Below are 72,089 nucleotides of genomic sequence, written 5' to 3'. Positions count from 1 at the left end.
CAGCCATAAAATCAGACTGCATATTTACAGCCTGGTTCAAAAAACAGCTGGGGTCTAAAACGTTAATTTCTCTTTCGGCACACACTGTATGGGGGTGAATTTTTGTCTAACTCTGTGGTTTAGAGGTTATAAGGATCGTTTGATTGTCTAAACAGAGACGCAGCTCATGTCACATGACTGACGAGCCCCCTGTAGCTGTTCAAAACGTAACTCACAGCCAGCATCATAACGAATGTGGTTGCATCCGCAGATTGACTTCATTTCACGGTTTCAGGAACAGACAGGTGGCGTTGCGGATGCTACGTCCATGTTTTATACCAGGTGTGGCCAACCAGTCAGAGACAAAATATACGAACAAACTTCCTCTCACACATATATGAAATGACATAAAATCTATCTATCTATCCATCTATCTATCTATCTATCTATCTATCTATCTATCTATCTATCTATCTATCTATCTATCTATCTATCTATCTATCTATCTATCTAGATGGATAGATAGATAGATAGATAGATAGATAGATAGATAGATAGATAGATAGATAGATAGATAGATAGATAGATAGATAGATAGATAGATAGCTACATGAGCAATTGAGAGTGGCACATGTAGAGAAGAGAAAATGAAACTAAAGTATCACTCTTATCACCCAAATATTGAGCAATACTGATCCAAACTTTGGCATCAGTACATCAATATTTTTGATTGATCGGCACACCGTTTCTCCTAACTATATAGTGGATCGAAGAGCCGCACACAGAAAGGCATAGAGCCACATGTGGCTCACGAGCCGCAGGTTGGCCACCCCTGTTTTATACAAAAAAAAAATCTATGCAAAGTACTGAGAAAGGCTGTGAAAATGTACATGTGATTTCCAAGGGTGATTCTATTTGTAATAAACTTGCAAAAAAAGCAATAAATAAATAAATGAATAAATAAACAAAACAAAAATCATGTTATTATGGGGTGTTGTTTGCAGAACATTGAGGGAAAAAATGAATTTATTCTAATTTGAAATGAAGCTGTAAGATCACAAAACGTGGAAAGGGTGAAGCGCTGGGAATACTTTCTGGATTAGCTGTAGTTCATCTTTGTTTGTTCACGCTGTCAGAGGCTTTTTTTAACACATCCTGTGTAACAAGATATGATTGATGAACTCAAAATGCATAAAACTGAGAGCTAAGTGTCACTTTAAAGGCAGGTGGGTGGGCTGTGGTTGTCTTCTAGGTGGCTAAAAGCCAGCCATTGAGCAATGATGGACTTAACTCAAGATTCAAAAAAGAGATATATCAGTAGGTCACGGTCTACAGCAGAATAAATATGAATCCGATTTAATGGTATGTGAGCTCTGTAAACCATCAGCCAGGATTTAAAGTGAGTTTAGTTTAGCTATGCCATCCTTTAACCGGTGCCCCTGTGTACCTCTCCTTTCCCCATCTCTTCACTTCCTTGGCTCAGCCTGTTGTTTTCCTTGGCAGTCTGTAGTGCTGAGTGATGCACAGTAGTGCCATGATAATAAAGTACTCTGTGCTAGCCAAGAAGGATATTATACCACTGGATTGACTCCATCAATAACTCCAGTTCCCGTTAAGGCTGCAGTAAGTGCTGTCATTCCTCTAAGAGCAAGCCCATACAAATGTAACATTACAGTTCAACAAGGCTACGCACCCCTGCTGGAAGTGTGAATATGAACTAAAGCAAGGTGTTGAACCATTACAGTGGTCACCTGGCAGGTAGAGCCATTAGTAACTACTGATTTGTGTAGGCTTCTATGTGAAACGTACACTTTCAACATACACTTCATCATCTTCCCCAGTGAGTAAAGTTATCTGCACTCTGTTCTTGATTGTGGTGATAGGCTTCATTTGCATGCTGCGTTGTGTTTCATGCACACCTCTGTGTCTTGTGTGAAACAGTAGGTTTGTCTTACCTGCACAACAAAAGAATGGAGCATTGGTGATCTTTCTCTACCAGGCCTTAGTTAACAATCTGCTGTCTTATTTCTGCTCTTTACTGACTCCTAAAGTTGTCTGTAACCTTCGGTCCCTCACACATCCTGTTTGCTGTTCCTCAGACTCACTCTGTCTATGGTCAGAGTGCTTTTAGAGTTTTTCTCCTTCATCCTTGTCTGAGCTGTCTGAGTGCCTTCTAACTTTTTTTTTTTATTTTATATTTTGTATTTTATTTAAATTTTTCCTTTTTTTTTAAGTCCTAATAATTTTTTATCGTGAAGATGTGATTTGTTTTCAAATAACTGATTCCCCAGACATTTTATCCTGCTTTATTTTGTCTTATCTTGTGATTTTTAAGTTGCCTATTTAAATATCTGGCAGGGGAAAACGTATGGAAACCACAGCTTCGCCTAACTCTGGCATATTTACAGAAATGTCAATTAATATGAATTTTCTGTAATTTAAATTGAATAAATTACAATAAAATACATTTAAAATCTACTGTTTGAATTATTGAATTAATTTAATAATTCATTTATTTAAAAAATAAAATAAAATAAAATAAAATAATAATAATAATAATAATAATAATAATAATAATAATAATAATAATAATAATAATTATTATTATTATTATTATTATTATTATTATTATTATTATTATTATTATTGTTATTATCATTATTATTATTATTATTATTATTATTATTATTATTATTGTTATTATTGTTATTATTTTCCATTATGTTCCTCAAATATTTTTTCTATATTTTAGCTATCCAGACATTTTTCCTTTTAACAAAGTTCTGTGAAGTATAGCATACATTTTTCATTTCAAACTATTAAAAAATAAAAAATAAAAAATAAAATATTTGTACTTTTACTTGAGTAAGTGTTATTTTTACATGTTTTCCACTTAGTAACTGCTCAGGTGGCTAAACCTCAACGCTTTGACAGACTCAATCATTTTTTCCCCTCTGTTTATTTTTTTTTTTTAATTTATTTTTCATTTTATTTTTTATGACAACATTCAAGGGTCTTGCGAGCATAGCCTTGGGTGTACGTAAAAATGGACTAAATTTGTTGATTTAAAAAGACAGAAGGTAATAAGTCAGGCCAATATATTTGAAAAAAGAGATCCAAAAGAAAAAAATAATAATAAAAGAATTCATTATTTGAGGAGTTAACTTCCATCCAGAGTGCACTCTGACTCCCTCCTGATAATATGTGGGACCAGCTCAATAAGATAGATAACCTTTCTCTGCAACTGCGTCATAGATTTGTGTAGCATCCCTTTATTCAAATAATCTTTTATTTATTTTTTTAATGAAAGGAAGGTAATGTGACGAACATGATGACCCATCTTTCCTGGTTTGAGTGGCCAATATGGAGCATGATGAGCCACCAACGTGCAGAGGAAGGGCACAGTAAAATTCCAGCATCAAGTTTTTCACTTTGGAGGAGGTTTAACTGGTGATTAAAAACAATAAACAACCAAACAGGGTGTTCATAAGAAAAAGGGACACTAACTCTGCATTTAAAATACAAACTGTACCACTTGAAAAACAGAAATGAGTCACACTGAAACTGATTGTGTGAAATATTAAAGTGGTGGCATGGTTCTGTAAATAAGACAAGTTTCAGCACACCTCAGCAACAAGATATTACAAAGTGACAGTTTTTTTTTAATGTTGATTGCAGTCAACTGTGATAGAGAACAGGGTGGGGTTTTCTGGCACAGCCCTGAAGGACAGAGACTATTTTGTTTCCCTAGGTTACTGCACATCTGAGCAGACAAAAAAAAAGGCTCCATCCGGGGGCCTCTTCTGTTTAACATCTATATGCTCTTACTGGCTCAGATTATAGAAAACAACAAAGGCAGTTACCATCATTATGCAGACGATTTATAGTTAACCATTATGATGTCACCAGGTGATCATGGCTGCTCACAGACTCTGGGTAAATGTATCAAATCAATGAGTGGATGAGCCTAAACTTCCTCCAGATGAACAAAGATCAAACTGAGGTTGTTGTTTTTGGAGCAGATCAGAGAGATTTAAAGTCAGTGAGCAGCTCCAGACGTTACAGTGAAAAACCACTGACCATGGCAGAAATCTGGGTGTGATCATGGAGTCACTGAGACCAAGAAAGTGGACCACAACAGTCCAGTTCTGAGGTCTTTACACTAACTCCCTGTTTGTCAATGGATTGACTTTAAAACACTCCTGCCGGTTTACAAAGCAATGAATGGATTAGGGCCAATCCAGCATGAACCATCAAGACTACTCAGGTCATCTGGACCAGGTCTGCTTTCAGTCCCTAGAGTCTGAACCAAACATGGGGAAGCAGCATTCAGCTTCTATGCTCCAAATATCTGGGACAAACTGCCAGGAAATGTCAGGTCTGCAGAAACTCTCGGCTCCTTTAAATCCAGGTTGAAGACTCACATTTTTACAGCTTTTATTAAAAAGATTAACAAATGATTTTATCTTTTTTTTTTTTTAAACATCTCTGCACGGCAACTTTTATGCTTTTATCTGAAAATCTTTCTTAACCTTATTTTTTTGCCATTTTATTTGGTTGCAGTGTATTCTTTGTTTGACTTCTCTTCAGCTTTGAATAAGATGTAACCACACATTTTAATTGATCGCCTTTCTTCTTCTTTTGAGCTGCCTGATCAGGTTTCATTGTTAATTTTAAACTTTTTAACTGACAGGAAACAGCAGGTCTTTGTTAATGGAGTCATGTCTGTTGGACTTGTGTCCAACACAGGCTCTCCTCAGGGCTGTGTTCTGTCACCTCCTCTTTTTATTTTATACACAGACAGCTGCAGATCTTGAAAAAAAGGCAGCTACCTGGTCAAATAAGTAGTAGTGCCCTTCCTGCTTTTATAGACTTGTGTGACGACAATTTCCTTGACTTAAATTTGTCAAAAACAAAGGGGCTTATTGTTGATTTTAGAAGGAATTGTGTTGAACCTAAAGCCAGTTCCATTCATGGTAATGATGTGAAGATTGTTGAATCTTACAAGTATTTAGGTACTGTTTTTGACTCTCATCTGAGGTTCTGCATTCACACTGAGAGCATCAATGCCAAAAAAGGATCCACTTACTGAGGAAGTTGAAGTCTTTTAATGTCTGTAACAAAATGCTGAGTATTTTCTACAGGTGTTTTATTAAAACTCTTTTGACATCTTTTGTTGTTCTGTCTGTCAAAGACAGAAACAGCCTGTACGGCATATTTAAAATCTCATCCAAAATAATGGGAGTCCAGCAGGAAGATCTTTGTTCTTTATGGAAGAGACAAGTGGTCAGAAAAGCAAAAGGAATTATTTCCCAACATGACCACATCCTGCGTTTAGAGTTTACCTTAATGCCCTCAGGCCGCCGCTTTATCGCCCCCTGTAGGAGAACAAACCAGTACTCAAAGTCTTTCATTCCTTCTGCCATCAGGTAGCTTCACCTTGATAGCAGTCTGTTAGACTGACATATTGGTACTTTTTTGTTTTTAGCTGTTGTAACTGTATGGGATCTTTAATGCCCTGTTGGATATCTCCATGTTCTCTTTGAGCTGCCACTAATTGTGGATGTGTAATGTAATCTGCTTGACCCTGGCTACAGAAAGAGTCTTTTGAAAGCTGCTGTGTATTGATGTGCTCTCTGTCATGTACTGACTTTTACTTTATTTATATTCTTTTCATTGTTGTCTCTTTTAGTTGTTTGTAGATGTATGTGTACCAGTGGCGATTGCTTTAAGACTGCAAGGGAAGCTCAGCTTCCCCTAAAATGTCCCCAAAATAAGTGGAGATATGTTCTGCTGTGTGTAAATTTCATTTTCAAATATGCACCAGAATTCCTTCATCTTTTGTTCAGAATCAGCTCCTATCACAGGTAACTGGCTCCACCTCCTTCTCATTCATCCCTGCGGCGTCTCAGCACTTTAACACAGTCCGACGCTGAGCGTCTTCTGACTTCAGCGGGGAAGTGTAGAGTGGGTTGTTCCACTGTGGAAACTGGACGGTCATTGGATAAACGCTGGGCTTTGTCCCGCCCATCGGACGCTCAGCATCTCTGGGGGTCTATGAGGCAGTGGGCTGGCCTGGATGCTGGGCTTCTGCATGATGATTGGATGATCTGTCTGAGGCCGAATCCCTTTTTGGTTGACAGTGAAATGAGCCAGTCAGCGATCTCGAAGTATAATCCTCCACCGAAGCATCTTCTGAGTTTTACAGTTAGTTGTTCTGGGCTGATCTGAAGGCTTTATTGATCCCCAGCGAGTTTACCTTTCTTAAAAACAACGAGAGTTGAGAGAACACTGGTAAAATCCCTGGAAAAAAACACCTGACGCGGTCATGAAAAAAATGAGCTTTCCCTCCTTGATTGACCAGCAGCTGCCACTGATGTGTAGCCTAGGTGGACTGCAAAATCAGAATTGCCCATTGGGATAAATTAAGTTGTCTACATTAAAGTAAACTAAAATTAAGATTTTTTGCTGATTTGTAACTTTGTAAAGCACTTTGAACTGTCTTGCTGCCAAAATGAGTTATTTAAACTTGACTTGCCTCTAACAACACGATGAAAGCCATGCATGTTGATAAAAAGTGCACCATCCTCTCCAGTAACGGTCATTCCTCTATGGAATTTGGGTCGAGGATGTTGTTATCAGCGTGCTTCTGTCAGCATCATTGTTCATGTACTGAGGCATTCAGGTTTATCTGATTAAATACCCTGTCTTTCCAACCTGGAGGTCACCAGACACAGAGAGCAGCCAAAAGCACTTGTTTGAGTGCCCTTAAAAATATCTTTTGTTATTTCCAGAAAACAGAAAACGTTGTGAACCAGGGACCCAACCCTTCTGGGGAAGTGACACAGACAGTGGCACTGAGTCAACGGGGCATAGCAGAGCTGCAGAGAGTCGTGTTTTCCTTTCAACAGTCCATAAAGCAAGGCTGATGATTCACACTCCCTTGGAGTAAGAGTAAGTTAGTGAATCATGAAGATGCAGTGGGAATGCTAGGTAGTGAGAAAAAGATTGAAAGAGAATTTTAACACATGATTCTCAGTCATGATTTACGGTACACAAGAGTCATCAAATATTCACAGATCTAAGAGAGCAGGTTCTTACATGCAGATCTATGATTTATTTGTCATTTTGTATTCAAAAATTGACGTTCTTTAATTTTTATATCTTAAAAAAGTTAATGTTATTTTGTTTGGGGACCAAAAATGAGTTACAGACTGTGTGAAAGAAAAAATGAGTGAGGAAAGGAGAACCCACACTACTGAAGTGATCCTGCAGTGCAGTAATTTTTGCAGTTTTCTTTCTGAAAATATTAAAGTTAAAAAGACTGTCTGATGAATAAACCACAATAAAGGATAAGTTCTGAGGCTCTTGATCATTTTCAAAGCCATGACCTTGGACTGTGCCCTCACAGAGTCTCCTGATCTCTGCTGCAGACACCTGGCATTAATGTGGTACCACTTAATCCACTGGATTAGCATTCTAAGTGTTAACATCCCAACATCCTAACTTTACTTTATGAAGGAACATACAAGAAGGAAAGGCATAAAATCAGGCAGAGTTAGTCAAAATTCCCTGTTGAATTGTGTGTAAAAAATCAACAACTATAAATGTTAAAGACACTTGAAGGATCATTGTGATGGTGTGAACATATTATGGATTTCTTCCATTTTTGGAGAGCAGAGAGTTTTGTTATAGATATGATTTTTTTCATCACACAGACACAATTGAACTCCAGCATTAACCATTTAATCCAGACACTCATTGTTTTTGCACCAGGGCTACCAGGCAAATTCAGTGTATGTGTAACAGTTTCAATTAATCCAGAACAGACCCCCCAGATGTAGCATCTGGTTTTCAGAGGGGACCTGTTTCAGGCTTGTTCACACATACACTGCGCTCCTGAAAATGTGTGTACAGTGCATGTGTGAACACAAACAGCTGGAATTCAACTTAACATGATGACTTTTTTGAGCAGACTTTAAAGCTTTATTCTCTTTACTGCAACACTTTTTTTGTCATGTTTTGCAGTAAAAATCCCTTGGTACGGCGGACCCATATTAACCCTTAAACAGTCAACATTACTTCTTCCTTCAGGGACACCTTTGGCCAGAATTGGTAGTGTTTCGCTGGATAAAGACTCCATTTCCCATGAGCATTAGCACCCACAGTTGTAAAGATGTGACTTTTGCCAAAGAGTTCAAGTAAATGGGAAGCAGAACATTTTATTTCAACACTTCTTTTCTTTGTTTTTTTCAATGCCCTGTTTTTGTTAGCCCCCCCCCCCCCCCCCCCCCCCCCCCCCAAAAAAAAAAAAAAAAAATCCCCAGCAGTCTCAGCAACAAGAAAATTTAAATGGCAATACTCATCGTATACATACTCTCTCACACGCGTATTCATATAATATACACATATGCATTTACATTCATCTGATAAATAATAGTAAAAAAGAATATTTACCTGTATTTAGAAAAAGTAGTAGTATTAACACAGATGATTTTTTTAATCATTATTTTAGTGTTGCACTACTTGCCAGTACAAAAACAAAAACAAAAAAGTTAATTACTAAATAAATTATTTAATTAATAAGACAAACAAAATTAGTTAGATAAATTAATTAGATAAATAAAATAAAATAAAATAAAAGTCACTACTTTTTTTTGTTCAAGACAACATTTCCCAGGATGCGAAGCGGATGTTTGTCCTTACAAATCCAACCTGACCACAGTTACTGAGAAATAGCTTTTAGTATTAACCAATTCTGGTACTGTGAAACTCATTTCAAATTGTGGATTACAAACAGGCAAATATATATTATTTTTAAAAATGACAGTATTTTTAAGTCCTCGTGGCCTTTAAATCAACCTGCATATTGGAAAACATCTGATATTGTTCCTCACAAACAATCTCCCTCTCTGAGAGCTGTGGGAAAACACTTCCTGGAATAATAAATACCTGAATGTGTCTGAATAGTTTAAAAAATGTCAGGAATCCCTGCATGAAAACTGCCATTGACTGTGAGAATGAGAGGCAGGAGGAAATGATTCTGAGAGAGGAAGAGGAGACACACAGAGAGACACAGAGACAAATCCAGTGTGCTTTTGTGGATCTGCACTTGAACTCATGGGAATTGAGATTATTTCTTCCATTCATGCATGGGATTAGGATGACGTGTCATGCATGTAGGAAATTCAATTTGTTGTTTGTTCTGCGTGTTGTTTGCTTTGTTGGAATAAACTACCTGAGAAATCGGACTGAAAAAAAGAGTTGGAACAATGCTTTTCCTGTAAGTGTATTTCTCAAAACTGTTTGTACAAATAGCAAAACACCATGCACAGATGTATTTATACAGCTGTGAAAATAGCACGTTTAACCTTTAGACTGTGTTTGAATGATCTATATCAGGGGTCTGCAACTTTTACTTTTAAAAGAGCCATTTTTCCTCCGCTCACCTGGATGAAAGTCATTCTGGAGCCACAAAATCTACTTTATCTTCACAATAAAGACAAAAAAGTGTACAATCTGGTGAAAAGTTACCCGAAGACAAACGTTTTTTTGTGTTTTTAAAGTTGTACAAGTGATTTCTCAGCTTTTTACTTTTATTCAATTTGAAAATCAAAAAAGAGAAATTTGTAATGTCATACATTTTATACATTTGCAGGATATATGAAATTTCAATAAGTTGTAAATTTAAAACAAAACCAAATTCATAAATTTACAAAATTAAGAGAAATCAAATCAAAAAGTGTGCAAAATGTTGATATTTCAGAAAAATGCTGAAATGTCACAAATTTGCAAAAAAAAAAATAAAAAAATAAAAAATTAAATAATGCAATTTCTCAATTTTGCTTGATTTTCAAAAAAAAAGTCTTAAAATTGCAAAAAGGGGGATTTAAATAAAAATGTAAAAAAAATTGCTAAATCTTTGAAAAAATTTGGAATTATTTTTCTTTATTTGAAAAAATGTGACAGGTCCACGGGCTCCTGCTGGTTTTCCCTCCAATGTGTCCAACAAAATGAGACGAACATTTTGGCGTTGGTTTCATTTCTCTACCACATTCCTTGCCCCAGTTAGGGCTGTTTTGGTGTGCATAGGTTGGAAGTGAGCCTAATGGCTCTGAGAGAATATTATGGGATGTTGGGGAGTCAGTTGATACCATGGTAACGTATCCTCTGCTATGCTGAATGACATCAGCTTCATGAAACTTCTAATCAGTGTGTGACATCATCACAGAAATGAAGCAGCCCCAGGGGGGGATCAAATTCCCAAAATGAAGAAACTACTCATCATGTAGGCCAGAATGTTGACCTAATCTGTGTAAAAATATGAATTTCTTGTAGGAAATTTAGGAAAAATGTGTTTTTCGGTGGTTAACTCCTCTATATCAGTTGACAAACCATTATGCTCCGCAGTGCTTCTGCACCCAAGTTGCCAGCGCATCCGGCATTGTTGATAAACAAATAATCCCTCTTTTATAACCCTGCTTAACTTGTCTCTTTGCTCTCTAAGGGTACCACTGACCTGAGGTACAACTTTGCAGGATCAGTGTCAACTTAACCTTAGAGTACAGAAAGTCCATCCCAGCATGATGAGAGGAAACAGTTTCTGGGAGTGTTTCTAACATTGTGCTCGAGTAGCTCTGCCAAAAGTCTGTTAGTATGAGCAGGAGTGAGAAGCAGATCCTTTTTGCCTCTCTGGGATTTAAGCAGGTCATGGGTCTGCACTTTTTGTCTGAGCTACACTTAAAAACAGTCAACAGTTACTGTATAGAGCTACGAATAACAGCATCTGGATGTGTGGGAGCAGAAAGATGAACATCACTCCCTTATTTGAAGGCATCAACACCCTGGACCACCATTATAACATTTACACCACTAACATTACATTAACTCACTAATTAACAATAACTAAATGTTGTAAACCTCAGCTGCTTCCTCTTTTTGCATCAGGAATTTAGATCACTGGTGTAGTGGTGGTGGTGTTTAATCACACTATAGCTATGAATCCCTGGGACGACAAAGTCAACAAAGGACAGGAAATGTGTGCAAAGATGTGAGAATGAGTGGGATGAAATCCACCGTAATGATGTCCCAGCTCTTACCAGAAGTCATCTAATGACTTAGTTCCAGCAACTGTAAAATAAAGATATAAAAGACATTTTCTTGCAGCTATTGCCAACATTTTCTCTTTGGACCCCGTCCCTCAACACTATTTCCATTCCTGCTCTTCCTCCAGCGGGTCAGTTTGAAAGCCAAACCACTGAAAATGAATTTCTGGCCTTCAGGCTTTTGGCTTTATCCTTTTTATATCACTGCAGCGAGAATCCAGATCTGTGTTTTTCTCTGCCAAAAATGATTTCTTGACAGAAGAGGTAGACTCAATGTCATCCTCACATCGAACCATGTTGTGGTTAAATGGTGTAGAAATATCACACAGAAAGTGTTAAGTCATCACTTAGTCAAACAGCAGCTCTCTGCATGACGAGACGTGAGTCTCGGTTGTTAAAACTTCAACGATCTCCACGGCTCCCTTTGGAAAAACCCAAGAACTTTGATTTGACATTTGATTGAGACAGATTTCACTTGCTCACCAGTCTGGCTCCAGGAAACTCTGCTGTCATGTCTGCTACAACCCTCTGTGTCAAAACCTTTTCCTTGTAATTTTATGGCCAGATTTCTTGGTATTTCTTCTAAGCGTGGAGCTGCAGTCATTAGTTTCTCAGTTTACTCATCAGCACGTTTTCATACGTGCTGCTATAGAAGGTCAATCATACATATGACCCTTTAACAGTGGTGTAAAGGGATAATGTAAAAGTACTTTGTTACATTACTTAAGTAGGTTTTGTGAGGATCTGTAGTTTACTTGAGGTTCTATATTTATTGCAACTTTTTACTTTTTTTTTTTTTACTTTTACTTTACTATTATTAGTGCATTTTAACCATTCATTTTACTAACTTTTTAATCGCACATTTTTTCAACTCTGTATTGCAACTTTTATCTTAAAATCTGCTTTCAAATCTGTTTTTTTATTTTATTTTGTTTTATTGAATCTTACCATTTTTTATCTGCTTTTTCACTGAATTTTAATTGTTTTCTTTTAACACTTTTTCTCTGTAAAGTACATGAAGAAGAAAAATATGTTACCATTACTCTGCTACATTTATATGGTGACTGTCGTTACTCACTACTAGGGCTGTCAATTAATTAAAACATTTAATCGCGATTAATTGGCTAATTCCAATCCAATCCAATCCATTTTTATTTGTATAGCACATTTCACCAAAACAAGGTCCCTAAAGTGCTGCACAGAGTAATAGCACTAATAAAAACAGACAACCAACAGCAATACAAAAGAAATGAATGATAATTGTTCATAGTTAACTTGCGATTAATCTCAAATTGATCGCACATTTTTTCATCTTTTTCAAATGCACCTAAAAGGGATAGTTTTCAGGTTTTTAAACTAAACAGCCTGAGTGTTTTAGGCAGCTCAACACAAACTGATAGAGCTCATGCATCACAACAATAGACGCATTGTCCAACAAGTAGGTTTGGATGGGAAAAAAAAGATAATTGCCTGGACACTTTACGACGGACACCTGTCCCTTATATCCAAAAATCATTCTCACTTTTGTCGGGATTACAGGTTTATCCTAGAGCAGGGATGTCCAACTTGTGCCATGGAGGGCCAAGAGGCTGCAGGTTTTCTTTCCAACCAAGAACTCCACCAGCTGATTCCACTGATTAGCCCCTGCTCTCTGCTTGAAGGTGAGGTAATCAATGGAATCAGCTGGTGGAGTTCTTGGTTGGAAAGAAAACCTGCAGCCTCTTGGCCCTCCATGGCACGAGTTGGACATCCCTGTCCTAGAGGATGAAATGCCTCCTGTGTTAGCTGAAAAATAATGAAATATTGGCGTTCCAAAACTCACTGTCAAACCTCAAAAAGGAGCAAAAGGAGAATGTGGGAGGAAGCAAGAAGGAAAAAGAGATAGAGGGAGGAAGCAGGAGGTGAAGGGAGTTTTGGAGTTTTGGAGTCCTTTGATTAGTCCAAAGGCTTTATTTATCTACCACGTCTTTTCGATGTAGTGCTCAGCTGAAAATGGAATTTCTGGGTCAGTGGGTCAAAGTGCATCACATCTAAAGTCTTTCCACCACCGCTCCACCTTGAAATATGACACAGCCGTAATAAACAAAGTCTGTGGGATAAGAGTTATGTAATATAACATCTGCCTCTTGTTTCCACAGAGCTGTTCTGTCATGACTTTCTAAGCTAGAGCATGAGGTCAAGAACAGTTCCTCAGATACTCGACTGTAATGGATCACTGGAGTTGGCAAATGTGTCATCAGTGTGTCAGTTAAGTAAGTCAAACTCATCAGCTAGGAATGTATGTGGTAGTTTGATGGTTTTGACTTCATCGTTCCTTCTTTGACTTTACTCATCTGAGATAGGCAGACTGGCAGACGCACGACTTCCAAAGAAAAAGGCTCTTCATTTTAGCAGGCGATGAAATTCACAAAAAATCACAGCAAACTCAAAAAAAAAAAAGAAAACAAAAAATCTCAGCTTGTCTGGCAAAATTAAAAAAACAAACAGAACAACTAAAAATTACAGCACAGCTGGAAAGAAGAAAATACACAAACACTCAATTGACTAGAGGAGCTTTTGTTAACAAGAGTACTTGAAAACAGAAAATAGAAAATACTTTATTTATCCCTGAGGGGAAATTCAGGAGTCACCGCAGCATTCAAGAAAACAAAAGTAAGAAAGAGTATAGAAAGTGCAAAAAGGTCCATAAGAAATTAGATGACGACATCCCGTCCACCACTCATCCACCACTCTCTAGCCAGTCTCCACCTCCACAGGGTCCAGGACTGAGCCTCCCCAGCAGTCTGTTCAGTCTCTGTCTCCTGGATCCTGTCTGCCCACAGCAGGCGAAGCTCCTCCAATGTGGGGCCGGCGTCCGATGTCAGCTCCTTCAGCCACGTCCGTGAACAGCACGATGCTGCTGGGTTAGCACAGCTAGCGTCCATCCCCCGGGGCTAGATCCCACGTTTCCAACAACGATGGATGGAAGGACAGGTCCACGTCGTCACCTCCCGGCTCACATCCGAGAACCAGCACGTCGTCCTCTGTTCCTCCTACTCACCTTGAGGGAAATCATCAGGCCTTACACTAGTTAGCACTGACATGCTACAGGCTGTTAACAGCTAATTTTGCATGTAAACAATGCAGCCATGGTTACATGTAGGATCTCCAGACAAACACAGGAGAAAAGTAGTAAAAATATCGCCGAAGCCAAAAAAAGTTTGGTGTCCGTGACCAACAATGAACCATTCAAAGTAATGATCCACTCCAAATACAAAGATGACGAAAAAATTATAAGAAACGGACAAAGACGAGAGAGCTGCTGCAACAGGCAGCTACTTGGGCAGCGCCTAGCAACGGAATGGTGACAATGGTTAACTCACCTTCAAGCAGAGAGCTGGGACTAATCAGTGAAATCAGTTGGTGGAGTTGTTGGTTGGAAAGAAAACCTACAGCCTCTTGGCCCTCCATGGCACAAGTTTGAGATCCCTGTTTTATACAGTCTGTTCTTCTGGCCAAGGAACATGTTCTCCATTAGGGGGCAGTGTGCAAAAATATGTCAAAGATTTTTAGAGCAGAATATTTCTAATCCTGCATTCTGAACAATTTTTATGCACCATTTCATAACTTTAATCTCATTTTGTGTACTCCAATGTGTTTTCACATTTTCACATCATGATAATACATTCAGAGCTTTAGCTTTACACAAGTAGCCTGTCTACAGTCCAGATGCAGTTTAGTGAGGCGTTACTTAAACACGTTGGTTTTGACAGATAAAAAGTAAATACTAACGCCTTTTTTCATCAAAAAAAAAAAAAGTCACTACAGGGCAGAGTCCCTTTGATTTCACAATGAGCTAGTGTTTCAGTGAAATCAAAACAAATCGGTGCCAGCAGAAGAAGAGTGGCAGACTTCTTTCTTGAGGTTGACCTCTCCGTTTGTGGATTTCACCACTTTCAGTACCGCAAACTACACAATCACCCACCAGTTTGGCTTCTGCCCTGGTGACCTCCACTGTGTTCCTGTCTACAGCGGCTCGCCAACTTCGTTTCCCGTATGTATGTAGCAATCTGTGATGAAACGTTTCAGCTGCTTCACTAATTTGGGAGCAGGACTGTTGGAGTAAACTGTTGAGTAACACTGCACAGGCCCCTCAAGTGTTTGTGATTAAAGGAACATTTCTCATATAAATCAAGCTGTCATTATCAGCTGGTGTGAAGTGCAAGTTTCTGGTGATGAGTAAACTACGAGTCTGTGAATCAGATGTTTGTTTACTGCTTTTAGAGCCACAGACCGTTGAGCTCTTTGTTGTTACACTGACTGAAGGACTTCTGAAGTTACTTTTGCATGTGGTCTACAAAAAGTAGAAGTAACTCCTCAACTGCACTACATTAAGTGGCAGCTTCAGACATTGATTTAAAGTGAATTTGCGAAGCCCGACTCATAGTTATTTAAGCCTCGATGCTGATACACTGAAATCAGTCAATTTGAGGCAGCTCTTTGAAATTATGATTATTTTAGAAATATTGGTTGCTGTTTTCTTTATATCCTGTGTCTTTTTAAAAATGTAGACATGAAAAAATTTAACTTTGTGATGAAAAGCCTCAAAATATTCAAGCAGGTGAAACAAGTTCACATCCTGAATGTTTACTTTCTCGTCCTAAATCACTTTCAGAAGATGTACAGGATCGCCCTCTTGTGGTGATTTATGGAACAGTAAATTTATTGAAGTTCATCATACCTCAATTTTCACTGTTTTTTTTTTTAAATTATCATTATTTTTACATTTCAGGGGAGAAATTACAATCTGTGTGAGGTGATAATGGCAATAGATTTCATAAACAAATGCTTGATGAGACAATGTTGTGTGTGTGATCAACACCACATGTTGTTTTTACTGCAGCACAAAATTTCTGATGACTGCCCAAAATTTTTAGGTACTATATTTACGAATCTTGAGTCTTTTCTGGTAAATATCGATAGAGTAAAAGAATGCAAAGACAAACAAGAAGGCACACGAGGAGCTTACGAATGCAACCTGACAGGTATTAAACAAGTGATTCAAGGCTTACAGTGTGGAGAAGGTATTTGCTGACATCTGGAGGCCAGACACTAGATGAAAACATGATTGACCTCACTCCTGCAACAGAGACCTTCAAAGACATTTAACCAATCAATTGTTTGAAAAAAAAAAAAAAACTAAAATAGGGATTAAATCTTATCAAAAGTTATAAAAGCAGAAAATGTTAAATCTGTTTTTCACATTTCTTTCTTGAAGACCAAAAAGATGACTAAGCCAGGATAGTGATGATGTTAGTGGAGGCAGAGTAATTTCGGAAACAGAAATATGCGCACATTAAAAGTCTGATTACTACCACTCAGCTTAATCCAAGTATATTAGCCCTCTTCTTAGTGTACTCCTAAAGGCACACCTGTCTTAAACTGTGTACAAAGTGGTTAAATTTGCACAAAAATGTAACTGCAAAAATATAATAACTCTTGACGTTTTTGTACTTGGTGTAACTTCTGTGTAATGTTTGATCGTAGAGCCTCAACCTGCTACATTTTTTATAGATTGTTGTGGTGCTTCCTCTTCTAAAGTTTCATACCAAAGAAGCTAAGTTATCGTTATGCTTTGCCTCTCACTGTTTTCACTTCTGATAGAGTAGCAGAATTAGAAAAACACGAGTTTAACATTTCTACACAAGCAAAATATGGCTTTCTAAAAATGATCTAAGCTTTTGACTTTGGCATTTTACAAATGATTCACCTACTAACAAACAAAACTACTCACAAGTAAACATCTGATCTGAATACACTAATAAAATCATTTTATAACACTTTATTAGTTTGAGCTTGTAAAGACAGATAGAAGACTTCCTGAGGGGAGAAAAAAAACCAACACCTCTCCTGAGCAAAAACCTTTTTTATTTCTCGTTGAAAGGAACTCGGTAGAATATTACAGCAGAACACACGACTGAAACAGCTGCCATTTCACGTAACACAGTACAGGAAGAAGGATGTAGTTCAATCTCATGTGTAATATTATATATAGTATATTTATATCAATAGAAAAGAAAAGAAAACTATTGCTCCCAGGTGTTTAATGTTTTTTCTCATGGCATTTCTGCGTTAGTTGTGTTGAAGTGGGTAAAGTAAAATTCAACGAGAGGTTTACACACCAAAGGAAGTGGGACGATGAAAAGTGACGTTCCCCAAAGCACCGTGGGAACTTTGTGGCTTTTTTTTCATAAGGTTGAGAAGTAAACTCTTTTTTTTTCCATTGCAAGAAAGAAAACTTGAAACCGCTCTCAAATATGGATAAATACCATCATACAGCAATCAGAGTATGCAAAATAAAAGAACACAAGGCAGCTCCGCGGGAGAGCAGGCATGCAAAAATGATCATAGTTTTGAAAAAGGAGCACTAAAGACAAAATGTTGATGATTGTGGGTTTTGTTTGCGTCGTATGGCAACTGATGGAGAGCCAATTAGTGACAAAACATGGTTAAACAGGCGGACTGAAACGAGGGAACAACTCGATGCTATGTAAAGTGAACTGGAGTGCTGAGTGTTTGCTGACAAACTACTTCAATGAAGTTGTTGCTAGAAATTGCTATAACATACTGTGTTATCAATTTGTTGTACTCTTTTTTTATTTCCTCTAAGGAATAAAAGAAATGTTAGGAAAAAGCAGGTATGAAATATCACCCCGGACAATTGCATCCAAAGTTTAGTGTTTTAAATAAGCCACTTTAGGCAGCATTATCTAATAAATGTCTTATATTTCTAAGACATATTTCAATATATCTCTTTTGAAAAATAATTCTATCTATATTTGATCTTTTTAGTAAGTAAATCTCTTTTCCAGTATATATTTTTCTTTTTCTCTCTCTTGAGGAACAGCACCCCACTGTGGGTTTTGTTTTCCAAAAGCACCTAATTTTTCTTACAATCAGACTGAATGTTGCTTCAGTCGTTTGTGGTCTGAGTTCAAGATTAAAGGATCCAAATGGCGCACCCTAAGTAAGTCCACAAGGTCAAATCCCTTGAGACTGTAGCTCAAGCCCAGCAATATTAAGCTTTAACTCAGAAACCATGACAAGTGCTAAAAGCCAGAGCTCACAGTGTCCTCTTTTGACATGAAAAAAGGTCACAGGGTTCAGGCGTGGGCCTGCATCATATGAGACATCATCAGTTGCCACAAACGTCTCAAATGCAGCACCTGGATGTGCACCCAGAACCTCTTTGAGATGATGCACAGGCACAGGTACTGTTGACATTTCCTAAAATATATTGGACTCGTTGGCCCTGAGACAAAAGAAGCCACATGTGAGCAGGCCTCACCACATGTCAGCTATCGGAGCAGGAGGTTAGCACCTGAGGGAAGCCCAGGAGGGAGCAAAGGAGAGGAGAAGTGAGAAGAAGGAGGCGGGGAAGGGTCATTTGGACTCGTTTGGACCGTCCACAGAGTCCAAATGAGTCGTGTGCTTGTAACAGATCACCTTATGGGACCTCGCTGGGCTGCGTGAATGTCCTGTGATGCCAAGGATGCCCCCTATAGCTGAGACTGTGGCACTGGGTGTTGTGGTTCTGTCCAGGCCAAGCCGTCCCTTTCTTTCAGACAAAAACACACACAAACAGCCACATGGTGAGTGATGCAGGTGCTGTGTCTCACTCCCAACTCTGCACCTGCTGGTATGAGTATGTCACACGGTTTGCACTTCCTTATTATCGTCACAGGGACTACAGGTCAGCATCAGGTGAGCTCTTACCATTGGATATCAACCAGGAAGTAGGGCTGGTGACTTACTGCTGCATCTTGAGCACTGTCAAACTGAATTTGCTGGGCTACATGTGTAAGGTTATCAAATAGACAATCAATATATCTATATATAGATATTTTTATATATAGATATATATACTTATATATATATTTCATGGGGAATCTCATACAGGAGCTGACTACTGCAGTCTGCACTCATTTTTTATCTATAACATCCACCTAAACTTTAGAACATGATTCTCTTATATAGACAGTAATTTCTCAGTCAAATATACTATGTATTTTACTCCGTTGTTTTAGCATTGTAAAGTTCGATTCGTCATGCACAGAATAGTCGTTCCTCTCTCTGTTTCTGTTTATAGCCAGGCTTTGCATCATGTTGTCAGCAGCCAGATCTCCGTCCATCAATCGTCGTCCACGTCGTCGCCCTCAGACTCCTCTCCAGCTCTCCTCTCGTACATCTTATCCCGGTGCCGCTCCTGGATCTCCTTCATCTCCTCGGCGTAGCGGCTAAACGCTCCTCCAAACTTGCTCCACGCCTTGAAGGGGATAGTTATAGAGTTTCTGTAACTGGGCTTCACTTCGCTCACCCGCAAGAAAACTCCGTACTTGTTGGATCCCACGTCAAAGAAGAACCGTTTAGAGTCCACCATAATCGAGGTGCCCTCCGGGAGCTCGCTGTAGCCCCCGGCCCCTCCGCCACCAGCCAGATCCTCCTCATCACCCCCGTAGTCGTCTATCAACTTGGCCAAGGCATCACGGAACTCTATTAAGCCCTGGGCAGGGAGTGCAATGGTTTGCCCGGCCTGCAGGCCAGCCCCGGGGATGCCACCCACTCCGACACCGAAGCCGGGGCCTCGGTTGACGGTCTGACGGATCCGGAGAAACCGACCCCGCTGGTTCTCCTTCAGGTCGAGGTAGTATTTGCGGTTCTCACGCACCAGGAACTCACTCTTCAAGGCCCGTCTAGGCCCGGTGTCATCCCCACCGGAAGACTGAGCGATCTGCTCCGGGGTGCTAGGCCCAAGCTGGGCGTAGTGCTCTATGAAATCCCCCAGGTAGTCGCGGAACTCTGCCGCAACTGACATAGAGAGGGTCAGTCGACTTTTAGAGCCCCCGGCGCCGACCTCGGCGATTTTGATGAACCGGCCTTTGGCGTTCTGCTTCACATCAAGGTAGAAGCGTTTGTTCTGAATGTCCAACCGCTTCGAGGCCAGCTCTTGGGTCTCCGGTTCCCGTTGGTAATGCTGGAACCCGCCGCCTCCTCCTCCCCCTCCGCCGCCGCTGCTGCCACCGCGCTCACTACCACTGTCCCCATCCGCCATCTTCGCCACCAGCAGCCCGTTTCTCTGCGTATCTTTGACCCCCACCCCCCCTTTGCCTGTCGAACTCGCAGAGGAAACCGGACGCAGGATTCTGAGTTTTGATTGGTTGTAGCAGCTGTCATTCAAAACACCATAGCAGGCTTGTGTTGTGATTGGCTCATTACTCTGCCTGTCATTATAACGTCACCGCCTTCTGGATGACATTCGAGAGCAAATTTTACTAACAAGCCTTAACAGTTAGCCGTGTCTGCATGGAGTGGTTATTAACGTTTATCTGCTTCATACAGTTTGCCTATGGTGTAATCTGTTGCATCATCTAGTTCGTATTAGAGTAGATTTATCTAAAGAAGCTATGGGAGCAAATGCACTTTTGTATTGCAGTTAATTCCTGCTAACGGTCCCGTAAACTGTATTTATTTGGAATATTTTTATGACGAATGCCCCGGGAAGGACACTCCAAACACACACACACACACACACACACACACACACACACACACACACACACACACACACACACACACACACACACACACACACACACACACACGCAAGGTTGCCAGATCTGGGTGACAGTTCCCAGCCAAAAAGCCCGTAAAATCCCGCCCACCTCAGTAAAAGCCAACCCTGTGTCAACCTATCCAGAAAATCATGTTAAAACTGTAACACTCTTAGATACATTCTACAAAAGAAGTCATAAGCACACATGGGTCATGTTTGTAAATAAGAACTGGTTCTTAAACATTGTACTTGGTAAAATAAAAGTTAAATAAAATAAATGCAGAAATCTGAACAAATTGCAAAAGAAAAAAAAGATACCACAGACTCCCTGCAAAGAAGGCAATCACACACCAAATAGCAAATGCAAAAGATTTGACACCTGGCACCCATGACCTATTTTTATGTGGTCAGATTTCTGCGTTACAGTACTTGCAACAAGTTTTGGAGTAATCTGCTCTTTTCCAAACAACCTTATGTACGAGCAGTGTGTACTTATTTGGCGGAAATGCAAGATGTAAAAAGGAACAAAATCTGTCATATGCCAAAGATACCGAGATGTACTACTGATCTGAGATTTCTCATTGAACAACGTGTCAGTCTACCTTATTTTATGGATTCCTTTATTAGCTATACTTCCACTTTCTGAAACTCAAAAACAGCATAGTCTACTGAAAACCTGATTGAGCAGTCATAGTGCGTACTACATTCAAAAGCAGAAGGAAGTACATATCTCAACTACACCTACATTTTTGACATGGAGCTCAGTATTGCTTGATTGAACCCTGTTCAGGGTGCCTACAATTAACAGTGAACAATACCATTTCACAGAGACACTTGATTTGAAAAACAACGACTATCACTGATTGATTAAGTCAGACAGATTCTCAGTATGTCTAAATGAATTACCTACTGTAAAAAGTGCAAGGATACAACTGTTTTTTATATAAATGTCTACGTTTTTAATTTTTGTCACAGACAGGCAACTACTTGGTAACATTCTCTCCGGAATATTTTCTTAATTAAAACACCAAAAAGTTGTGAAATGCAGACTTAAATTTATCAACCCGCCCAACGTGTACAAAGAAAGCCTAGTCGGGCGGAAACCTGCCAAATCTGGCAACACTGAACGTACCATCCCGCCTACTTGTTGGTTCCGTGCGCAAAAGCAGGCACGATGAACTGACGGTGGGGGATGGGTGAGTGCTCTGCAATCCGCTGAGCAATTGGTCAGAACACAGATTCGAAGTAACAACACAAAATCTGATTGGCTGCGCAGACTCCCACGAGGGGTCTCATGCAAAAGATTTCCGAAAGGGTTTATTGTTTCTTTGCTTTCTGGAGCCCAAATTGTTTGCTATCTACTCAGTTCCACAATCAAATAAGAGGACGGAAAAATGGTAAGTCTGGCTCGGCTAATGCTGAATGCACTCTGGGGCATTTAGAGAGTTATTATTTCACGGCCGTGAAAATCCTCGATTTTGAATGTGAAGTGAGGATAACCGAACAGAAGGTGTGTGGTTAAAAGCTAACTGACAGCTAACACGTTAGCATTGACGTTAGCATTTGTAGTCCGTGTTTTGAGATTTTGTTGTTAAGGTGTGTGTTCAGTATGAATAAAAGTTTACTCGAAAACGCAGAGTATTTACTCGAAGATATTCACATGAAGGGGAGGTGTTGTGTTTTTGACTTGTAGAATCTGTTTAAGGTGTATTAGCAACCTGAAGGAAGCTAAAATGAGCTAATTCTTTAGCCTAACGGTTGGGTAACTGTTACCAGTTGAGCGTAAATCTCTTTTAATCAGTGTGTTATGAAGAGAGATTGGGAATTATGTGATACCCACTGCTTGAATTCTACTTCCATGCCCGACCATCCTGGAAAAAAACTGAAAATTTGGTATATTTTGTTTAAGAAAACTTGATAACAGTGTGCATGTAAGCGGCGCGTCTGTTTTCAGTTTGCCGCGGTGTGACTGTCAGGGTCCCGCTGACAGCTTTCTTTGTTATTGTTGCGATGGGTTTGTTTTTATCACTTTTTGCTCACTCTGTTTTCTCCACATGATGACCAAATCAATAACGACCTCTGTTATCTTCGCTGTTTAATCGTTATTGATATGTTTTTGGTTGGCGGGAAAGCTACAATGGATTTACCGGGTATCTGTAACGTTAACAGCAAAACTTGAATAGCAAGCACTGGACGGTTACTTCTGGTAGTAACTAAAAAGAGCCTTTCTTGCTCCACATCAACATGTGCTTGAGTTTTACAGTTATCTAACACAAAAACCATCACTTCTACTTTTCCATAGGCTCTGTTTTTCGTTATTATGTCGCACAGAATCGTTCACATTCCCATCCATCTGCTTTTGTGGGTTTTTTTTTCAGTTCACATTTGAGTACTATGTGGCCACTTGATGGCAGCTTTAGGCTAAAAAAATTCAAGTGCTGATAACTTGCTGAAACAGAGGCTTCAGTTTCACTTGTATTGAGGTTGAAATAACAGGAAACACACCATATCATATTGATACGTAAATCAAATGATAAACTTGTTCTTTTTTGGAGAGTTTTCTTAGCCCTCTTACTGAAAATGTTGATTATTGGTGGTCAAAGCTTCAAATTGTAAGGTAAATATGTGTTGAAGTATTCCTGGGATGACATTGCAGGCTGCTTGTTCCGATAACCTGACGATTATGTGAGGAGGGGGGGCGCAAGATTAGCTCAAACCTTGGTAAATCTCCTTAAAAGAGTGTGACAGATGTTAGACTTTACAGATACATCCTGCTTTGTACTTTGAAGCTGGGATTAATTTTGTCCCCTTTGAATTCTCTGGTTTAGATTTAAGGCCCAAAACATGCCTCCATTTTTCATTATGTGGTATTTTGAATAGAATAGAAAAACGCAGCTTCGTAGCAAGAAACGGGTGCTGGGTGTGTGCTTGTAGAGAAAGTAGCTAAAGTGAGGATTTTAGAGAGACTAATCTTAGATAAAGAAATCATCTATTGAGCTGTAAATGATGTAAAGCTACTGCCAAGTTTATAGAGAGCATTATAAAGCACAAACTTCACAACAAGTATCATGCTGTTGTGAATTTCAAATGTTGACATTCAAAACACTGCAGCCCCATTCATTTCCACATGTTTTACGCATTTCCCTCTTGCTCTTTGATGTTTCCTGTTAAAAATGTCCCGAAATTACCCCATACAGGCTGGTGGCAAGGCAGGAAAAGACAGTGGCAAAGCCAAGGCAAAAGCAGTGTCACGCTCCCAGAGGGCTGGGCTGCAGGTAAATACCTTTAAACTTCATGTTACTCTCCGTTTTTGTTTGCTGCCGCCATGCTTGAGCTGAGAAGGGCTGCTCCTTTGATTAAACTAGAACCACTGTCTTGTTTCTCTCTTTCCTAGTTCCCAGTGGGTCGTATCCACAGGCACTTGAAGACCCGCACAACCAGCCATGGTCGTGTAGGAGCCACAGCAGCTGTGTACAGTGCTGCTATCCTTGAGTACCTCACTGCTGAAGTAAGCCCTCCACATTCTGTACATGTTTGTGATTAGCAGTGGAAATGGAGGATTCTGAGTGGGATGGTGTTGTTTACGTTAATCTGTCTGTTTGTTGTTGTTTTGATCTCAGGTACTAGAGTTGGCGGGTAACGCCTCCAAAGACTTGAAGGTGAAGCGTATCACTCCCCGTCACTTGCAGCTTGCCATCCGTGGTGACGAAGAGTTGGACTCTCTTATCAAGGCAACAATTGCTGGAGGAGGTGAGAAAACAATATTTTTAAACATGTTTTTGTTTGTAGGTGCATCACGGTCCCTAGGGAATGTCTTCCTATCTGCATACATAGATACACTAATACTAGATTGCTCGGAAGAAGGTTTTCCTGTCAACACAGTCATTTAAAACTTAAATTAATGGTCGCTTTTTCTTTCTCATTTCAGGTGTCATTCCCCACATCCACAAATCCCTCATCGGGAAGAAGGGCCAGCAGAAAACTGCATAAACGCCATGTTGACCAGAAGTTTTGGGGCTTGGGCTTTGATCGGACCAGGAGTTCACACTTGTTCTTTTTTATCATTAATATTATAGCAAACGAAGAGTGATCGTTAGGTTTTGTGTTGTAATATTTTCCCATGACTAGAAAAAGTACAGAAAACCCCTTAAGGACAGAAAACCCCTTTGTATGTTATTGTAGAACGTTTGCCTGGGGAGTTTATGATTATTTCAAATGGTGACAGTGAATTTGTTTGATTGGCCTGGGTCTCTGTAATGTTTTATACTGAAAAAAGAAATTGTTAAAACCTTTTTTATATAAAAAAAAAGTTGTTTTGTGGTTATTTTCTTGAACTTACAATATTTACTATGATACAGGTTTTTAAGGAGATAAATATTGTTTCTTTGAAGACAAATTAGATGACAACTGCTAAATGTGACATGGTGCTTTTTTCCCTGTTGACTTACTGTAATATTTCAACTGCACAAAGAAAGTGGTGTATTAAAGGTTACATTTTTACATCAAGATGAAAAATCTTTGTAAGCAGTTTGTTGCTGGTATACTGGTTTGTGTTTGTTCTACCACTTTAAATAATGTTACACTATAAGTGAAAAGTGTTTGTGTGCTCAGGGGGTGGTTACGCTGCAGTCTGCCTCTCTGTGAAGCCATCCATCAAACACAGCACATCCTTAGTGGTGCTCTATGACTAAACACTACTGGTGGAAATGGCACATCATGATCATGAAGTCTGTCTTTTTAAAGTATGTATTCAGGGAAATGACTGCATTTTTGATCTTTGAATAAATACCAGTTGCATGTTATTGTTGGCCTGGTTTGAAACCGCTACTTCTGCTTACATTCTCAGTTAAACATATAATCGATGAAAGTTGCTGCATGCTTTCTATTAGTACTAGAGTTAGGTTTAGCCAGTTAGAACTGAGTTTTGCAACATTTGTATAAAAAATGAGGCATGGATAACAGTTTCATTAGAGTCCTACCAGCAGAGGGAGCCACAACATTTATAATGGCATCTTATTCCCTTCTTCATGCATTGATAGGGGCTCTGTGTTTAAAAAGAAAGGTTTTAAAAGTACTCAAGTTTTATTTGAGAAGCTAAAAGTTTGAAAGCTGCAAACATACCACAGAGATTTTAAAATGTCTGAGAGCCTTGACAGGAAATATCCAAGAGTTCTCGTAAGTAAAGGTTAAATCTTTTAGAAATAAAAATAGAAACAGGGATGTAGACTGAAATGTGCTGATTAAATTCAGATTAGCTGATGTTCTTTCCATAGTGTCATGATGTCTCATACAAACCTGATCCAGCGAAAGTTAAATAGTTTGAAAGTAACAGGTTTGCTCTGTAACATGGAGTGGAAACTTTCCTCTAACTGAATCCAAAACAACCTGAATTGTTTTCCTATTAATCATTGCCTTGCTTTATTCATGTGGCATCATGGGTAATGAAGTTCTTTTAATACAGCATGAGGCAGCTGTAGTTGAAATCCTTAATGATACTTGAGAAAAAAAAAAGTACATTCCTCTTTATAATTACCCAACCAACTCTTCTACATGCACTAAAAACGTTTTAAACATTCTATTAGTTCGATTTATGTTTACATGTCAGTGTAGCTCCAGTTTAAGTCCAATATGTTGGCATTTAAAGGCGTCACTACTTCATCAGAGTGAGAATTTTTCTCAACTTTCTGCATTATGTAAATGCCCTTTTCAGCTTTTTGAAACAAAGCCAACAAGATTTGAATCTTAAAAATGATTTAAAAAAAAATGATATATAACCAGACAAACACAAAATTACTTTTAGAGTATTTTAGATTTGAGGTGGTGTTTTATTATACAGCATTTTTTATTTCTATGCTACATAAAAAAATTAGTCTTGAGTTAGTGCTTTACGGTAAGTTTGGTTCACAGTTATAAACCCATGATTTAATAACTGAATGTGCAATCTTTAAAGCAGAGTTTCAGGAGTAGGACCACACCTCAACTGTACCTCTTCCCACCACTCGTAGAAATTCAAACCTTCCTCCTTCCTGTCATCTGTACCTGTCCTATCCTGTCTACACCCTTTGCAGGTAAATCCTCAAACTAGCTTCCTCAAACCAACAACAGCAAGAAGTTCAACGTCAAATCCAGAATCCCTGCTCTGGGTTGATGAATAAATCATTGTCAAAGAAAGGAGGAAAGAAGACAATGACATTTATTCACTGAGACGTATCACTTCATATGATTTGCACACACAAGTGAAGTGTTAATGTTTAAATTTTCCTCTGTTGGTGAATAACTGAGCTGTGAGTGTTTTCTGTGTCAGAACTCATCGTTATGAACAGCACAAAAGTCTTGTTTATTTCCTCAAGATGATAAAAACCCCAAATCTCTCCTGGCCTTCAAGCTAAACCACATGAAAAGCTTTGAATCATATTGATAACTGCCATATTTACTACGTGTACATGTTTTCCTGGCGCTTCTTTCTCCAACAGAGACAAGGGCAGGTCGGGATCTCTGTGATTTGCTTTTTAAAACTTGTTTTCTGTAACTGAAGGTCAACGTAAATTGTTTGCTCTATATCACTGATTTTTCTACATTTTTTTGTACTGATTTTTTTGTAAGGACACACGGCTGTTACCACTACTTTTAAAGTGTTTGTGAAATTCAAAAAGGACTTCACTTAAGCTGGAATTTCTAAAACAGCAACTCAGGAGCAAGGACGACTCTCGTACTTTGGTGAATGTTTGTTGAGGCACAAGTGCTCTCAGGATTATAGCAACGAAAAATTACTCCACTCTGAGCATGTGAGCAAAATTAGATCCTCAAGTCTCTGGTAAACTTAAAAAAAATAATAAAATAAAAGTGGTATTTAATTTTTTTTTTAAAGGATATTAAGATATGAATTCAAAGAATAACTTTATCTTCAGATTTTGTGGACATTATAATTTCTGATCAGTGTGAGAATCATTTACCCTGAAGTAAAATGAGATTTAAGTTTTCTTTTTTTATCACTGGCATGTAAATACCAATGTAGGATTTTCTGTTTTGTACACCAACAACACATCAGTTTCATGCTCATCTTGTTATTTCCTTTGCAGCTCCCACTCTGAAGTGTCAGAAAATCTCAGAGCTGCAAATGATTTGGAAGAGATGAGTGATGAGACTGCAAAAGAACAAGCAACACAAAGGCTGACAGGAACAGAAAACTGTTGTTTATCAAAAAAAAAAAAAGAGTGAAGTTTTGTTTGTTCATGTCTGACTCAGTTTTAATGGCTGAGATAATCAAACAGTGTTTTGGCTGTGAGGTGGCTCACAGCTCCACACGCTGACAGTGATGATCTTATACTGATTCGAGTCAGAGCTGAACTTTGCAAAAAGCAGCAACAAGAGCTGTGACATCCTGAGACCCACAGCTGGACCTCTGAGCTGAGTCAGACTGCTTTAGAATCAACGATCTCTCCAATTAGCTACAAAATGAGTTAACAAGACACACAGAAGTCTGCTCAATCTAGTTTGGGTTGAAATTTGTCTTAATTTAATTTAAAATAAATGAATAAAAATCTTTGTATCTTGTTCGTGTTTGAGGAAAGTCAGGGGAAACAGAGGCCAGGCTGAAACAGACATTTGTTTTAATTTTGTTCTCCTTTCTTTTTTCCTTCTTTATTTCCTTTTTTTTTAAAAAGCAAAATATCTTAAATGACTTGACCACTATTATTTTTCTATTCTTGTTGGTCGTTTTCTCTCCAAGAGTTTCTTGTATCTGGGAAAATAAATGGATTCTTGACAGCTGCTTCGTTGTAATTATCCTATCTACACTACACTACACTACACATCAGCCAGTAAGTGGCAGTAGAGGCCTGATTTATACTTCCGTGGTGAATCAACTCCTTAGCCTGCGCTGTAAGTAAAGTCTTGCCTTTTTCCAACACAGAAGTCTGACGTGCACCTCCTTAGAAATGTAACTGGGTGTTTTTAAACTGCCGGCCAACTACATAAGGAATATGTACTAGTTTGATTACAATGTGAAAGGAGGTGTGTAAAAAAAAGCTGTATTTCCCACTGACTTAGTTAAAACTTTAGCTACGCAATAGTTGCTTTGTGTTCCATTTCCCACAATGGATGGCTGGTGGTGCTAATGTTATTTGTTTTTTTTTCCAGATAATGACGCCACCTGCAATGTTTTCAGCACTACTACAATACCAGGGTGTCCGCAGGGTCTTAAAAAGTATTAAAAGTTGAAAAATCAATTTTGGGAAAATTAAAGACCTTAAAAAGTATTTAAAAGTCTTAATTGTGATTTTATGAGGTATTAAGTTTCATAGGTATTCAAGCTTTGACCCAAAAAATATCCATGAATATTTGTTTTCCTCCTTGCAACTGTCCCCTGATTGGGACGTTCAACATTCAGCCGATAAAGTTCTAAAATAGAAAAGAATAGAAAAGAATAGAGTTACTTTATTGATCCCAAATTGGAAAAATGTTGTGTTAACAGCAGAAATCGATGGAGTCAGTAGAAAAATACAAAAATAAAAAAGAATAAAATATAAAAAATACATAAAGACTCTAGTTACAATAAAATACAACAATAAGGATTGTGAGCGGTATAAACACCAGCTATAAATTAACATAATTTCTAGTTTCATAAAGAGAAATTAAATACAACATTAAAGCAAATCACACTATCTCCGGCACATGTCCTAAATTTTAAAAATGATTAAATAATTTCTGATTTTCTTCAGCAAGTTGGCCTTGAATAATTGCTGTTTCTTGTTATGGGAGTGTCGATTAACCTGCCTTTTGTTTCATTTGTTCTTTCAAGCTTTATTCCTCCTTAGCTTACATCATTTCTGTAAAAATGTAAACTACAACTGTTAAAAAGTGGATGCCAACAATAACTGAAAGTTGCGATAAAGTCTTAAAACTTTTTTGAAGGTTTTTGAAAAAGTCTTAAAAAGGTATTTAAATCAACCTCAGGATTTTAGCATATACCCTGAATACTACTCAGTTTAACGGTATGTTACAGTGAGGAATTGACAGAAACACCAGTCACGCCTGTCACTTCATTGCTGTGTTTCAAATCCGAAAACAAGAACAAAACACACATTTAAGCATACACTTTGTGATTACTTACGATTTAAATTAATTTTTACTGGGCAATGTTGTCTCAAATCAAACACTGCTGTTTTACACTTACCCGAAATGACAGTCGCATTTCTCATCACAGGCGTTCTTCTGTTATTCATTAACAGCAACCGTCGTCCATCGTTCGATCCGTTCCCGCCCCTTCCAAGATGGCCGCCATCGACGGCGAGAAGTGTCTAACGTCCCACAACCAAACGTTTGACAGTTGTGAGGGCACTAGATGAGAAATCAAAGTGTGCTACGTTTTTTCATAATGTCACTAACTTATGCTCGGATAAGTGTAAGAAGAGGAGAACGCAATTTAAGACACAGCACTAGTCTTCACAGAGGGGATACCGTCTCACAGGTAACTGTTCATTCCGAGAAAAATCTATAACGTCCATTTAAACTGTTCATTACTTATTTCAAACCATCAGTTCATGCTTGCCTACTTCTTACCCTGGTATTTCCTCCACTTTGACCGCTCTCATCAGTTTCACCTGGGTCCTGTGTCTGTGCCTGCTGCTCTTATGCTAGCTACTAGTGTTGTGTGTTGTGTCCAATCATTTTGTCATGTCTTGTGACTCCCTCTTGTGTTTGTTTTAGACTCTTTTCCTTTTTGTTTTCTCTGACTTTTGAAGTTTTATTTTTCCATTTTTGTTGTTTTCTTACACATTTAGTCAATTAAACCTTCATATCTCACCTTCTTTGTTTTTAACATGTTTTGTAAACTTTATGTTGTAACTTTTATTAATGTGAAGTTCATATTTTGCCATCATAGGTCTGTTGTCAATCTGTAGTCTGAACCACATTTTTGATTGAACGGATGTGGTCATATTTAATCAAGACAAAGTGAAGTATTTTCATGTTTTGTTTTTTTTTGTTTGTTTTTTTTTAACCTTAAAGGTGCTTTTAGGGCTGTTGATTTTGCGTTGATTGTAGTGACTGACCAGAATAAGTAGTGTTTTTAGCATTGTCACCCATCTTTTTAAGGAGATGGCTTTTGTTTGGTTTCAACTAGGCAACTTTGTGAGAATTTTGTCTCTGATAATCTCACTTTAAATTGTGGATTAAGAACAGGCAGTATATACAGAAAATTAGACCATGTCAAGATTACATATAAAGTCCTCACAGGGCCTTTAACAAGCAAAGAGGTATTAATACTGGCAAAATTCAACCACAATCCCTCCAATAGTCATCAAGCTCTTATACTTAGATAAATTTTGTGGATCTGGAAAAAAAGAAAAAAAACCACTTTCTGACATTGAGTTTGAGTTTGGGCTTCATGTTCCTAAAACCCAATAACAGCTGTAAGTGTCCCAGCACAAACACCGATAGCCATCTTTAAATTATGAGCATTCCAGTGAAAATCTGTCCTGCACACTCTGTTTTTGACAGCCAATCTCAGAATGAGCGCTCGATTCACAGGAAATCTGACACCTATCAAACAGAACATTTAATCCTGAGGATTACTCCCTCACCAGATTGTCACATCTGAAACGCAGCACAGGCTTTGAGGTGCTTACGAAACTGCTCCAAACTCAGGAACCCCAACACATGCAGTCAAGGTTTCTGTGATCAAATGTGACAGCAGATGTATTGTCCACATGAGCGCGAGCCTCTGTGGGAACACATGAAAGAAGCAGCTGCCTCACATCTTCAAAGAGCAGGACTCATTTGTTTATTCTTACATCTCTGAATCTGTCTTTACAGTTCCCTCTGGAGGACAACAGGAGGGTGACACACAGAGGTCAGCCTTCAGCTCCCATTCTCCTCTGCATCAAACAGTGAGTGCTTAAAAATCACCACACAAACAACAACAGAGTCAAAAGTTATTGCCCAGAAGTGTTACCAAATGCTACATTCACTCGAATCTAAGGTGCTTTGAGGACAAACTTCCTGATTGTCATGTGTCCAAGGCTGTTTTTGAACAGACTGAAAGTAAAGTCATCTAAATTTTTTATTCTGTTCCTTTTATCAAAATAGCCCAACTACAAAATTTAAAATATAGTTAAACTTTAAAACTTCCAAATTCAATTGAAGATGCATCCATTTAGTCTGAAGGTAGCTATTTTATTTATACTTCAGGACAAACTTTCTTTTACTCTCAAATGTTCTTCTAATTGCCAAAAGAAATGACCCTCTCTGGTTTGACTGTTATATTAAGCATATAGTAGAATTAGTCATCAGTTTTGTGTTACAAAACTAGTCTTCAGTCCAACCCATTACTATGATTTTTAACATCTTCCTCTTGAAATTCAGGGCCGACAGACCTTGTTCTTAGAAAAGTTTGCCCTTTTTTTATGTTGACCGGGGATCAGAATGAATGACCCGAGTTGAGCTTTATTTTCCATATTTGCATTTTTTTTGCCTTCTATTTTTTTACTACCTTTCCTTGTCACACCTTTTTTTTTCTATACACTGTGTAATTAATGGAAGTAGTCTACCTGATGTCACCTGTCTGTTTCTGAAACTGAATTTTGAAGCATATCAGCTGGCCCGAGAATATTGGAAGTGGTGCGGCCTTCAAGTCTTCACACTAACAGCTCAGGCTGGCAGATATGAGAAAAAAATCCTATCTCGCCAGAAGGTTAGTTTTGACTTTTTTTTTTTTCAGAGGTTGAACATGACAGATGTAATGAACAAAATAATAAAACTACCTAAGATGAATAAAACAGGTACATCTACTTTAAACTAAACTAAAAGCCTAACTAGGCAAAAGCTTTCAAGTCTTAGAAGAGACACAAGCAAAACATACTGTTGGCCAACTTCAAATCAATAAGCTTAATTCAAAAAATGAATCTTAATGCTTTCAAGTTTTCAAGTTTTCTGTAAGAACAGAAACAAAATTAATTATTAATAAATAAACTCTCTTGTTAATGTTAAATGAATAATGATCTCCCATTCATGTAGATTCTGTCTCTGTATTATTATTATTTTTTGCTTAAGGTATGACGCTGGAGACAGTGAAGTTGATAGTCTGTTGCCTTTGCAGCACAGGCCTTACCCTGGTTGTTTTCTAGTGGGTGTCAGCAATTGACTCGATCTCGGATTGTGCGCGCTTTACATCTCCTCCTCTTCCCAGATATGATTGGCTAACCATATGTCTGTCAAAACATGAATGAATGAAATAGTATATATCTTGATTGCGCAAATCTATCTCTTTCAACCATGTCTCATATCTGTATCAAGGAAAGGTTAATATCGCAGTGTATCTTTATCGTTTTATCGCCCAGGCCTACTAACAGCTATAGGGCGTCTGTTACTCATGTGAGCTGAGCTGCGCCTCTGATTGGGCAAACTTGCAATCTAAATATCTTCTAATCTGATGAGTTAGAAAAAGATCTACCCCCTGCACAGTGTGTGCCAATAGTGAAATCAGATGGGGGGTGTTTTGTGCACTGGGCTGTAAATATGTTTATTTCTGCTGTGAAAACATCTTTTTTTGTCTTGGTGTGTATGTGACTCCCAGTCCTGGAGCCAGCCTCAAGCAGACACTCGAGAAACAGCTGATTTTAGCACTTCAGCATTGTCCCATAGTTTTAGACTGGAGGTTGCCGCTTGTTTTTTCCACATCACAGTGCTATGAACTATGGGTAATCCCCCTGCACTAAGTCTTGTACAGAAAGGGAGCATAACTGCCTTAAAAAGCCTGTACACTTTACGATGGTCAGTACTAAGTAGGGATGGGTACCTTTTTCATTTGAAACGATACGGTACCGATACCTAGTACCTGGAAATCGGTACAGGTACTTAACGGTACCAATTTTCGGTACTTTTGTGTGTTTATTTGGCAAAAAATATCAATTTGTTAAATAATAAAATGTAAACTCTTTTTAACTTAACATATTTATTCTTCAGTATGTAACCTTGTAATGCTGTGTTCATGCCCAGCATGGAAAATCACCCTTTCTTCCACTCTCTCACAGTCACAAGGATGCATTTTGGTACCTATATATGGTACCTTATGATTTTACGTGAATCAGTACCCGGTACTTTTGAAATTCAGTTGGTACCTATAAAAGCACCTAATTTGCTACCCATCCCTAGTACTAAGCCCTCACAGACTTTGCAGAGACACGCCACAGTCAGTCTGTGACTCAAGACTACGAATATTTGATCCACAGTCCATTTGGGTAGCAGCTCTTTGGATTTGTTTTCAGAGGTAAAAAAAAATCAGCAGCTGGTGATTGGACGACCGTTCTGATTGACACACTCACTTCTCAATTTTTGCAACTACAGTTACTCTACTCGATAGTTAATTCTTTGAGAGAGATAAAAAATTAAATAAAGTGAAATTTCAGCTGATCTGGGACCTGGGTGACCAAGAAGTTTAGATCTGTTTGTAAAAGCTTGACCCTCGCTCTGTTCACATCTTTAATTTCTGTTGAAACTGTCTGTCCTTTAATCTAATGTGTAAAACTTTGATGTGATAACTTGTCAGTCTGCGAGATAAACTGAATGAAGGTATCCTCTCCCTCTTCTCTCTGAGAATAAAGTCTGAACTCAAACATATGCAGCCCTTCAGCTGTGATTAGTCACAGTGTGGTGGTGAAACTGGAGGTAAGTCTTCGCCAGGAATAACGCTGTGATGAAAGGAAGCGTGGGCCTCCTTTGATCGCTGATGTAAAGAACATGTTAGATAGTCGCTGACAGAAGACGACTTTATTCAGTCAGAGAGAGGAGCGTTCAGAGAGAGCTCTATGTATCTTTATGTTTGATGATTTTAAACCCTTATACCTGGGTCTGATGAAACAGGCAGGAGATGTCAGGACTGAGCACGTTTATTAGAAGACATCTTAAAAAACACAAACTAACAACAGCTCTACATTACCCTCAGAAGTAAACAAACAGAACACTATGATGTAGAAAAAAGCTTTAAAAGATACTTTCTCAAAGTCAGCTAAAAGATCACGGACCAGGGGACGGACAGGGCTGGAAGGGCTCAGACCTGACCCACTTTTAGATAATTGACTTTTCAATAAAATAATGTGATAAGTTTCCCACCTTCCACATTAGCGTCCTGCAGCCTCGGTTCAAATTTAAGGCTGAACAAGACTGAATTACCAGTTTTCCCACCCTGATAATGAGCCTGTCGTCATTCATGTCGTCTTAATTGGCCTCTCAAAACCTAAATCTGTTGACTTCAGGCCTGGCTCCGCTCAATATTGTGCTCTGTGACGATTGATGTGTTATGCCCTGGCATCTGGAAGAAGTAGTAGTTTTGGGAATCTGCTGTGAAGGTCCACAGATTGCTGGATCTGGGAGGCAGCAGAACTAGGGGAAGTAAACCTGCTGTGACGAAGCTGAGACCCACTGGGGTTGGGTTTGTTGGAATAGAGCTGTAAGGCTCCTGCTGTGTTCTAACAAGCCTCTCGTACCTCTGCAACCTTGTACAGTCATGTGAAACCTCACGCTGTGACCCCATATTACAATGTTTCGATTCAACACACCAGTGGATCAGATAGGTTTCTGTTCAAGTCAACTTGTCAACTCACACTGGCTCTACTCCATTTCATTGTTGCCTCCAAAGCTCCAGCAGGTCAAGGCCTTCTGGATTGGGTACGCAAGGCTCTTATTTTTCCCAAATGCTGGAGTCGTGACCATAGACTGTTTAAAACATGGACATAGCCTCTGCGATGTCACCCGTCTGTTCCTGGTTCCATGATGTGAAACCAATGAAACCAGTTCATGGACGGAGCCACATTGGTTATGACGCAGGCTTTGAGCTTCCTTTTGTACAGCTACAGGGCGCCTGTCAGTCACATGAGCTTAGCTGTGCTTCTGATTGGACAATCAAATGATCTTAATAACTTAAAAGCCACCAAGTTAGAAAAAAATTCACCCACTGTACAGTGTGTGCCAATAGCGAAGTCATCATTCCAGATCCAAGCCGTTTTTTGAACCAGGCTGTAAATATGCTTTTTAATGCTGTAAAAGTCTGTTTTTATGGCTGGGTGTGGACATGTGAACAGCAATTTTTAGCACTTAAGCATACGCTGCAAAAACTAAGATCTTATCAAGTAATTTTGCCTTATTTCAAGTAAAAATTGTCTCATTATACTAATATGATCCACATTCAACTTATAAGTCCAGTAAAATGTCTTGTTTCAAGTTATTTAAAGACAAAACTGAGGTCAGAATTGCTTGTAACAAGTAAAAAAAATCTGCCAATGCAACAACAAAAATTACTAGAAATTTTGCTTGAAACTGGAATAATGGCTCAAAACAAGTAACTTTTCTCTTGTTCCAATTGCAGATTTTTTTTTACTTGTAAGAAGCAATTTAGAGTTCATTTTTGTCTTTAAAAAACTTGAAATAAGTATTTTTTTCTGGACTGGTCAGGTGAAGGTAACTCATTAAGTCTAAAAAGACATTTTCTACTGAAGAAAAAGACAAAAACACTTGATAAGATTTCAGTTTCTTGCAGTATAGGCTTAATTTTTACTAACTGGTTTTGCAGCTAGTGTAACTAGTGTGTATTGTGTTTTTTTTATTGTAGTATTAGTAAATGATTTGAGTGCAACTAGTTAACGAGTAAGGTGAAATAGACTCTCAGGAGTAATTTAATTTTTTATTCATAAACATTTTTTCACTGACTACTTTCTCAGTAGACATCCCAGCCTTTTCTTGTTAACATGCCAGAGTCTTTTCTGTCTACTAGTAAGCTAGTACTGTCCTTGAGTACATTAGTCCAGCACTGCTGTAGACTACAAAGGTGTGAAGATGGCAGAGCTTTTGGGCTGTACTGTGGAGGAATTGCAACATGTTAGTAAGCAGCTTACGAGAGGGATTTTGACTTTGACAGGTGATGTTATTCAGTCACCTGAGGATGAGGAGGGCCTGGCAGTTTCATCAGTGGTGGGGACACTGGATAAAAACCTTGACAAGCATTCTGTAAAAACTGTTCTATGACAGTCATTTATCAGGTCTTTTTCAGCCCTCAGTGGTTTTAATATTTATCCAAGGTCAACAATGACACTGAAAAGAAAACACAGTTTGATGAGCTCTCACATGCACAAGGACTTTTTGGCAGCAGAGGATGTTTTTGAGATTGCCAGTGACTTCTGTCTGTTTTGAGATTTAATCTAACACTGTTTTGTGTGCTCAAACCTTCATCTTCTATTTGTGTGTTGTGCTGTAAGATAGATTCATTAATGGCTTCATTATTTGGTGGGTCCTTCCTAAATCAAAATGTGTCCCATGGTCCATCAGATAAAAACAAAGAACAAATAACTAAACTGAAACATTTTTTCTAACACACAAAACAGCTTTTGAGACAACAAAGGGAAAAGTCTGATTCTGTCGGAAACGCCGATTGACTTTTTTTGCATTTAGAGTTCATAGTGCAATGATTAATCAGTTCATTTTTTCAACATTCCTACTTCACTCCTAAGTCTGCACGTCTTCTAAAGACTCCACAAACACCAGCATCACAAAGCAGTTATTTTTACAGCTTAAAAGTCGTGTATGGCACAGTCATCGTAGCTTCGTTAAGAGTCTTTTCTTGAGGAGGCATCATGGTAAAGGTTTGTATCAGCCGCGAACAGATTCTCCACATTTCTTCACACACGCTGCTTTTATTGGCCGCACTGAACCTGAGTAAGTACAACAACAAAAGATGTTTATGACCCAGAAAAAACTAAAGTCCTTTCACTCTTCTAGCTAAAAAAAGACACAAAAACAAGTTTCTTCCCTCGGTGTCCCTGAATGTGTCGGCATTGTTCAGGAAAAGTTTGATCTCCACAGTCAGCGCTTTATCAGCACCAGGAAAAAGACCTCCCGACCATCTCAAAGAACAGCTTGTTGGGCTTTCTGAAGTACCGGCAGAGCTTCTTAAAGGCCTGGATGCTGAGTGGGGCGTGCGGCCTGCCTTTAGACTCATCCAGGCACTTGTCGTGTCCAGATGACAGGAGGCAGTAGAAACCCTTGGTGGTGTTGTAGTAGAAGTTGTCTGGGCTTATTCTGGGTGGGAGATCCAGAAACCGCTCAGCCTTCCTCAGCTCGGGGAAGGGATCCCGAATGAGCGCGTCACCGTCTACCACGTGGATCTGCTCCATGGGGAAGACCTCCAACCAGCGAGCCAGATGCTGATGGTACAGGCTCCTCTGCAGCGCCTTGTATCCCGGGTCAATGTGGCCCTTGAGGAGCAGGAGCTCCTCTAATGGCTGGTAGGGCTTGTGGCGGGTCAGGCGGTTATGGAGAACCTGGGTGTAGTCAGACACCAGGCGCTCTGCAGGATCCCTGACGATGAGCAACAAGCGGACGGCGGGGTTCATGTCCCAGACTCGTGCAGGAACCTGAGGAGCTGCAAAGTACCCTGGGGTTTTCTCCACCGTGAGCTGACCAGGGAGGGTGAGAGGCATCTGTGCCCGGTACCAGGCCAGGCCTCGGCGGTAGTGCTCCTCCACGTTGAAGTAGTGCACCTGATGGACGGACAGGAAATAATTTGAGTTTTCAACATCTTAAACGTTTGTAAGGAGATGTGTCAGAAAGAGTTTGAGAAGTGTCTGAGCTCTTTTTGTTTTGTCCTCATCTTGTCCAAACCAATCTTTCACTTCTTGTTGGTGTTCAAACTCTGCTGCCCTCACCTCAAGCTGCCCTGGTTAGGATGTGTGTGTGTGTGTGTGTGTGCTGCGTGTTTGAGACAGGCCTGTCATTAGTCATAATCACAAAAGTACACAGCAAACTGAGGACAGGCCGAGCCGACTTCTTCTCAGTTTATTCATGCTTCTCTGCACTGATAATGAAAGAAAGTCAGCACAGAGTGGGACGAGAGTTCACCTTAACCTTTTTTTTTTTTAAACAAATTCAAAATATATATATATATATATATATATATATATATATATATATATATATATATATATATATATATATAAAAAAGATACAGCAGATTTTAAAACACACTGTTCAGGCTTTAAAAGAGTCTGGTCCTGTCAAACCTGGGTCCTTCATGATTTGGATCTTAAACTTTTGTTTTGGATTTTTATACATTTTACAATAAAAAAATGAGTAAAAAAAATACAATTCTTCCTTCTAGGACAAAAGGAAATGGAAGCATACTTTTGCTTGTTTTTTTTTTCCCACGGTCTGGCTCATACGTCGTACAGAGGAGAGCATTTACTACGCCAAAGTGAATCACTGTCATTTTCTACTTACAATATAAAATCTCAGCGGTACTAATACAACTTTTTCCACTTATATGCTAGTAGACAACTTAGACAATGATTCTGGTTAATAAAAAATAGTTTCCCAGAGGATCCTGTCATATGACATCATCTGCTTTCTGCTCCTTCCAGTGGAAAACATGATGGTCGCAATTTGTCCTGGAAAAAGCTAATTTTCATAAATTTCTTATGATTCCCCCCCAAACATATTTATAATTATTTAATCATTCAAGTCTCTAGAGTAACCCTCTTCCCAAAAATTGTACCTGGGATAAATATATTTTTGTTCATAGGCCTATTTTTGTAAATGGCAAAAAAAAGTTGCTGCTTTGCACACAGCTAGTTGCTAACTAAAGGAAAACACTGCCTGCAAGATTGCTTGTACTTTGTTTATTAGGTGCAATCTTAATGACCACACCTACCACCCCCCACCCACACACCATCTTTAAAAAAATATATTACAACTATTATTATTTTATTATAACTATATTATAATATTTATTTTGGTTTCTATATAATTATTAGGTGACTGAGTGGCAAGCTGTGTGACTACCAGCAACAATTGTTGCCAGTCATAAAAATGATATTTTCCTCAAAACAAAGTCCAAATGGAAAAACCAAGTTAATAAATAAAATGAATAAAATTATATGCCTTACAACTCTGAAATTTTTTTTTGGCAAAAAAGGGGTTAAGTATCGGGAGATGGAAAGACATCAGTAAAGTTGTCTCAAAAGTTGAGTTGAGCCCAGATCTCCTCGTTTTAACGCCTATGACGTACGATTTAAAAGGTGACACTGTTCTTTTACCTCAGCTTTGGCCACCTCCACGTCGGGGTGCAGGTTGAGCATCTCTAGAAGAGCCCTGGTTCCTCCTTTCCTCACCCCAATGATGATAGCTCCGGGAAGCCGCTGCTGGGTGGTGTTGTAAGAGGAGGATGAGGAGGATGATGATGAAGAGGAGTGTGCATTCTGGCTGGAGCCCCCACTGCGTAATTCTCTTAAGCACACAGACAGCTGAGTCTGCAGCAGGAGAAGCACCAGCAGCGCGAGTAGCACTGTCCACAGCATGGTGCCACTCACACACTCACACACACACACACACACACACACAAACACACACACACACACACAGAGGTGGGGCGGAGGTTATGTGCACACACTCATGAAGCTCCTGGTTGTTTACAGAGTTGTGCTCGTTATCAGTCAGCAGGCGGCCTCAGGGGGGAGCTCTTCACCTGGACGACCTGTGAACCCAGAAACACAGTAACCCTCAGTCAGTGTGGTCAGAAATATACAGAAGAAATCAGTTTCAAATTGACAAAGTTTAATTAACAAACATACAAGGTAACCTTTAATCTTTGTCAGATGTAAGTTAGAAATTAAGTGTTCAAATTAAGACATAAAAAGCACTTTTTTCAGTTTTCATTCATCTGTTCTCAACTATCTCATCCACACTTTTAACAGCATCAGTAGAAATGTCTTGGCTCATAATATAATAAGATCACTGTGCTTAATGTGTCTAACAGGAGTTAAACTCCTGTTAATTGTTTTTTCTTTGACGCCATCAGCCCGTCTGTTTCATGATTCCATACTTCTGAGACGACTCTGTACCCTAGTGCGCCGTTTTATAAAGTCCCTGTCCCTGCAGAGCTGGTTTCAGCTCAGAGTATAGAGCCGTGATGTGATTATGGAACTGGAAGACACTGAAATATTAATCTACATCTAAAGCAGACAGGGAGAGGGTGCATTGAAAATTAATGTTGTTACGAGGTTATGGGGGTCTCCCTATGGAGCACTACCATCCTGTTTTTCAGTAAAGAGGACACACTGAATGGTGCAGTGTGTCTTTGTGTTTTAAATCTGTATTTAGTCAGATTTAGAGTCTTTACATTTAGTCCAGAGCAGTCCCAGTCTGCTGATGCGGCCAAAGCAGCTGTAGTTCCTCTAGTGACCATTAGGGGGAGATTTTAAAAACAATGAAGTATATTGAGCAGGAGAGTGACCAGAGGTGCCACTGCCCTCCTCTCCCTGTATTCTGATTGGCTGCTTCCCCAAAATCCTAAATGAAGATTGGCTATTTTCATTTTTAGAGGTAGGACTTGTATTTTTACCACTTGAAATATAACAAGCAGGTATTACTTTTATCTAAACGAATGCACATTTTCAATTTTTCTGATTGAAACCAAAGTGAGAAAATGGGGGGAAAAAAAACACTCCTTTTACAAATAGACATCTTTACCGTTTGTAAATAGCTCGGGCTGTGCGGACATTGTATTGGAACTTACAACAATAAAACAGAATGTTTACTTTGAAAACTTCACAAATTCTTACTTTCAAGCCAAACTGAGCACACAAGACCATTAAATTTGAAAACTTAGTCATGTAAGGAACCAGCAAACTACACCAAATATCATAAAAATAATAAATTTTGTACTTTATGATTGCTAATTGCATTGTTAATAGTTTGATAATATACTATATTTTCTTTAGACATGGAATCAGTTTCTGACAGTCACATTATATTTTTGTCATTTACTCTCCATACAACATATTATTCCCCATAACAACATAAACTGCCCGTTTAATGTTTAATTAAATCTTAAAGTATAATTTATCACTTAAAATGAGCTTATCAGCTGAACAAACAAGAAAACAAGAAACAGAAAACACAGATATGGTCTGAGTCTCTTTAGCCCTGCTAAATTATTTTCTCCTCCCTATCTGCCCTGCTCGCTCTTGGTCTGTCTCCGTCTGAACTATCAGAGCCTCAGTTTGTATCCTATCCAAAACATAAAACCATGGATTTGATCAGCTGGTCTCTTAACGCAATTGATCAAATTTTTGCAAGAAGGAAACTGGGCAAAGTGGAGCCCGCCTGCCCCGTTTGGGTGTACGATCAACTGGTATACTTGGAGGACAGTATGCTTGTCGATTCTGTTGAGGATGTTGAAGATTTCTACATATTTGGTTTTATGATAACAGGTTTTCTGCTGTTTGGAGCTGGCGGTTTCCTGTTGTATCGCAAACTTAAAAAGACGCAGGCAGCACTTTTGGGTAAGCTGCCCGTCACTAAGGGTTTGTGCAGGGCTGTCAACACTCAGACTCCAGCAATATGCGAAAGTAATTGCAGACAGGATGTGATTCCTTGACTTCTTCGCAGGATGTATAACAACTTGGAGAAGTTCACAGCTCAGCTTGGCTGCAATGAGTCACCAAATTAGGTCATTTGGCACGCCACAGAGTTGACCAGTTGGGACTGGGAATCTTCTTCAGTGTGTCTGCCTGACCCAAACAATCTTCATCTCTCTTTCGGCTCCCTTGATAGGCTGATAAGCGCCCTTCTCTCCTGGATGGTATGCAGACAGATGCTCTGCCCCCTCCCATCTGACATCTTTCTCCTGTGAACTTGTCTCTGGATCAGAACTCTTCGAGGCCGTCTCACGGCAATAGCTGTGGCCTTGTCACCCTCAGACGGCACAAACATTGTTGAGTCTGGGTGGGGATAAAGTCCATGGACTTATTCTTTGTTTTTGAGTAAGGCTCAGATCCCCTTGTGTGTGAAGTTGATCATCTGCTTCACCACAGCTCCCGTCAGCTCCTCAGGGTGATCACTGACCTGAGGTTGTTTAAGAAGAGACTCTCTGTTTTACTGGTTTCAGTGTGCTTTTTTTAAATTCCACAGTACTGTCTGAAGTCCTGATCAAAATCTACATGTGATGAAGGGCGACTCCTGAAGGCAGATACACTTGGTGTCATCCACAGTTCAACAGGCTGGAGGGAGAGTGGGTTGTCTCTGCAATTGGAAGTTTGGCGGTTCGATACCAGCTCTTACAGTCACATGTAGATGACTAACGAGATTGCCCAAGTTTTCAAGTTGCTGGTTTTCGCATCTCATTTTTCTGATAAGTCAGACACAAATTAATACGGCAAACTCAGTATCATGATGACTGTACAAAGCCAAGCAAAATCCCCAGATGTTCCACGCTGACATGGTCAAAAATAACTTATTTTTCTTCTTGTGGGTTGATTTCTTTTTGTGATTGTCTCATTTTGTAGACCCTCCTCCCTCTGTTTGGTTTAGTTTCACTTCCTGCTCTTTTGTTTCCTCCACTTTGACAGTTTCACCTGTGTCTGTCCTGTCTGCACCTGTTGCTCATTACCTGGTGTGTATTCAGTCTTTGTGTTTCCTCCCTTGTGTTCTTGGATCAGTGTTTCTTTCTTGTGTTTTGTTTCCAGTGTTCTTTGTTGTTTATCTTCTGCTTCCTGTGGTTCCCTTGTGTTTTCATTCGAGCATCTCAGATGTAATCCCTCCTTGACATGCAAAGAAAGATTTTTTTACACCTTTTATTAAAAACATAACTGCCAACTTCACGATTGTATTGGATCCTTAGTTGAAGTTACTTTGACTCATTCTTTTTCTCGATTAGATGCATCTCTGTCCTTACCTGACTGCTTTGCTAGGTGTGTAAGATGATTCATTCTGATTGGTCAAACTACAACAGGCAGATAATCAATGTTTTCTGAAACTGTGATAGTATCTTAAGCAAGAAGCCGGGTAATGAGGAAGACAAGTTATTAACTGAAGTTACAATCCTCTTCTTCAGACGAGAACATGCTTTAATCTTGTTCCTGTTGCATGTGAGTGCTAATTACACCTTCAGGGAGCACGGCTGTACCGTCCCCTGGCTTGGCGACATTGTCGTCATCAATGCTGCAATCTTTACCCTCCCTTGTTGATTGGAGATGCTTGGATGTGGAGTTGTGCGTCAGGGTTTTCTGTTTGTTATTGGAGGTGGTGGATGTTCACTTCACTGACATTTGTTCAAGAGACTCTTCTCTCCTTCCCTCAACCCATCTTCTGTGTGTGATGAGGAAGGTTTTGTGTGCGAAAAAGGCCTAGGGCTTTTTTGTTTTAATTACTGAGGAGCAAAACAAATCTAACAAAAAAGCTCCTGAAATAAAGCTTGTTCACCTCTGACATAGAAAACCTGACTTATTTTCAATCCTTTCAAAATAAAACAGGACTTTCACGCAGTTATTCTCGCCCCCACAGGTCTCACTGACTGTGCGGTCTGGAGAGTTTAAGGTGAAGCTCATAATTACAGGATAACTGGTCAACCAATCAGAAACGCAGCTCACATTCCTCATGCTGCTTGTTGACTCATTTTTACTACCTACTCTGTTTGGTCCGTGGATTTCAGTTCAGGCTCTGACCTGTTCTAAGTGCTCATAAGCAAAGGAATGTGTTGGAGGTTTTGTGAGAGCACTGATAGATCAGCAGGATTTGTGTAATTGCACAGTTGACACCAGAAACAGTACGGTAATTATGGACCTCCAGTGTGACAGAAAGTTTTTGTTTTTGCAGTTTTGCATCATCCTTTTGTACACAATGCAACCAGACTTCAAAAAACAGATGCAGAGTCAATCATACATTACAGCGGCTCTGTTTTCCCCCTCAGAGATAACCAGACTTGGGGAAAATAGATTATAAACTACATCTGTGTATTTAAAGAGTGCTTTGAGGATAACAGTAATTACTGCCTGTGTCGTGCTCCTCTGAGTTCATGTTTTTCATGCCCTTATTGTTGAGATCCCATCCCATCATGTATTGTTTGTAGGTATTTTATGCAAACTTAAAATCAACTCCAAGAGAGACCCTTCATTAAGTCATCACGAAAGAGCTCCTAGAAAACTTCCTTTAACAGGCAGAAGTCTCAAGCAGAACCGGACTTAGTGGTGAAGAACCATTTACTATGACTGCTGTTTGGAGTTTTTGGCTTTGGTTTTATTTTAGGCCGCGAAAAGACATATAATGTTTTGGAGTTTTCAGGACATCAAGGGTGCGAGTTCGCATTTTTAAGTATAATTAGGGTGGGAGACGGAATTTAGGGCTACATGGTGGTGCATCGGTTAGCACTGCAGCCTCACAGGAAGAAGGTCTCCAGTTCGACTCCCAGTTCCTCTGGTGGATCTTCCTGTGTGGAGTTTGCATGTTCTTCAATGTTTGGGTTCTTTCCAGGTACTTTTGCTTTCTTTCACAGTCCAAAACATGCTCATCAGGTTTTGTCTGATGAATTATCAGTAGGAGTGTGTAGAGGAAAGGTTGTCTCTGTGTCAGCCCTGCGATTGACTGACGACCAATCCAGGGTGTACCTGCATTTACCTTTCCTTGCCTATGTCATCATGAAGCGTCTGTTTACATGCACCAGTCAGCAAAATGTTGTAGCAATGCTCTCTGTGCATTGCTACAACTATAGAGACTTTTGGACTTACAGTGAGTCATTTTTGCCCGACACAGCCCTCTAACAACCCCACTTTTTTTAAAACAATGGTTGAGACATGCGCTTGTGGTGATCATACGTCATGGACCACACATACTGTCCCCATGCTTGTGCTCATGCACGAAGTAAACCGTGCTGAAGCCCACCTCTACGAAGCGTGCCAAAGCAGAGAAGTCAATCGTGCTCAAGCACGGCACAGTTGCGGTCACACTGGCCATTCCAAATGTGCTTTAGGGCTGAAGTGTACTTAAGCAAGGCACGGTTTGCCAGTGTGACAGTGTCCTAAGACAGCTGGGAAAGGCTCCAGCCACTAGTGACCCTGAGCTGGATTAATGGTCAAGAAAATGGATGCATAGATGGACTGGACTTATAGGTCGGTACATTGTAGCTGTTATCCAGGAGGCTCAAAAGTTACCTCAACTCCACCTCCTTTACCCCTGCTGGGTCGCCCAAAAGTTAGGTTCAGTCAGTATTTTTAATGTCACCAAGGGATGGATACTTTTCACATTTGACAGGATGCGGTACCAATGCCCGGTATCTGGCAATTGGTATCGGTATTCAATGGTCCCAATTTTTGGTTCTTTTGTGAGTGTTCAAGTGGAGATAAACATTAATTTGTTTGATAATAAAATCTTAAAGTTTTATAATTTAACATATTTATTTCCAAGCATATAAACATGAAATGCCGTATTCATGTCCAGCATGGACAATTGCCTACTGTTCCACTTTCTCACAGTCACAAGGTTGCGTTCAGGCACCTAAACATTGTACCATTTGATTGCATGTGAATCGGTACTTGAAACTACAGATGAAATTTGGGCGGTACCTAAAAGTACCTAATTTGATACCTATCCTTAATGTCACCTGTGGACAATGGGCTTTGAAACTTTGCTTCAGAAACAGAGGGGAGACACCACAGAGACTGCGTCCATGGATTATCTCAGCTACAGGCATGTCTAAAGACCGGCCCAAGTCCATTTTCAGTCAGCCCCCAGTTTGAATCGTACAATGTGTTAATATGGCACTAAAACTAACCATGTTCCAAGTATAAATCTAGTAAAGTCCCAATAAAGAGCATGTGTGCTGTACATAGGCTACTTGTATAAAGCTAAAGCTCTGTACATTCTGCAGACACTCAACAACTCTTACAGCTGACGTCTTGAAATTAATGCATTTATCATGATGTGAAAATATGAGAGTTTAAAAAAAACACATTAGAGGACACGACTGGATTGAAACTATGCAATGCTGCATAAAAGACAAGAATTGGTACAGGATAAATATATTGTAAAAATATTGTTTGCAGGTCAAAATAGAAAACCAATCCTGATAAAATCCAGATCCTGATCCTGCCATTAAAACATCCAGACATATTTTCTCCACATCACCCCCTAATGGAGAACATTTTCCATGTTTAGAAGCAGAGTTTGCTGATGTTTATGCAGTATGTAAAACTGCTGAAAACTGACCACTGATCATCTGGGATCAAGAGACACCTGAGGGACAGGTGAGGTTTGGTTTCATCAGTCTGTGATGATGGAACAAGGATGTTTGATTACGCTAAGTGATGAGAAATCGATAAAAAAAACATTGTTATTGCAAACAACAAAAGCCTTGATCTCCTCGTTTCATCTACCTGAAAGTGAAAAGCTCATACACAGGCCTCCATCCAACAGTTAAAACCCACATACGCATGTTGAGGAAGCTTTCTAATTTACATAAAGAGATTTTTTCTTATTTATGGAAATGAATTCAGGTGTTTGATGTGTTTATTGTGAGTGTTCTTACTGTATTAGTGGTAAAAATGTGATGAATTAGGCAGCCTGAGATGTCTGGGGATTAAAGCCACGATCTGAGCCTGACAGTGAAACGAAAAAACAACTCGTAAACAGCCGTATCTGCAAATTTTCTGCTTTTACATCAAACATTTTTGACCCAGATGTCTGAACATGTGAACTCTGCCTGTGTGCACTCAGAGAGACACGCTAAGAGCATCCACAGTCATCATTTTTGTTTTAAGTGGGAACTGTGGGCTCGGTGTGGGTGGGTTGGGAGGGAGAGTGACAAAGAGAGATCTTTTGGGAGGTGTGTGTAGATGTGTGTAGATGTGTGTGTTGCACAGTGAGACACATGCCTTGTGTTAAGTGGCTGCGTGAGTCCCTTGTGACTCCTCTGTTCGCTGGTTTTATCCCCCCACTGTCACCTCGCTTTGCTTCCAGCTCACCTCATGACCTTCCTCTGTCTCCTTCTTTCCTCCCTCTCACCTTTCCTTGTCCTCTTTCACCCTCACCTTTGTTCACTGTTCCCTCAGCCTGCTCCTGACTCTTTCTCTTGGAACCCATCCTTGTTTATGTGGCTCCGCTAACAAACCCTGCGCACCCTGCTAATGGGGATGCCCTGCAGCATCCCCTCAGCTCCTCATAAATAAAACACAAGCTCACCTTTCTGCCCTGGAATGTTTTTGACTGGATGAACTTTTAATCTTGATGAAATGAAAATAAGACAGGCTTCAAAAATGAGAAACGTCTCTGCTGAAAAATGTCTGGTCCCTCATTTGACTTCTATACCTTTACTGCAATTTTAAAGAATTCCTGGAGTGTAAAAACACATTTTCTTAAACTTTCTTAAATGTTGTTTGAAGAGTTCAACTTTAAAAAAAGTGTAACTGAGTAATTCTGTGTACATTAAAGATGCTATGAGGAGGATCTGTTTGAATTGCGCACCCTCGCCACCTTGTGGCCCGGAGTCTCCTCACACTGTCGTAAATTACTTTTAATGGGACGCGTCTTTGTTACCACCACCACCAAGGAAGTTATGTCTTTGGGAGAGTTTGTCTGTTTTTCTGTGAACAACATAACTCAAAAACTAACATACAGAACCTGGTAAAATTTTCAGGAAATGTTCAAAATGGGATAAGGAAGAAGTGATTAAATTTTGGAGGTGATCTGGATCACCGTCTGGATCTAGGATTTTTTTTTTTTTAAAGGATTCTTTATCATTGTGAGATAGGGCTGTTTTCACCATATGTGTATATAACTCCACCTTAAATGGTCAGATTGCTTTGCACAACAATACAAGACAAGGTCTCCATAATTTCTGACAGATGTAAAAGTATGATCAGATCCTGGCAATATTCTGGATACTAAGATCCAGAATATGAAATATGTACTGGGTCATTGTAATTTTCAACAGTCAGGAAACAGATTATGGTACAAACCTGCAACTAACACCAAATTGTTGCAGACAGTCTGCGGAAAGGGAGTATAACATTAAAGTAGGACTAAAGTGTTGCATAACAATCACAATATGCTTGGCGGAGGTCTGCGCTCTCTGAGTGCTTTTCTAGTTTTGTTATTAAATGGAGATCGAATCGAAACAACTTGTCTTTGTGCAACACAACTTTTATCGGTTACAACGCGCCAAGGTAAGGTATTTATCAGTACAGTTACGCAGTGCTACGGTTTGAAACGTGACATCAAGCAAACGTTATAGTAGCCTACATCGTAAGCCCCGTACTCCAACGTATCTGTAGGCTTACATAACAAGTAAACACTGTCAGTTTGTAAGTAGTTTAGTAGCTGTTTATGTTTAGCACAGCTGACAGCCTGGTGCTCCAAAACGTGTCCGTAATGTGTAACGTTAGTGAATCCTGGTTAGCTATGTCCTGTCAATCATCTCCCAATCAGAGCTAATGTAACCTCACTCTTCATTTTATTCATAGACTCTCAAGTTTGAACAGACCACTGCAGAATAACTGCTGACTGTGGGTTGGAATTAACATTATCACAGTTTAGCCCCTGTGTTATAGAGTGATACAGCTCAAGCGAAAGGCTAATTAGCCTTTAGCTTGGGCTCCATCACTCTTCTATTTAGCTTTCATCTGCTCTTTTGTCCTTTTTCTGTCTGACAGTTAGGCTCCAGTGTCCACCATCACTACAAAAATAATCACAGAAATCCTTTTTAGCAGAGAAAACCCAGATCTCTGTGTTTTTACTCTTCTCACTACTAAACTTTGTCAGCCGGCGTGGCATCGATCCTGGTCGACCCGAACTGGAAGCTAAGAAGTAGCAATTTAAAATAATCTGTTACCAGCAATATTGGCACTGACAATCTCATTTGAAAGTGTGGATTACAATCAGTCATATATCTAGAAGGGAGACTTTTTCAAGACCATTTCAAACTCCTCACAGCCCCTTTAAAATGCAACTTTTACACAAAACTAGTTTGCTATGAAGTTATATTCTTCTTACTTGATGCCGAATGTTTTGAAATTGACACGCATTTTGATTTCTCCATGATAAAAAATCAAAAAGGCTGTCGTCTTGGAAGCGTTAAATGTCTCGGCGGCTCTTTTATCAGCCCCATATGAGCGCTAAGTTAGCTTCCTGCTCAATGAGGCTCACATGACTCATTCAGAGTCCCTCTTCTCCCCGCTTATGGCTCCTCATGACTCACATTAGCAAGAACAAACAACAACAACAACACCCGGGTTGTCAATGATGTGTGAAGTCTCCATATTGACAAACACAAGAATCTTTAGCAGGCTGGAAAGAAAGAAAGAGATGGAGAGGGGGGAGAAAAAGAGGATGGTGGAGTTTAATTATCTGTGAAAAGCAGATGCTGTCATCTGCATATTGGGAGAGTCTCAGTGTCTTATAAGTTTTGGTGTGTGTATCTCTTCTCATCTGTGTGTGTGTGTGTGTGTGTGTGATGCCCTCGTCTTTGTGCGAGGAAGCAGCATGTGGCTGCACCAGATCCAGACCCTTGGAAATATCTTTTTACCGAGCGATGGTATTTGGGGGAGTGGGGGAAGGATTATCCTGTACAGAGAGACGGAGGCTGGCAGGGAGGGAGGAGACGGCTGTGTAGCCGAGGTACAGTTAGTGTGTGTGTGCGTGTGCACTACAGGAGGGTGTGTGTAAAGCAGCAAGGAAGATTGTCACTGGTAGGGGGTCGCATGGTAAAACGGCTTGGATTGCCAAGCCTGTCATATCAGCGAGGCTGTGAGAGTCAGATAAAACCCCCTCAGTCCTCTTTCGTTTTCTTCTTCCATTCAGTCCTCCTCATGTCTTGTTCGGCCCTCTTTTCTCTTTCTTTTTTCTTTTTTGCTGGTGGCGTAGTTAGACGAAACATAGTTGATCTATGGCTCTTAGTTTGAAACTCTCAGTCTCACCTGGATCTGATAAGATTTTAGATTGAACACACCAGTAAACACACTAATCCAGTCTCATTATAACACCTTTGCTGCTTGACATAAACTATGGTTCAATATCAACTCCAGCTGCACTGTGTCCGTGTGTTCGCTGGTGTGTTTGGACAGCAGGAACCAGGGTCTACGTTTGGTTCTTGAGAAGGTAATCTCCCCATAAAAAGATCCTGCTCTGAGTAGGTACGTTCTAAAAGCCAAGGAACTGCCAAGCTAAATACTTCTGATTAGTGGAGCAGCCAAAGTGTTTTTATTTCTCCCTCCATCCACTTTAAGATGACCCTGTGCTAGATGGACTGGACTTATGGGTCTGCACATTGCAGCTGTTTGCAAGGAGGCTCAAAAGTTGCCTCAACCCTTCCTCCTTTGCCCCTGCTAGGTTGCCATAAAGTTAGGTTGATTCAGTTTTTCCAATCTACCTGTGGACGGTGGGCTTCAAAACTCAAGATGTGTTAATGTGAGAGTTCAAATAACACTTCAGAGGACGCAAGACTAGATTAAATTCATGAAATGGTGCAGAAAAGATACTTTAAGATGACTGGTTGACTTGGTTTAATAACTCATGAACAGTGGTCTTTATAAAGCTGTCGGTCTGTCTTCTGCTTCAATGGTATGATTTTTACCGAGAGGCCTTTGTTGTCATCTTACCACCCTCTACTGGTCTGGTAGTGTTTCGGCAATTACCTTTATTTTCTCTTAAAACTCAATGGACCCCAGGAAAATGTGGAAGTGTTTTAACAATCAAAAGTTCCTGGACCAGCTGGTTGAAAGAAAGCTTTTGTTTTAGAGTCTTTGTCATTGTCTCTCTGCACTCTGGTGGTCTGGAAATGTGTTGCAACCATAGACTGTACATAGAGTGGACAGAGTGGCTCCGCTATTTATCATTGTACGGTTTTGAAGCCAAAATACCCCCGCCACAGGCACAGCCATTGAAGCAGTTTGTAGCCAGATTCTGCGCAGTAAAGATGATGAGGGATTCTGGGAGAATCTGAGTGGAGCTGGGTGACAAAAATAATATATATATATTTTTTCTTTCAAGAGTCTAATCACTTCTTGACTTTACCTCCCGACATATTTTACAATCCCCCAAAAAAATACACGAGAACGGCATCTGTCAATCATCGTTAAACACTACGTAAAACCTCGTTTTTAACCTCGTATAACAAATGAAAATGAAACTTTTCAGAAAAAAGAGGACTTGAATACAAGACGGCCAAATGATATCTTCAAATCACCACAACAATTGGACCTGAGAAACATTTCTACGAGGTGTATTATTTTTTTGTACAGTTTGACCACAGCCCATCTGGAATGGCTGGAAAGCCAGATTTTTTAACCTATACTGCAGCCAGCCACCAGGGGGAGCCGTGTTTGTGGAGACCTCACTTCAAGTCTTGGTGGAAACACGGGCAACAATAGGACACAGGAACCATGAAGTTCCTGGAGGAGTACTCACCTGGTACTTAATTTGGTAGCCTTTTCACTGTGCAAGGACAACCTGTTTTCATAACCCTTACCACTCTTGTTTTATTTCGCTGAATAAACGTAATCTCTTAGTGTCTCTTAGTTTAACTCTGGACTCACTGTTATAAGCAATAGGTGCTATAATTACCTTCTGTGCAATATAAAGATCTAAAGTATATGTGCAATAATCCATTACTTATGTTCCTATTTTAGTACCATATTTTCAGCAAATGCTCCTATTTATATTTTATAGTTCTATTCAATTTCAAGTACAGTAATGTTTCCATTTTTCCCTACTGTTTTATATTTGTATATTTTGTTATGTCTTATATCTTATAATTTTATATTTTTTACTTTCTTTTATAACACTTTTTTTTGCAGGAGCAGCAGTAATTAAAAAGCAGTTTCTCCTTGGGGATCAATGAAGTATTTCTGATTCTGATTTTTAAAGATAATGTTTTGCACTTTCATTTGATTTAGTCATAAAAGTGTTCCCGCTCAAAGTGTTGAAGGGCAGCTTTAGAAATGTATCATCAGTCAAATAAAAAGTCATTTTGAAATCTGCAGAGGAGTCATGTTTTCAAATCCATATCACTCTTGGAAAATTAAAAACGATTACAACTCAAAGTTGTAATTCAGTGTGAGGTCTTCTGAACCCACTCCTGAGTGACATTTAGTGTTTCAAGGACCCTCAAAACTGAAGACCTCAGACAGAAGAGGGTTAGCCTCTCTGCTCCACATGCCACATCTTATCCTTTCTTTATTAGTTGGCTTCTGTCTTTAGCTCCTCTCTCTTCTCTCTGGCGCCAACCTTTGCTGATGTCTGTCCATCTTTTACCCATCAGCCCCCTGCTGCTTTTCAAATTAGACTCTTGGAAAAAAAAAAGAAACCCCTCTCTGTGCAGCCCGGCGGTCCACACCCACCAGGCTTTCACTACCTCATCATCTTATTCACTCACACATGCATAACACACACATGCCCCCCATCACACACTTAAACCCCTCCCCCTCCACCCTTCATCTTTTTCTCTCTGCATCTTCAGACGTGCACGCTGCAAGATCTGGGTCAACAGTATCACACACGCCTCTTTGGTGTGTGTTTAATGTGTGTATCAAGCTAACTATTGTGTGTGTGTGGTGCGTGCAGTATGTGGGTGTGTGTGTGTGCAGGGGGACGTGGGGATTTAGCTGTTGTTTTATCACAAAGTGCGCAGGGGGAGTCTGATTAGGAAATCCAGACTTATCAAAGGAATGTGTGTGTGTGAAAGTGTGTGTGTGTGAGTCTGTCTGTGTGCATAAAAAAGAAAGCTGTTTCTGTATTAATATATATGAATATTAACATCATGTGTGTGAGACTGGAACAGAAAAGAAAAGCATGCTGGGAGCGTTTGTAAATTTTGCTCTACTTTCACTGGGTGTTGGCCCGAATATCTGGACTCACACTTTTGTCTGCATGTGTGAAGTGTGTTTGTGTGTGTGATAATGTGACCTAACCTAACATGTCACTAAGATAGAGGGAGAAAGTTGTGAGCCTGATGTTGCAAAGAATGGCTGCCAATACAGAAGTGCTAAAAACTGTAGTTCTTCAAGTGTCCACTAGGGGCTGGTTGGAAAAACACTGGAAACCACATGCACATCAATTCAAAAAAGTACATTTTAACAGCAAAATTTAACATGCTTACTGCCTGGTTCAAAAATGTTTTAGGTCTAAATGTATCAATTCTCTATTGGTACATCCTGTGCTTGTTATTTTGGAATTATTAAACGTAAAAGTTTTACGTGCGTTAGAGCATGACTGATTGACTGACCCTGAAGCTGTCTGCAAAGAGGCCGAAGCCCCGCCTTTCATACCCCATCCAAATTCAAACAAAGCTAGTTTGAGGCCCCGTTTACACGACAGGGTTTCATCTGAAAATGCTAAAACGCAGTGAAAAAAATCTCAGAGGGACTGAAATCGCTGCAGTAAGCATGCCAGGCCTGCAGGTAGTGCTATAATTGTCTTGTCCAGTAGCAGCTTCGATCTCCACCAAAGTAGAGTTGAGCTTATCATTTGGTGTATTGGGGAATACTAAGTGCAAAAGTGGAGTAACAGATGCACATTTTGTATGAAGACAGTCAGCAGATTGAGCAGCACAAGCACAACACCGTAGTTTGGGAGGATAGTAACAACGGTACTGTTGTCCTGTTGTATGCACTCACGCCAGGCGGACTTTGATGTCAGCATTTCCACTGAAAACACTGGCTGACTGTTTACACAGCCACGGTGTCGGCAGCGTTTCAGAAAAATACCACTCTGGAGGCTGTTTTCAAAAGTTTGCGTTTTAGGTCGGCTGAAACGCCGTTTCTGTCCGCAACGAAACTTTTGCATCAAACTCTAACACCGTTGTCGTGTAAACGGCCCCTGACTCTAATGTTTCCAATATGGACCCTGAAGAAAAGAGGCTTTAAAATGTTGTAACAGAAACAAAAGGGTGATGTCACAGAGACCATGCCCATATGTAATATAATGGGGTTATTGAACTGAAATCCATAAAGGTCCAGTCAAATGTATTTAAGCAACGGTGAATGTTGACAATATTATTTGTCACTAAACATGAAAGTAAACTGTAGGAAACGGTTAATGTTGATGTCGTATTTAAGCAAAGGCATATCAGACATGTTGGTTTTCTGCTTTAAGAGAAGAATGAACATTCTTACTTTTGCAGGGAGATGCAACAGGAGCTCCTAGTGTCCAAAGTACAAGAATACTGATATTTATATGATTCATCAGACAGAAATGACCGTGATAACTGTGTGATGAACAATTCTTGGGTTGAAATTGTGGCCTAACTCGGCAAAGAAGAGAAATTGCCGAAAAAAGTGGTAAACGGTGTAAACAGCTTCTATTACAAGTATTGTGGTAGACATGTGCTTGCAGTACCCTGCAGTTTGGGACGCCAATGGATGAAGAAAAGAAAAACCCAGCCTTTAGTCTTTATGATTCCTAGTCTGCTAAATCAACACCATAAACACTAGAAAAACCTGCGTCTTAAAATTTGAGAAGTGTTGATATCTATTGACAATAGGTTTAGGTTTGCACTGGACGGCGTCTGGGTCCAGATCTGGATTGCTGTATTTGTTATGATAGGTTGGTGACCATTCATTTGGTGGAAATGACCCCCCTCTCCATGACCTCGAAAGGGATGAGCGCTATAAATAATGGATGAATGGATTAGGATTTAAGTCCAAATGAGTGTACTCTGATTAATTTATGCTCATATGCTGTTACTCATGTCATCTCCATATGTCCATACTTGCAAAATAATGAAGATATTTGGTTCAACCCAGACACTGCTAGCCTGAGAGTTTGACTGCTGATAGTAGACTAACATTATACCAGACGCTTTAAATGAAATTTTCAGCTTTCAATCAAGACATTAAGATTATATGTAATGATTGTCATCAAACCTGTGGGGCAACCTCGCAGACTGCAAGCCCTGTGATTGGTCCGTTCGTTATCAATGTTTTTTGTATTTACCACAGCACACGTCACCCAGCTGTTAATCTCGCTTCACTGGCTTCCAGTAGCAGCTTGAAACAAATTCTAAGCTTACAAAACTTTGACAAGATTGACTCCTGCCCACCTGTGGTCCCTCATCCAGGTCTACACTCCTTCTTGCCCACTACACTCTGCTTGTGAAAGACGCCTGGTGCTCCCAGCCCAGCATGGCTCCAAATCACTAGCCAGACTCTTCTCCTCTGTTGTGCCCAACTGGTGGAATGAATTACCAAAATTTATACGATCTGCAGTGTCCCTTTCTACTTTAAGAGATGTCTGAAGACTCATCTTTTCAGGGAACATTTGTGCACTTAAGCTGACTCTTCTCCTCTTTGTCCTCAGGGGTAGAATGAGTCAGAAGGTCAAATACTCAGCTTTTATGATTTTTCAGCACTAATTACTGAATGTTGTTGAAGATTGAAGTATACTGTTGCAGCAATTAATTGTGGTTTGTTGGCTTGTTGATTATTCCACTCACCCACCCCACAAAAAATCCTGCACTTAATGGCAGCACCTGCAGCTGAATAACTTGTAGCAACGATGTCGCACTAACTAGGTTTTCCTCCTGTCTAAATTCTTGCTTGTGTTGTATGTTGCTCTGGACAAAAGCATCTGCTAAATGAAACTATAAACTATAAACGTCTGACATTGGCCTTTGGCTTCTTCTCATTTTCTCTCTAGGATGGTTACAGTGCGCTCACATACTAAACCTAACATTATATGTCTGAAAAATTTGCTTGGAGTCACCTTATTTTCCAAACAGAGAGTGCAACAGGACTAGAAACTTGCAATTTAACTTGCATGGAAATTGCAGTGCCTACTAGTGTTTAGGAGGAGCACTGCAGAGTGATGCAGACACTGACACACAAGTATGTAGAGCTCAGTGCGGCGTTAAGTCAATCCAGAAATATAAACCAGGCTTAAGGGGGTTATTGTTTTACAGGATACACACACACACACACACACACTGAGCTTAATTCACACCATCCCTTCCTCCCTGCCATCATCCCATCACACACACATGCACACACACACTCATACACTCTGACATATGTGGCTTCTCTCACAGTGACAGTGACCCCGACAGCTTGGCCTGACAGTGAGAGGAGACTGACCCGTCAGAGCGGATTTAACCCAACTGTCATGGAGTGTGTGTAAGTGTGTGAGAGTGTGTAAATGTTTGTGTGCAGCGTCAGAGGATTTGGGCGCATCCTTTTTGACACATCAGCGAGGTCAGAAGCCCGGGGGTGACACGCACCATCGATTTATTTTTTGGGGTTAATTCTGTCGTTTGCTGTGTGTGAGAGTCACGCTCATGTTTGTGTGTGTGTGTGTGTGTCTGGAACGAGGGGGCTGACAGATGGAGGCGGGCAAGTTGTGTCTGGTCAATATCATCACGGGCCATCGAACTCAAGTATTATCCGGGTCCTGATCCTTATTTTTATGGGTTACAAACGGCATGGAGCGGTGGAGGGGGGAAAGCAGACGGTGTGTATGAAAGAGAGAGGATGTAGGAGTGTGTTTGGGCTCCTGCTGCTAGCTTACCATGGCAATGATTGTTTGTACCTCTCACCTGGGCAGTTGACTCCAGGGAATGATTATTACTAAAGTGAGGAGGATGGAAGAAAGAGCCGGAGAGAACAGGGGGGATGGTGGTTACAGATGATGCCACAGTTGGTGTGTTGTTTTGTCCAAACGGTGCCCTACAGCGACAGTAATAAAGCAAGCTGGCTGCTGCTGGGGTTTTATTTTTTGGCTAAAGTGGACTATTAGTCTGACTGATGCCTCCACACTGACAAAGTAAGACAAAGTGAGACAAAGTGAGACAGGTTTCCTGGCTTACAGATATGTTTTGACCTTTTAAAGCTGCAGACATCCAGATTTTTGATATGAATACAACTTATTGATTTATCCTCCTGTTAATTTATTCCTCCAGTTTCTGTCTTCTTCACCTGCATTCACTTAAATTAGGATGCAGTCAGGATGTTTCAGAAACTTAACACCCTCTAATGTCAAACTCAGATCATTTTCCCACTCTAAGAACTTTTCATTAGTTTAGGGACCATTTAATAAAAAACTACAAAATAAAAAGCAACTGTTGTGTTATTTAGCAACAACTCTTATCCAAAAACTCTAACACATCCATGGAAACTCCTAGAACCACACCTAAATTTTGATGCTTATTGGTTTAAACGATCCTCCTATAGCTTTTAAAGGTACAGTTCACACTATTTTGCAGCCCGTAATCCGGGTTTAGATGAGTACAGTTTGGTACGGGTTGGCTCGGTTAAGCCTGGTCCTGTTTGCGTTTCCACAGCCAACCGTGCCCCCTTGTGGTAGGTGTCGTGTAAGCTGGATGTCGACTTCTGCATCAGTAACATAATGGCGTGACCCCGCAGCAATACCACACAGTTTACCCCGCTTATAAATCCAACGAAAAAGAAAAATGCGAAGAACAAAGGGCAACAATAGAAGACATCCAGCATTTGTCTTCTCTGTGATTGGCATGTGGCACTTTGATACAAAGTGAATCAAACTTTGTTTCAGAAAAGGCTGTGTGACCCAAGGAGAAATACAGCTGGTGCTAGTGACGATTCTTCAGACCAATCAACGGTCTGTAGTGTTGTAGCTCCACCATCTGGGATCAAGATCAGTTTAGTTTGGCACCCAAACGAAAGGGTGCAAAAAGAAGGGACAGCCCGTCTCGGTTATTTGGGGATCTGTCCTGGGATTAGTCAGTGGAAATACCGTAAAATGTGTGGCGTGCTGAGGCGGAATTGAACTTAACTGCATGGTGGAAATAGGGCTTAAGATTCAGAAGTATGTCTTAATCAATCTCCAGTTACCTCAGTGTAAAAAACCTTTGTTTTTGTGAAGCTCTGTATTTCTGCATAAGGAGCAGGTTTCCTTATTTCCATATTTCTACAGTGGCACGGAGCGGACAAAAGCCACATTTCCACCAAGCAGACTGGCTCAGTTTGTACAGTGTGCATTTTGTGGCATTTCCATTGACTTATTCCGGGACAGATCCCCAAGTAACCAAGACGAGCCATTCCACTTTTTGGGACCCTTTCGTATGGGTGCCAGACTGAACTGATCCGCTCTCGGAAGGTGGAGCTACAACACTGCAGACCTTTGATTGGTCAAAAGAATCATCACTTACCCTGACAGCAGCTACATTTCTCCTGGTGGCACAGACTTCTCTGAAACAAAGCTTGATTGCACTTTGTAACAGACAGCTGCATGCCAATCACAGAGAGGACAAAATGCTACACATGTCTTTTATCTATGCTCTTTATTTACTGTGTCATGTTTTTCTTCTTTGTTGGATTTATTAGTGGGGAAAGCTGTGTCGCACTTCTATGGCGCCAGGCTATTGTTTAACAGCTGTGGCTTTCTGCCTTACACGCCGCCTACCATGAGACCACGAGAAGGCACAGTTTTACTGTGGAAATGCAAACGGGATCAGGCTTTACTGTACCAAACTGGACTGCTAGGTGGAAACGCGGCTAAGCTAGTGACAAAACTGCTCTCTCTCACCAAATGGAAGAAGAAAAGGAAGACGAAGAAGAAACAGGTGGTTGGTATGCATTAAATAACTTGTGCTGTTGCATGTACACTAAAATATGGTATTAACTGAGTTCGCCAATTTGTCAAAAACAAATAAGTACATTATCTCCATTATCTCACCACTAAAAACTCCTATTTCTATAAACTGTGCCTTAAAATTTGGAAGACAGTGAAGGCAAGCATTGAGAAAACTCAGGAAGTGGTGGAGACCAAATCAGAGTTTAAAGTGTTGTCACCAGGTGGCCTGAGAATCTGAAAATCTCTGCCTGGAAGCTGATGTTGCTCTCTCTGCTCCTTTTACAACTTCTTTCAGTGTTTCTGACAGAGGACTGGTTAAAAACGTATTTGTACTTCTGTTTGGTAGAAGTGGCTTCGGACTCTTTTATTTGAGATTTGACAAACTGTAAAATGTAAATCAGCCGGTTGATCAGAGTCCTGCAGCCACCACAAAAAGAGCAGAAGGTTTGACACACAGAGAGAAAACGAAATGTAGCTGCTGGTCCATGCACATATATTTACACACACACATACACACACACACATACACCCACACACACATACACATTGTGGTGCAGCCTAACAAATTACACCCTAATCACTGCATCTGCTCTGTGACTGTTTGAGCAGAGCTCTATTGGTGGTGCATCCTCCGTTTGTCTGTGTGAACAAACCTTCCCACTGACTCTCCACCAAATGGCTCTGCACACACACACACACACACACACACACACACACACACACACACACACACACACACACACACACACACACACACACACACACACACACACACACACACACACACACACTTAATCAACCAAACTGATACACAATATTCCGCTAATTCCCCCACATGTGCACAACAAACAAATGTGAAGTCACATTGCTGCACGTAGACACACACACACACACACATACACTTGTAGACTTGGCGTCACACTCTAAGCGCACATTTTTCTGCATTTAGAAATCTCAAGAATTCACACACACACAAAACAGACACATGCATAAGACAGACACAGTGAAAACATTGAAAACATACACACATACACTGTTGCTGACAAGACCTTACATGAACAAGACCCACACACACACGCAGTCACACACACACGCAAGCACAAACTATTTCCCTGCATCAACAAAAACATGAACACAGCCTCACATTCGCACACACATGCATACACAAACACACACACGCAACTGATAGCATGAGGTGCCTAGCAGGGGGCGGTTTTGATTGACCAAGCACTTTATGACTCTTTTATTCCTACTTAAGTCTCTCACACACACACACACACACACACACACACACACACACACACACACACACACACACACACACACACACACACACACACACACACACACACACACACACACCCAGTCCACAGGCTTTGTCAGGGACCGTGGAGGATTAATGAGAGCCATCACTGTCTAACTACACACACACACATGCTCATATTGCCACCCAGCTTGCGATGTTGCGATGTGAGCTCCCTCCGAGCGTCTGGAGCTCGTCAAGGTCACCCCATGGTTCCCCGCCACAGCCCCTCCTCTCCCTCTTGTCTCCTCGCCCCCCTCACCTTGCTTTGTGTCTTAAATTTGGGAGGGGGCCAGGATTGGGCGTGTGATGACTTTGTTACTGTACAGCGCGGGTCGATACTGAAGATTGGGCTGATTGATTTCACCTGGCAGGAAACCAGGAGGCAGGAGGGCGCTGGAGGTGAACGCCGTCAGAGTGATGAGACGAGGGTTTGACAGATATGAGAGTTTGAAGGATGACACTTATTGCTCCTGACCTCCGACAAAATGCTCCAGAGAAAGTTTCTGTTTGAGCCACGATTAAGATGTTTGGCAGCATCTGAACCCTGAAGCCATTCGCTATTGTCTGATGCAACAACGCCTCTGAGTGATGGTTTGAAAACAGCCAAAAACTCAGGCTAAACAACTCCCAGCCAAGGCTTTTTGTCTGTGTGCTTGCTTAGTTTACAAACAAGAAACTTATGTGTTTGGTGTCATCCAAACCAAAACAAACCAACTTTCTTTTCATTGACTTGAAATAAACAGATTTTAAGTTTGCCAAACTAGAGAAGAAGAGGTTGGACTGATCGTTACTAATGCATGTCAGGAAGCAGGGAAGTTTGAACAAGTTTAAAATTAATTACTGACCCTTTTGGGGTTGGGAATCGACAAGAAATATTTCAGTCCATTAATATCGTGAGCCTATGTGCTTAATGGTTCCCTTATAGATTTTTGCACCATTCCAGTGCTGCAGGACCTTATGTGACAAGTCTGCCGCAGCTTTCTTAGCTTAGCTGTGGGATAACATTTCCCAAGAAAACTCTGCTAAAGGATTTCCAGATTGAAGTTTTACTAAAGAACTGAACACAAAGAAATCTAAATTACTCTCTCAGATTCCTATTCAAAACATTCAACATGGCATAAACCATCTTATTTACCAAAAACAACACAAACAAAACAGTGCTAGCTTGATGCTAATGTATATGGAAAATTGCGTTGATATGGTAGCGGTTGGCATATGTGAGTATAACTTTGGCTCCAGAGTAGAATTTCAACTTTCAGGCAAATCACAGTTACTCTTTTTAAACAATACTGAGAACTCAAAAGTCAAAATACTTTCAGGCGAATGAAAAAAAGTTAGGCTGGCTTCAAAACTACAGCAAGGTTCCAAACAACTTAGAATAATGTTATAACCACTTTGAGACACTAGATGGCATATTACAAAACTGTATATCAGCGTCACATGACGTGCAATTCTTACTTATTTTTGTACATTTACCCCAGGAGATATCCAGATCCAGTACATATTCATTCACTTAAAAAAGAAGGAATCGATAAGGAAATCGATAAGGGCTATGATATCGATAAAATCGTATCAATGCCCATCCCTGATCTTTTAAGAGCTGTTATATCTTGTTCTGCTCTAAATTTCTTAAACAGAAGCTGTCAAGAGATAATAGAGAGCACCTTAGTACATAAAAGACACAATGAAATCAAGATCTCCACCCTCCATTTGATAAATGAGCTAGTTATTGGCTAGCGGTGACCTAAACAGAAGAGTACTCTTCTGTTTTGGTCACTGCAGGAACTTAAAACTTAAGTCTGTTTTTTCCTTCTATGTTGATATCAAGCCATAGTGGCTACAAACTCATGAGCACTGCATTTTTCAGCATATAGGCGTCGTCATCTCTCTTCAATTCTCCTCCAAAACACATGTGGGTAGTGTCATCTTTACAATCACTAAATCAACTGTTTCTGACCCCACTACATTTCCTGTTTGATTTTTTTCACAGCCAATCCAGAATAGGAAGTTCATTTGGGAAGAAACTATATTCAGGTGCAAAACGAGCCCCAAATGTCTAATTTCAAGGTGTAATAAGCCAGTTATCTTGGGGTCTTATTCAATGGGCCAAATGGATCATGAAATCGACAGGTGGTTTGGTGTACTGGCAGTAATGTAATGGCTTTGGGTTACAAGGGGCTGAAATGAGTTTCGTCTGAAGGGTGTCTGGGCTCAGCCCTAGAGATGCGGTCCACAGGGAGCTCAGAGCAGAGACGCTGCTCCTTCATATTGAAAAGGGTCGGTTGAGGTGGTTCTGACATTTGATGAGGATGCCTACCTCTGGAGGTGTTTTAGGCCTATCCATCTGGAGAGAGACTTCGGGGCAGACCGAGAGCTAGGTGGAGGGATTATATAACCCTCCTAGCCTGGAAACACCTCCCAGAGAAAGAATGAAGAAATGTCACTGATGTCGGATAAGCGGAGGAAAATGGATGGATGGAAACGCCAAATTTAGATGTGCACTTCTTGTATTGAGAAAAAATAACAGATATCACTTGGTGAGAAAAATTTAAATTTCCTGTTCTGCTGGCAGATGTGTCCTAATTATTACAAATAGCTCAACCTTCTGTTTGACTAATGAGAACATTTTTTTCCAGAAATAGACTGAAACTGTGGATATAACTCCACAGATAATGACTGATCCCTGTGCACTCTCACTGCTCAGCTCTTAATGGACTTATCATTGTGCACAGAGCAAAGAAAGAGATGTAACCTTTACAAAACAAGAAGACACAATAAAAACCATCGAACGTGCTTTAACAGGAGCCAGAGATAAAACTGCATCTAAACTCAGATGCAGCTTCAGAAATCTGATTAGGTTATAATTTTCCTAAAAATGGTTATGACTTATTTTTGCAGAAATTACACCATGTCTTTGTGTGTTAAGAAAAACATTTGGGTTCATCTGTGCGGATAAAACCACAGATGGAGATTTACGTCTCAAAGACGTCACAGAGCTCTTACTCTTCGGTTAAATTGTGAATGAAACCGTAGTCAGGCCCGAGCCTGCAGGTCTTGGCCGGAGAACAAATGGGATCATGTCAACATAAACTACAACTCAGTGCCTGTGTGTGCGCGTGTGTGTGAATCTGCTAGTGTGTGTGTTTTTTTTCCGCCTCCCTCCATCTGGCTTCCACAGGGAGTTCTCGTCACCTCCGAGCTGCTGGAGTGTGACGGCCTTGAAAACGCGCATGTTTGTGTGTGGGCATGTGTCAGTGTGTGTTTAAAGCTAGAGTCACAGTGAACTTTCATTGTAACCAAGCGAGTGTCTGCCAGGCCGATGAACTTTACCCCAAAGTTTCACAAACAGAGTAAACACTGACCGGCTCTGGCTTTTTAAACACCTCTCCTTCCTGAAGCTGACTTCTCTGACCACCTGTGAGCAACGTACCACATCTTTTATGTCAGTGCTTTAACTGATTAGTTGTATGTATTTGTAACAGTTCAGGTTGAGATACTACAAAACTCTGCATGCCTGATGAGACGTCCTGAGGGAGGCAGTCATAGAAATGATGTCTGTCTGTCCGAGTGTTTTTGTGTGTTTAGTTGTGAATGAGTGAGCCTTTTGTTGCCAGTTTGCCAAATTTGGGGGTTATCAGAGAGTGATGCAGAAAAGGGAGGACATTTTTTGTATGTGTGTGTGTGTGTGTCTCCGCAGTTCAGTGCGCTTCAGAGGACGTTTGCACTCCGCTCATAAATAAAGCCCATGCATTATTCAGGGCTGCTCCTCCAGCTAATGCCCCTTAATGTGCCCAAACAGCCATAATGTACTCTTCTACCAAGGTGGCAGAGACCCCCCTAACACACACACACACACACACACACACACACACACACACACACACACACACACACACACACACACACACACACACACACACACACACACACACATCCCTGGATTTGACACAATGTCTTCCTCAGTGTCGCTTTCAGGCTCTTATCTCACTCTCAAATTGTCGCATGTTCCCAGTTTCGCTGTAAAAAAAAAATCCATTTAACTCCTGATCCTCTCTGCTCATCATCACGCCATCCCGCCATATTTGCATCAAATTTTTGTCCCTAATTCTCTTCCATCACTCCTTTTTTGGTTTTATAAAAGGAAATGTATGTGAGTTGAGTTTTGAAATCCCCCAGCTCTTCTTCTCTGCAGACCCTGGGGTGCCAGCTTTCTGCAGAATTAAAGGTTTTGTCTTAACATGGATTTGTAGCTGTGAAGCCACTAAGTGCGTAATCTTAATCTGTTTTGGGGGGAAATTAAACTGATTCCATTTGGAAGTAAACACGAAACCGTCTGAAGGGGAGAAGAAGAAAAGTTTATCCCTGCTGCTTTACTTGTCTGCATTTTATCGGCAGTGTTTTATGTTCTAATCACTTTGTAATTGATTCACCTGTTCACCGTCTCTGGGCTTAATTGCTTCAGTGGTTTGGGATCCTTTTTTTGTTTCAGTCTTTGTGGACCACTTTAACTCTTCTCGAGTGTCCTATGAATCAAGTTTATGCTTTTAATTTGTAGTAAGGAGTGATGCATGTGTGGTGTACTGATTCCTCTCTGGAGACTGTCGCAGAGATGCTTCCTTGAATTTGATCTTTGAGACAAACAGAGGAAAAACTTTACGTACTGTTCCTTTTTTGGTAGTGGATCGCCCTATAGTACAGTGATACAGCATAGCAGTCAAACACACCAGATGTATCTCTGGTCCTTCTCCGTTCCATCACAGCACGAGATTGATTAGATGTCTTTTCAAGTCAATGGGTCACTCTGGCTCCCAGCGCCGGCAGGTTGGTGCCCCCCCCAGGTCAGAAAGGCAAGGCTTCTATTTTTACCGGATGCTGGAGCAGTTATGCATCAAACTACAAAAAGCAGATCAAGCAGGACAGGAAGTGCTACAACAACAACAAACCAACGTAATGAGCGCAGACAGGCCAGGAGTCAACAGGTTTGAGTTTCACATCCCAACAATAAAGAGAGACTCATCATTGGGGTGGGAATCGAGGGAACTCCTTGGTCTCCAGCTGTCTGGCGGTCCTGCAACACCCTGGACAGGGCTTCCAGTTGGTGTGAGTTGACAGACGAGAGCGCAAGCAATCAACACGCACTGGAGCACAGTAACAATAGATATGAATCTGGTATATTCTCGGCTAAAGTTTATTCATTATCCAAACAGCTTATCCTGTTCAGGGTCGCGGGTGGCTGGAACCTATCCTGGCTGTCATTGGGCAAGAGGCGGGGTACACCCTGAATTGGTTGCCAGTCAATCACAGGGCTGACACATAGAAAGACAACCTTTCACAAACACACTCACATCTATGACGAGCAGAAATTAGAGGTCGACCGATATGGGTTTTTTGGGGGCCGATGCCGATGCTTTCCAAATTTGGGCAGCCGATTGTTAAATAAATATATATTTATCACATTTTTGTGAAATGCAGCAATTTCTGAGCAACTAAAAGAAATCTATTACAACAAGTCGTGTCCAGTCCTCTGAACATTTATTCAGCTTTCAAAACAATGAAATATTTTGTCTGAGTAAACACACAATGTAACAAGCAGTAGTAAACATTCACACTCTTCTTAAAATGTCAAAAAAGAAATTTAAACTTATTAATATAATTTGAACAAAAGTATGTAATGTATCCAAGTGGTTCCACAAGTTTGAGGTGCTCATCTTTTTTGTGCCTGATCAAAAATTGCGTCATTTTATACAACGAATCAAAAATCTGCCTTTTAACAGAAAATATGGCCGATGGCCGATAGAGACAAATGTTCAAATATCGGCCTGATATATCGGCCGGCGGACATATCAGTCTACCTCTAGCAGAAATGAAAGCTTTTATGTTTTTTAACACCCTGCATGGCATATATTGGTGCCCATTCACATACTGCATGGGGCGGTGTATCACAAATGTACGTCTACCAGAGTTCCAAACAAGAGTCAAAGAAGTTTGCCTTTGTTTACAAAAAGACATATCTGTCCCTGGGATTTTTCCAGGTTCTTTTTACCAATTTCTCTTCTCTGCCGAGAGTGGCCGCAATTTCACACCGTGAATTATTTACTACTCGGTTATCACGGTGATCGCTGTGTGAAGAGTGATAAAGATGGCTGTATTTCTGCACTTAGACCACTTGGAGATCCCTTTCTTCCGACATCTTGTGCACGTGTCTCCATCTGGCAGATTAGAAATTTTCAAGTTTGTGAGCATGTTTTTGGACTGTGGGAGGAAGCCTGAGTACCTGGAGTGAACCAACTCATGCACGCAAACATGCAAACTCCACACAGAAAGGCCCACCAGGCCAACTGGGAATCAAAACGATGACCTTCTTGCTGTGAGGCTGCAGTGCTAACCGTGGCACCATCCTGGGTTAATTCAGTCTCCATCAAAAAATTAAGGCATCTACGGACCAGTTCAGTCTTTATTCATTTCGGCAGAAACTCATGCAAAGAAGTATTTTACTCCAACCAGGAACAAACGTCTGGATGGAGTTTAAAACGATAGGAAAAACAAACTGCACAAACACCTCCTTCATTTTCTGATTGGAAAAGGTCAGAGGGGTTTCTTTTGACCTTGCATAAAGCACTTTTAGAGGCCAAAAACAAGCTTTTTTTGCATTCATGTTAGTGGAATAGAAGTTTGAGACATTTAGGGGTCAAGTTGTAGACGCTGTGACGATTGACGGCTTGTTTTCAGAAACCAAATGTTATCTTTCATATCAAACAATTAGGGAAATCCAATTATCAAATCCAATCCAATTTTTCTAATATCCTAGGATGTTAGATTATCATTATTATGTTATGAGCTTAGAGTGTTGTCTGTTGTTTGTCTATTAGTTGATTTTTTCAAGGGGAGTAAAGAAGCAGCATCTTAAGCTTTTTCTCTCTCATACTTTAAAAAACTGAACTTAATGAAACCTCCGTTAGAAAGAATGATACTGTGATCTATCTCTGCAGAAGATGCTCCACATCTCAGTAAAACATTAACCTCTCACATGACACTGATTGCTCACAGTTTGTTTTGAGACACACAAAACACACCCCCTCATTCAGCGTGCGCACACACACACACACACACACACACACTGAAGACAATGACTCCATTCATCCCGTCGCTCTCTTTCTCTCTCCCTCCTTCTCCTCATCGTCTGCTCGCATCAGCCCTTTAAAAAACACGCTGAAGGTCAAAAACACCACACACAGCACGTCTGTCCCCCCGCAGCCTCTCTGACCTGGATCTGCTCGGCTTGTTCAGCCTTTTCGCAGCCTGTGTGAGCACCTCAGACGCTCCAGAGAGAAATCATTATTCCTGCTGCAGACTCACTCGTCTAATTAGCCATGAGGGAGTGTCCCGATAAGTGCTGCGGCTTTGTTTTAGCCGTGACGTTAATGTTCAGTGTTTGGTTAATCAGTGTAGTCAAGTTGTCCATAAACGGCTGCAAGATTAATGATTTCTTTTTTTCTGTAGAAGGAAACTGTCATTTATCAAGGAGAGGCTTCCAGCTAAACTGAACAAAATGTCACAGATTTATCAAATCAGACTTTTTTAGATAATGGAACTTGTGACGAGAACTTAAAATGACAATAGCATATGAGGAAGTGCTTGTTAATATAAAATTTAAGTTATTCCAAAAAAATAAAGCTGTTTGTGTACTTGATAAGGGCTATTTATGAATCAAGATTGGTTAGAGAAAGGTCCCTAAATTACTTGGGCTGTGGGGGATAACTAATTTGGAAAGGCATTTGCACACATTCATTATATGGGTGTTTTATGACCAGGAAGTCCAAGACCTGTCAGTTCCTGCTGAAACATACCGAGGAACTCTTTGTTTACTGTGGCCCGTTGTTTGTCATTTCAACCATTGACTGAAGACATGGGTAGATTATGGAAATTAGGGAAAATAAAATAAGAGTAGTTGCAACACACCACCAGACCAGTAGAGGGTGGTAAAAACGAAAGCAAAGGCTGTTCAGCAACACTATAGTTGGCCTGTTAGCGTGGAGGATATTCAGTTGGTGCTGGTTTTGGTCGTGCTTTAGTGCACTGCATATGGATTTGTTGGCACTCTGCTGTCTAAAACATGGAGACAATAAGACACATATAGAAAACTAAACTAGGATGCATTCCTTAAGACTTCTACTGTGTCCAACAGCTGTTTAAACAGGATATCCACTGACACGTTCAGCTGAAGGTCTCCAGTTAACAGGGTCACTCTTTAAACTGGAGACCTTCAACTGACAGAGACACATTCACATATTAAAGCTCAAAGATGACCACAAACCAAGTTAATCACAGCTGGGGCTATCTTATTGTGGACGGAGGGAAAAATAAAAACACTGCGGGTACTCCACCAGTCAAAATGTTCAACTTACAAGCCCCACCCCCAAAAGTTCCAGAGCTTCTCAAAATTTCAACCCCAACCATCATTAAGAACTCTGTGTATTGAAAAGGTTTAAAGATGAAAGCTGATGTTCAGTTTCACTCAGGACTTCGACTATAGTGTCTAATTCAGGGTCGGCCAACCTGTGGCTCGTGAGCTGCATGTGTTTTTTGCATTTCCGTGTGTGGCTCTTCGATCCATTTATAAAAAAATATATATATAGTTAGGAGCAGTGGTTTCCCGATCAATCTAAACTATATACATGGATGCCAAAGTTGGGATCAGTTGGGATTGATACTTAAGTTTCAATTTCTCTTCTCTAGTGCGAATTTAAACACACTAACAAACACAGTATATCTCGCTTTGAAAATAAGAAATGCACTGATTTTCATTTCATGGCATTTCGTTTATGAGTGAGAGGAAGTGTGTTTGTAAGACCCCGTGTGTGACGTGGCTCTTTGTAGTACCACGGCAATTTTTGTGGCTCTTGGTCTCTGACTGGCTGGCCACCCCTGGTTTAATTTGTCTTGGCCTCACAATGGAACACAGAAAGTTTTTGACTTTTTTGGACTTTTAAGAGCCAAAAGAAATTTCTGGTTCGGTGCTGAATGATCTTTTTTTTTTTTTTTTTTTAAAGATCTCTGCTTTCCAAAGACACTATTTGGTTTGAGTCCAGAAAAAAATTTCAGCCAGAAACAAACACTAACAACGTCTGACGTTATGTTGACCAGCAATCCTGACCTCTTCCCTCTGTGTGGCTTTTTAATAACTTTATTGCTCTGATATCAAAACATCACGGAGCTGAAACACTTCAGTTATGGCTACTCATCTACAGACAATCAAAGGAAACCTATGATATTTATGATCTATGATTAAAAAAAATTTGATTTTGGCACCCCCTGTGGCCAAACATTTCCTCGTTCATTTTCTTCTCCTTACTTTCTTTTCTCTTCTTATTTCTTTTTTTTTTTTTTTAATAAAAAATCTCCTCCTGAAGATTTGAGCCCTTAAATTTTATTTTTCAAGTGTCTTGCTAGAAAATGTAAAAACAAGAACAACAACAGCCTTTTAACTACTTTACTTGACACCTACCCTGAGGTAGCAGATTTTATAATTATTAAGATTTGAAAAGAGGCAATACATCATTTCTCTGATGCTCTTTTTATGCTTTGTGGCTCATACAGAGTCATCAGTATTTATTTCATCATGTTTGTTAGCCCTCCAAAAACATTCACACTGAAGCTTTAACATTAATGCGATAAAGTTACTTATTCTGAACTCTTGTTGCTGTTCCAGTCATCGACCCTCATCTGACGTCCCTGAAACTTCTCAAAGTAATTCTCCGAGACGTTCAAGAGAGATTTTATGAGATATTAAAACTTTCTCCTGTAAAGCATCTTCAGTCCGCCTCCGCCTCTCTCATAAATCACTCTTTGCAAACCCCAACAAAGACCACAACAAATTCAATAGCATAATAAAAAAAACTCAGTTTATGCATTCACACCTGTAAGTCACTTTCAAGTAAAGTACGAGCAAATATCTCCTAAAAACATTGAAAGTGTTGAAAGAAGGAGGTGAACCCTGCAAAGTGAAAGAAAATTATTAAAAGAAGTCTTACCTTACTGATGGAGTCCCACAAAATCTGCACTCCTTTACTTCTTCTTCCTCGCAGGTCTCTTTTCTCTCTCCTCCTTCACTCCTCTACTCCTCTCCCTCTCGTCAGTCTTGCTTCAGCTCCCTGGTCGCCGCTAAAGAGGTGTGTGTGTGTGTCTGGTCTCAGAGCGTGTGTGGTGTAGGGAGCGACTCTGCTTTGTGCTGCCAACCCCAGTGAGCGTGTTGACTGACTGACTGAGAGAGGGTGTGTGTGTGTGAGTGTGTGTGTAAGAGAGGGAGGGATCGAGACGCACACAAACACATCTCCACCTCAGGGAAACACCCCTCTCCTCCTGCCTCCCTCTTCCTCCTTGTGCTCTCTTTATTTCTCTCACATCAAATCTTTTCGTTTGTCTTTAATCACCTCCGAAGGAGGAGAAACATTTCCTCTCCTTTTACTCTCTTCCTCCTGCTTCATTCTTTGTTTTTCACCTCCTCCTCTTCTGTTGTCTTCTATTCTCCTGCATCATAAATAAGTTACAGAGACCTGCCACAAAACAGCACCACGGAAACAAAACAACTCAAATACCACATGATTTGACTTCATATCAGGAATTTACTCAGGCTTTCTTTGTGTACAGTTTTTGCATCCACCGAGGAGTGACTCAGTGGGTGGAGAGAGAATGAGAGGAATGTTTCCACTTTACAAATCATTTCAGGGACAATTTTTTATTAATGCTTCCTACATCTGACTCCACCGCACTCTGAAGTTAGTACTAAATAACAAGAATTAATGGCCCTGGCTTAAATAGTAGGAGATAAGTTGAATGAAACTTGATTGAAAGAGCCATACAACCCTTTATTTACATGTTCATGTAATTTTACTATATGTAAAGAGGTTATGGTGATAAAAAGAGAAATGAAACTGAAAATTCATCACAGAACTTGAAAGAAAAAAATGAAGTGAAAAAGGGAAATAAGTATATCAAAAAAACTTATAATTACCCCCTTGGTATACTTTATACCAACACTTCCCTTTTCTGTCTTCTTTATGTTGCAGCTCTTCTTTGGTGATCATCCCCATCATTCAGCAATCTGCACAAAGTTGTCTCAAACAAAGAAAGCCCTCCCACAACTCACCATGAAAACTCCTCTCAGTGGCTGACAATGAAAAATCAAAATAGCCCTAAAAACAGAAAGCAATCCCTGATAATATAAAACATAAAACATTTTTTTTTGAGTCCCTGTGAGGAATTTCTAAGTGATCTTGAAAAAGTCTCAATAGTTTGCCGCCTGATCATAATCCACATAAAATGATATGTAAAATGAGATTATCAGCATCAAAACAAATTATTTCTAAAGTCTCAGTTTCCTTTTCTGGGTCGTCCAGGACCGGATTGATTAACGGCACGTAGAAGTCACTATGACAACACCACACCTGCCGACCAAGTTTAGCTGTGAGATGAGGGATCTATTTTTTTTTTCCTCTGGTGGAAATGATTTCTTGGATTTATTTCGTGGGTGGACACTGGAGCTGGACTGACAAAAAGAAAAAGGAGGTCAGAGCAGAAGAAAGCTAAACAGGAGAGTGATAGAGCACGGGCTAAAACACGGGTAAACTGTTCATTCCAACCCACAGTCAGCAGTTATTCTGCAGTGGTCTGTTCAAACTTGGGAGTCTATCAATAAAATGTAGAGTGAGGTTACGTTAGCTCTGCTTGGTGAGGTTTGAGTTGGTAGATGAGCACTGGT

General features: G+C 40.1%; 3 protein-coding genes across 3 annotated transcripts; 1 reads left to right on the top strand and 2 right to left on the bottom strand.

Annotated features, from left to right (window-relative positions):
- Positions 1-16,981: 16,981 nt before the first annotated feature.
- On the bottom strand, positions 16,982-20,203 carry LOC141790982 (transcriptional regulator protein Pur-beta). Its single transcript, XM_074671155.1, has one exon. The coding sequence runs from the start codon at positions 20,173-20,175 to the stop codon at positions 19,255-19,257; it is 921 nt and encodes a 306-aa protein (XP_074527256.1). The 5' UTR covers positions 20,176-20,203; the 3' UTR covers positions 16,982-19,254.
- A 1,676-nt stretch (positions 20,204-21,879) lies between these two features.
- Positions 21,880-25,451, top strand: h2az2a (H2A.Z variant histone 2a). The gene is made up of 5 exons (XM_074671347.1): positions 21,880-22,073; positions 23,874-23,951; positions 24,071-24,184; positions 24,297-24,426; positions 24,605-25,451. Exons 1-5 carry the CDS (start codon positions 22,071-22,073, stop codon positions 24,664-24,666), a joined length of 387 nt encoding a protein of 128 aa, XP_074527448.1. The 5' UTR covers positions 21,880-22,070; the 3' UTR covers positions 24,667-25,451.
- A 9,112-nt stretch (positions 25,452-34,563) lies between these two features.
- hs3st1l2 (heparan sulfate (glucosamine) 3-O-sulfotransferase 1-like 2) lies at positions 34,564-70,577 on the bottom strand. The gene is made up of 3 exons (XM_074669303.1): positions 70,363-70,577; positions 39,756-40,192; positions 34,564-38,204 (listed from the first exon to the last, which is right to left on the bottom strand). The coding sequence occupies exons 2-3, from the start codon at positions 40,014-40,016 to the stop codon at positions 37,539-37,541; spliced, it is 927 nt and encodes a 308-aa protein (XP_074525404.1). The 5' UTR covers positions 40,017-40,192; positions 70,363-70,577; the 3' UTR covers positions 34,564-37,538.
- Positions 70,578-72,089: the final 1,512 nt, after the last annotated feature.

Source organism: Halichoeres trimaculatus, unplaced genomic scaffold, assembly GCF_033239565.1.
Source record: "Halichoeres trimaculatus isolate MK-OKI-2021-1 unplaced genomic scaffold, fHalTri1.1 fHalTri1_scaffold_5, whole genome shotgun sequence".
In the NCBI taxonomy this organism is placed as follows: Eukaryota; Metazoa; Chordata; class Actinopteri; order Labriformes; family Labridae; genus Halichoeres; species Halichoeres trimaculatus.
Note: the sequence above shows the minus strand (reverse complement) of the source record. Positions and strands in the feature narration are given on the sequence as shown.

What these genes read in the sequence shown, in the direction of transcription:
- LOC141790982 (XM_074671155.1), bottom strand. Translation starts at nt 20,175, where the DNA reads ATGGCGGATGGGGACAGTGGTAGTGAGCGCGGTGGCAGCAGCGGCGGC.
- h2az2a (XM_074671347.1), top strand. An exon ending in TTGAGTACCTCACTGCTGAA is followed by an intron (nt 24,185 to 24,296) that starts GTAAGCCCTCCA and finishes TTTTGATCTCAG; the next exon opens with GTACTAGAGTTGGCGGGTAA. An exon ending in GGCAACAATTGCTGGAGGAG is followed by an intron (nt 24,427 to 24,604) that starts GTGAGAAAACAA and finishes TTCTCATTTCAG; the next exon opens with GTGTCATTCCCCACATCCAC.
- hs3st1l2 (XM_074669303.1), bottom strand. Translation starts at nt 40,016, where the DNA reads ATGCTGTGGACAGTGCTACTCGCGCTGCTGGTGCTTCTCCTGCTGCAG. An exon ending in TGGAGGTGGCCAAAGCTGAG is followed by an intron (nt 38,205 to 39,755) that starts GTAAAAGAACAG and finishes TCCGTCCATCAG; the next exon opens with GTGCACTACTTCAACGTGGA.